The sequence below is a fragment of the Mesoplodon bidens genome, assembly GCF_964165515.1.
Source record: "Mesoplodon bidens genome assembly, chromosome: 5".
Classification (NCBI taxonomy): domain Eukaryota; kingdom Metazoa; phylum Chordata; class Mammalia; order Artiodactyla; family Ziphiidae; genus Mesoplodon; species Mesoplodon bidens.
The window spans coordinates 129,046,268-129,118,356 of record NC_138161.1 but is presented as its reverse complement, the minus strand read 5'-3'; the positions used below and the strand labels follow the sequence as shown (position 1 = coordinate 129,118,356).

The following is a 72,089-nucleotide window of genomic DNA, read 5'->3' as shown; positions in this document are numbered from 1 at the left end:
AAGGCTGCTGCTGCAGCCACCAGGAAGCTTGTGTGCAAGCACAGGTCACTATCCACATCTCCCCTACCAGGAGCCTGTGCAGCCCGCCACTGCCAGGGTCCCATGATCCAGGGACAACTTCCCCAGAACACATGGTGTGCCTCAGGCTGGTGCAATGTCATGGCGGCCTCTGCCGCTGCAGACTCACCCCGCATTCCATACCCCTCCCTCCCCCCAGCCTGAGTGAGCCAGAGCCCCCAAGTCAGCTGTTACTTTAAGCCCATCCAGTGTGAGTGAAGAACAGATGCCAGAGGGCAACCTACACGCAGAGGCGGGGCCAAATACAAAGCTGAACCCCAGGAGCTGTGCGAACAAAGAAGAGAAAGGGAAACCTCTACCAGCAGCCTCAGGAGCAGCGGATTATATATCCACAATCAACTTGATGTACCCTGCATCTGTGGAATACCTGAATAGACAACGAATCATCCCAAAATTTAGGTGGTGCACTTGGGGAGCAACTGTAGACTAGGGGTTTGCTTTCTGCATCTAATTTGTTCCCAGTTATATGTTTATCTTAGTTTAGTATTTAGAGTTATCATTGGTAGATTTGTTTATTGATTTGGTTGCTCTCTTTCTCCTTTTTTTTTCATATATATATATTTTTTTCCTTTTTCTCTTTTTGTGAGTGTGTATGTGTATTCTTCTTTGTGTGATTGTCTGTATAGGCTTGCTTTTATCATTTGTCCTACGGTTCTGTCAGTCCATTGTTTTTTTTTTTTTTTTAGTATAGTTTTTAGTGCTTGTTATCATAGCTGGATTTGTTTTTTTTGGTTTGGTTGCTCCCCTCTTCTTTCTTTCTTTTTTTATTGCTTTTTAATTTTAATAATTTTTTTTATTTTAATAAATTTATTTTATTTTTTTCTTCCTTTCTTTCTTTTATTTTCCCTTTTCTTCTGAGCTGTGTGGCTTATAGGGTCTTGGTGCTCAGGCCGGGTGTCAGGCCTCTGCCTCTGGGGTGGGAGAGCTGAGTTCAGGAAGCTGGTCCAGCAGAGACCTCCCAGCTCCATGTATTATCAAATGGCAAAAGGTCCCCAAGAGATTTCCATCTCAAAGTTAAGCCCAGCTCCACTCAACAACCAGCAAGCTACAGTGCTGGACACCATATACCAGAAAACTAGCAAGACAGGAACACAACCCCACCCATTAGCAGAGAGCCTGCCTAAAATCATAATAAGAGCACAGACACCCAAAACACACCACCAGATGTGGTCCTGCCAAACAGAAAGACGAGATCAGCCTCATCCACCAGAACACAGGAACTAATCCCCTCCACCAGGAAGCCTACACCACCCACCAAACCAACCTTAGCCACTGGGGACAGACACCAAAAACAATGGGAACTATGAACCTGCAGCCTGCAGAAAGGAGACCACAAACACAGTAACTTAAGCAAAATGAAAAGACAAAGAAACACACAGCAGATGAAGGAGCAAGGTAAAGTCCCACCAGACAAAAGAATTGAAGAGGAAATAGGCAGTCTACCTGAAAAAGAATTCAGAGTAATGATAGTAAAAATGATCCAAAATCATGGAAATAGAATGGAGAAAATACAAGAAACGTTTAACAAGGACCTAGAAGAACTAAAGAGCAAACAAACATTGATGAACAACACAATAAATGAAATTAAAAATTCTCTAGAAGCAATCAATAACAGAATAACTGAGGCAGAAGAACGGATAAGTGACCTAGAAGATAAAATAGTGGAAATAACTACTGCAGAGCAGAATAAAGAAAAAAGAATGACAAGAATTGAGGACAATCTTACAGAACTCTGGGACAACATTAAATGCACCAACATTCGAATTATAGGGGTCCCAGAAGGAGAAGAGAAAAAGAAAGGAACTGAGAAAATATTTGAAGAGATTATAGTTGAAAATTTCCCTAATATGGGAAAGGAAATAGTCAATCAAGTCCAGGAAGCGCAAAGAGTCCCATACAGCATAAATCCAAGGAGAAACACGCCAAGACACATATTAATCAAACTATCAAAATTTAATTCCATGAAAATATATTAAAAGCAGCAAGGGCAAAGCAACAAATAACATACAAGGGAATCCCCATAAGGTCAACAGCTGATCTTTCAGCAGAAACTCTGCAAGCCAGAAGGGAGTGGCAGGACATATTTAAAGTGTTGAAAGGGAAAAATCTAAAACTAAGATTACTCTACCCAGAAAGGACCTCATTCAGATTTTTTTTTTTTTTGCGGTACGCGGGCCTCTCACTGTTGTGGCCTCTCCCGTTGTGGAGCACAGGCTCCGGACGCGCAGGCTCAGCGGCCATGGCTCACGGGCCTAGCCGCTCCGCGGCATGTGGGATCTTCCCAGACCGGGGCATGAACCCGCGTCCCCTGCATCGGCAGGCGGACTCTCAACCACTGCGCCACCAGGGAAGCCCCCTCATTCAGATTTGATGGAGAAATTAAAACCTTTACAGACAAGCAAAAGCTAAGAGAATTCAGCACCACCAAACGAGCGTTACAACAAATGCTAGAGGATCTTCTCTAGGCAGGAAACACAACAGAAGGTAAAGGCGTACAATAACAAACCCCAAACAATTAAGAAAATGGTAATGGGAACACACGTATCGAAAATTACCTTAACTGTAAATGGATTAAATGCTCCAACCAAAAGACATACACTGGCTGGATGGATACAAAAACAACACCCGTATATATGCTATCTACAAGAGATCCACTTCAGACCTAGGGACACATACAGACTGAAAATGAGGGGATGGAAAATGACAGTCCATGCAAATGGAAATCAAAAGAAAGCTGGAGTAGCAATACTCATATCAGACGAAATAGACTTTAAAACAAAGACTATTACCATAGACAAAGAAGGACACTACATAATGATCAAGGGATCAATCCAAGAAGAAGATATAACAATTGTAAATATATATGCACCCAACATAGGAGCACCTCAATACATAAGGCAACTGCTAACAGCTATAAAAGAGGAAATTAACAGTAACACCATAATACTGGGGAACTTTAACATCTCACTTACACCAATGGACAGATCATCCAGACAGAGAATTAATAAGGAAACAAAAGCTTTAAATGATACATTAAACAAGATGGACTTAATTGATATTTATAGGACATTTCACCTAAAAAAAAAACAGAATACACTTTCTTCTCAAGTGCTCATGGAACATTCTCCAGGATAGATGATATCTTGGGTCACAAATCAAGCCTTAGTAAATTTTTAAAAATTGAAATCATATCAAGTATCTTTTCTGACCACAACGCTACGAGACTATATAGCAATTACAAGAAAAAATCTGTAAAAAACATGAACACATGGAGGATAAACAATACACTATTTAATAACCAGAAGACCACTGAAGAAATCAAAGAGGAAATTAAAAAATACCTAGAAACGAATGACAATGAAAACAAAATGACCCAAAATTATGGGATGCAACAAAAGCAGCTCTAAGCGAAGTTTATAGCAATATGATCCTACCTGAAGAAACAAGAAACATCTCAAATAAACAACCTAATCTTACACCTAAAGCAATTAGAGAAAGATGAACAAAAAAACCCCAGTTAGCAGAAGGAAAGAAATCATAAAGATCAGAACAGAAATAAATGAAAAAGAAATGAAGGAAACAATAGCAAAGATCAATAAAACTAAAAGCTGGTTCTTTGAGAAGATAAACAAAATTGATAAACCATTAGCCAGACTCATGAAGAAAAAAAAGGGAGAAGACTCAAATCAATAGAATTAGAAATGAAAAAGAAGTAAAAACTGGCACTGTAGAAATACAAAGGATCATGAGAGATTACTACAAGCAACTATATGCCAATACAATCGAAAACCTGGAAGAAATGGACAAATTCTTAGAAAAGCACAACCATCTGAGACTGAAGCAGGAAAAAACAGAAAATATAAACAGACCAATCACAAACACTGAAATTGAAACTGATTAAAACTCCTCCAACAAACAAGAGCTCAGGACCAGATGGCTTCACAGGCGAATTCTTTCAAACATTTAGAGAGGAGCTAACACCTATCCTTCCCAAACTCTTCCAAAATATAGTAGAGGGAGGAACACTCCCAAACTCATTCTATAAGACCACCATCACCCAGATACCAAAACCAGAAAAACATGTCACAAAGAAAGAAAACTACAGGCCAATATCACTGATGAACATAGATGCAAAAATTCTCAACTAAATACTAGCAAACAGAATCCAACAGCACATTAAAAGGATCATACACCATGATCAAGTAGGGTTTATCCCAGGAATGCAAGGATTCTTCAATATACGCAAATCAATCAATGTGATACACCATATTACCAAACTGAAGCAGAAAAACCATATGATCATCTCAATAGATGCAGAAAAAGCTTTGGACAAAATTCAACACCCATTTATGATAAAAACCCTCCAGAAAGTAGGCATAGAGGGAACTTACCTCAACATAATAAAGGCCATGTACGACAAACACACAGCTAACATTGTTCTCAATGGTGAAAAACTGAAACCATTTCCACTAAGATAATCTACAAGACAAGGATGTCCACTGTCACCACTATTAATCAATATATCTTTGGAAGTTTTAGACACATCAATCAGAGAAGAAAAAGAAATAAAAGGGATCGAAATTGGAAAAGAAGTAAAGATGTCACTGTTTGCAGATGACATGATACTAAACATAGAGAATCCTAAAGATGCTACTAGAAAACTGCTAGAGCTCATCAATGAATTTGGTAAAGTAGCAGGATACAAAATTAATGCACAGAAATCTCTTGCATTCCTACACACTAATGATGAAAAATCTGAAAAAGGAATTAAGGAAACACTCCCATTTACCATTACAACAAAAAGAATAAAATACCTAGGAACAAACCTACCTAAGGAGACAAAAGACCTGTATGCAGGAAACTATAAGACACTGATGAAAGAAATTAAAGAGGATACAAACAGATGGAGAGATATACAATGTTCTTGGACTGGAAGAATCAACATTGTGAAAATGACTCTACTACCCAAAGCAATCTACAGATTCAATGTAATCCCTATAAAACTACCAATGGCATTTTTCACAGGACTAGAACAAAAAATCTCACAATGTATGGAAACACAAAAGACCCCAAATAGCCAAAGCTATCTTGAGAAAGACAAACGGAGCTGGAGGAATCAGGCTTCCTGATTTCAGACTATGCTACAAAGTTTCAGTAATCAAGATAGTATGGTACTGGCACAAAAACAGAAATATAAAACAATGGAACAGGATAGAAAACCCAGAGATAAACCTATGCACATATGGTCACCTTATTTTTGATTAGGGAGGCAAGAATATACAATGGAGAAAAGACAGCCTCTTTAATAAGCGGTGCTGGGAAAACTGGACAGCTGCATGTAAAAGAATGAAATTAGAACGCTCCCTAACACCATACACAAAAATAAACTCAAAATGGGCTAAAGACCTAAATGTAAGGCCAGACACTGTAAAACTGTTAGAGGAAAACATAGGCAGAACACTCTATGACATAAATCACAGCAAGATCCTTTTTGACCCACCTCCTAGAGAAATGGAAATAAAAACAAAAATAAACAAATGGGACCTAATGAAACTTAAAACCTTTTGCACAGCAAAGAAAACCATAAGCAAGACGAAAAGAGAACCCTCAGAATGGGAGAAAATATTTGCAAATGAAGCAACTGACAAAGGATTAACCTCCAATATTTACAAGCAGCTCAATATCAAAAAAAAAAACCCCAAACAACGCAATCCAAAAATGGGGAGAAGACCTAAATAGACATTTCTCCAAAGAAGATATACAGATTGCCAACAAACCCATGAAAGAATGCTCAACATCCCTAACCATTAGAGAAATGCAAATCAAAACTACAAGGAGGTATCACCTCACACCAGTCAGAATGGCCATCATCAAAAATTCTACAAACAATAAATGTTGGAGAGGGTGTGGGGAAAAGGGAACCTTACTGCACTGTTGGTGGGAGTGTAAATTGATACAGCCACTATGGAGAACAGTATGGAGGTTCCTTAAAAAACTAAAAATAGAACTACCGTACGACCCAGCAATCCCACTACTGGACATATACCCTGAGAAAACCATAATTCAAAAAGAGTCATGTACCAAAATGTTCATTGCAGCTCTATTCACAATAGCCAGGAGATGGAAGCAACTTAAGTGTCCATCGACAGATGAATGGATAAAGAAGATGTGTCACATATATATAATGGAATATTACTCGGCCATAAAAAGAAATGAAATTGAGTTATTTGTAGTGAATTGGATGGACCTAGAGTCTGTCATACAGAGTGAAGTAAATCAGAAAGAGAAAAAAACTACCATGTGCTAACACAACTTTATGGAATCTAAAAGAAAAAAAAAGGTTCTGATGAACCTAGGAGCAGGACAGGAATAAAGACTCAGAAGTAGAGAATGGACTTTAGGACATGGGTGGGGGGAAGGGTAAGCTGGGACGAAGTGAGAGAGTGACATGGACTTATATATACTACCAAAAGTAAAATAGATAGCTAGTGGGAAGCAGCCGCATAGCACAGGGAGATCAGCTTGGTGCTTTGTGACCACCTAGAGGGGTGGGATAGGGAGAGTGGGAGGGAGACGCAAGAGGGAGAAGATATAGGGATATATGTATATGTGTAGCTGATTCACTTTGTTATAAAGCAGAAACTAACACAGCATTGAAAAGCAATTATACTCTAATAAAGATGTTAAGAAAAAAAAAAGAACAGTGATGGTTCTGTATGAAAAAAAACAAAAAACAAACACTAGGAGTTGTTATGTGGCTTGAATTACTTATGTCTTGGTCAGATTGGGCTGCTATAATACAATACCATAGAATGAGTAGCTTAAACGTTTCTTTCTTACAGTATTGGTGAAAAGTAAGTTTTCTGGAGGTTGAAAATTCCAAGATCAAGATACCAGCAAATCCATTGTCTGATGAAGGACCCCTTCCTTGTTTACAGATGGCTGTCTTCTTCCTATATCTTCCAGACCAGAAAGGGAAGGCAGGCTCTTGTGTCTCTTATAAGGGCACTAATTCCATTCATGAGAACTCCACTCTCATGCTCTAATCATCTCACAAGTGGTTTGCCTCCTAATACCATTATACTAGGGGTTAGGACTTAAGCATATGAATTTGGGGGTGGGGCATAAAAATTCAGTCCATAACAATATATAAATCTCTTAGATCTAGAGTGCAGTTACCAATAACTATTGGCTATTATACCCAGATAGCTACCCTGCTTCTCTGCCAGGTTGTATCAAAGCATCTTAAACTCTTTTTGTCCCTCTACCCTTTTGTGTCTTGCTTTTTCCCATATCAGGAAAGCACCAACTTCCATGTAGTTATCAAGTGAGAAGCCAAGGATCATTGTCCTCCTTCATCCTTGCCCCTGGTATTCTAGATCTCAGTGAATTCTCTTAGTCTTGAAAATTTTTAAAATTCACTCACTTCTCTTCATTTTCACCCTCAACTATCTCACAAAGTTCTTGTTGTTCTCTGGACCTTAGTAGAAGAATTCTGACTTTACCACCTCCTCTTGTACCTCCCACTCCTGACCTTTTTGATCCATTGTCCATACTGTACCTACCAGTACACATACCATTGCTCTGCATGAAATTCTTCTCCTTTGAATTGAGAAGTGGACATCTATCCCTAGGGAAGAGGAGGCTGAGGCAAGGCTGGTAACTAAATTGGGAGGTGGGGCGAGGAGGGGATTGCCTGCCAGGCATGCCTAACTAATCTGTAGATGTAGGAACATAAGTTGCGAAACTGAGCTGGGGCTAGGTCAAAGGGACTGTGATGAGAAATCCAAGGCAGATGGTGGGATAAAGTACTGCTTGTGTCCTTCGTGGATGTAGATGAGAATGAAGCTATTATTGGAGGGAGTAAACAAGCTGACTTAGCCATCCCAGACATGTTAAAGCAATCAAGAAGCAGGGAACAATGGAAGTCATTTCAGCCAGGAGAGCTGAAAGAGGGCCAGACAATAATGGAGCCAGTCAGGCACAGTAGCTGAAAGCGTGTAATTCAAGATCACTGTCTTAACAGGCCAATTTGGCATTTCTGGGGAAGCTCTGCCTTGGGTGTTGTCTCTCTTCTTTTTTTTTTTTTTTTTTTTGCGGTATGCGGGCCTCTCACTGTTGTGGCCTCTCCCGTTGCGGAGCACAGGCTCCGGATGCGCAGGCTCAGCGGCCATGGCTCACGGGCCCAGCCGCTCCGCGGCATATGGGATCCTCCCGGACCGGGGCACGAACCCGTATCCCCTGCATCGGCAGGCGGACTCTCAACCACTGCGCCACCAGGGAGGCCCTCTCTTCTTTTTAAAGGGGCTGTGTCTGAAAAGCAAACTGGTAAAACCTCAGGCTGGAGTAGGGTGTTGGTTTTTAGAGTTCCAATTCATATTTTTCATTGAATAAATGTTATAAAAATAAAAATATTCAAAACCATATACGATGAACAGTAAACCTTCCTGCCACTCTTTCTCTGTAGCCACTTAATCCTCCTCCCAAGAGGAAATCACTAGTACCAATTTCACGTATATTTTGGAGATACTCCATTTCACAAAAAAGTATATAAGCTATGTGAAAATAACTTAGCAGAATAAACACAATACTTGGCACCTTGGTTTTTCACTGTAAATCTATATAGATACACCTTATTCTTTTAAACAGTTGCTGACTATTCCATTGCACAGATGTGTACCCACAATTTATTTAGCTAGACCCTTAGTAATAGAGATTTAAGTTGTTTTCAACCTTCTGGTCTTATAAACAATGCTAAAATGAATAAGTTCTGCATATACCAGTTCCAAATATAAATCAGGTTATATTTATAGAAGTGGCTTTTCTGGGTCAAAGAATACGCACATTTTTTATTTGAACTGCCATTGTTAAATCACCCTTCTCAGTGGCTGTTTCAATTTACACTCCCATTGGTAATGTATGAAAATATCTGTTTTTCCACACCTTTGGCAGCAATTTCTGTTTTTTTTGAAAATAACACTTTGTGATCTTTGCCAGACTGACAAGAGGAAAATATCTGTAGCTGCACATGGTTAAGACCTACTTGAGGTTTTATTTTATTAAGTTTTCTTCTTCTGCATTTTGTTCATAGCCTTTGCTGAAATTTTAGTTGGATTGTTGACCCTTTTAAAATTTGTAAAAGTTTATTATCAGTTAATGAAGTTAACACATTGTCTGTGGTATGAGTTGTAGATATTTTTCCTAATTTTATCTTCCTTCTATAGACTTTATTCTTGGCCTTGACAAAATTCTTGGTAGTTGAATTTATCAATCTTTTATTTGGCTTCTGAGTTTTGTGCTACACTTAGAAAGAAAATTTTTACTCCAAGTTTATTTTACATGCTACTCTCATATTTTCATCTAGTAGATTTACATTTTTTGTTGTTGATGATGACAGCATTTACTGAATAAACTGATTTTCTTCATTGATTTGAAATGCCACTTTTATTGTATACCATATCTCTTTCTGTGTTTCATCTACTATTGGATTTCCTTTTCCCACTATCAGTTTTTCATTATTATAGCTAATCATATGCTTTTTATTGTAGCTTTATGACATTCATGAGCTGGATTATTATAGTTTTGTAATATGCTTTGACTTCTGAAAAACTGATAATCCATCAGTAATCTTCAGAATTTCCCTAGTGACGTCTCCTTGTTAGTTTTGTATATGAACTTTAGAATCAGCTTATTTTTATTTTTTAACATCTTTATTGGAGTATAATTGTTTCACAATTGTTGTGTTAGTTTCTGCTGTATAACAAAATGAATCAGTTATAAGTATACATATATCACCATATCCCCCCCTCTTGAATCTCCCTCCCACCCTCATTATCCCACCCCTCTAGGTGCACACAAAGCACCAAGCTGATATCCCTGTGCTATGCACCTACTTCCCACTAGCTATCTATTTTACATTTGATAGTGTATATAGGTCCATGCTACTCTTTCAGTTCGTCCCAGTTTACCCTTCCCCCTCCCCATGTCCTCAAGTCCATTCTCTACCTTTACATCTTAATTATTGTCCTGCCCCTAGGTTCATCAGAACCTTTTTTTTTTTCGATTCCATATATATGTGTTAGCATACAGTATTTGTTTTTCTCTTTCTGACTTACTTCACTCTGTATGACAGACTCTAGGTCCATCCAACTCACTACAGATAACTCAATTTCATTTCTTTTTATGGCCGAGTAATATTCCATTGTATATATGTGCTACATCTGCTTTATCCATTCATCTGTCAATGGACACTTACATTGCTTCCATGTCCTGGCTATTGTAAATAGTGCTGCAATGTACATTGTGGTACATGTCTCTTTTTGAATTATGGTTTTCTCAGGGTATAGGCCCAGTACTGGGATTGTTGGGTCATATGGTAGTTCTATTTTTAGTTTTTTAAGGAACCTCCGCACTGTTCTCCATAGTGGCTGTATCAATTTATATTTCCACAGCAGTGCAAGAGGGTTCCCTTTTCTCCACACCCTCTCCAGCGTTTATTGTTTGTAGATTTTTTGATGATGCCCATTCTGACCACTGTGAGGTGATACCTCATTGTAGTTTTGATTTTCACTTCTCTGATGATTAGTGATGTTGAGCATCCTTTCATGTGTTTGTTGGCAATCTGTAAATCTTCTTTGGAGAAATGTCTGTTTAGATTTTCCACCGATTTTTGGATTGGGTTGTTTGTTTTTCGATATTGAACTGCATGAGCTGCTTGTATATTTTGGAGATTAATCCTTTGTCAGTTGCTGCATTTGCAAATATTTTCTCCATTTCTAAGGGTTTTATTTTTGTCTTGTTTATGGTTTCCTTTGCTGTGTAAAAGCTTTTAAGTTTCATTAGGTCCCATTTGTTTATTTTTGTTTTTATTTCCATTTCTCTAGGAGGTGGGTCAAAACGATCTTGCTATGACTTCTGTCATAGAGTGTTCTGCCTATGTTTTCTTCTAAGAGTTTTATAGTATCTGGCCTTACATTTAGGTCTTTAATCCATTTTGACTTTATTTTTGTGTATGGTGTTAGGAATTGTTCTAATTTCATTCTTTTACATGCAGCTGTCCAGTTTTCCCAGCACCAATTATTAAAGAGGCTGTCTTTCCTCCATTGTATATTCTTGCCTCCTTTGCAAGGATAAGGTGACCATATGTGCATGGGTTTATCTCTGGGCTTTCTATCCTGTTCCATTGATCTATATTTCTGTTTTTGTGCCAATTCTATATTGTCTTGACTACTGTAGCTTTGTAGTATAGTCTGAAGTCAGGGAGCCTGATTCCTCCAGCTCCATTTTACTTTCTCAAGATTGGTTTGGCTATTCGGGCTCTTTTGTGTTTCCATACAAATTGTAAAATTTTGTTCTAGTTCTGTGAAAAATGCCATTGGTAGATTGATAGGGTTTGCATTGAATCTGTAGATTGCTTAGGGTAGTATACTCATTTTCACAATGTTTATTCTTCCAATCCAAGAACATAGTATATCTCTCCATCTGTCTGTATCATCTTTAATTTCATTCACCAGCGCCTTATAGTTTTCTGCATACAGGGCTTTTGTCTTCTTAGGTAGGTTTGTTCCTAGGTATTTCATTATTTTTGTTGCAATAGTAAATGGGATTGATCCTTAAATTCTCTTTCAGATTTTTCGTCGTTAGTGTATAGGAATGCAAGAGATTTCTGTGCATTAATTTTGTATCCTGCTACTTTACCAAAGTCATTGATTAGCTCTATTAGTTTTCCAGTAGCATCTTTAGGATTCTCTATGTTTAGTATCATCTCCTCTGTAAACAGTGACAGTTTTACTTCTTCTTTTGCAACTTGGATTCCTTTTATTTCTTTTTCTTCTATGATTGCTGTGTCTAAATCTTCCAAAACTATGTTGAATAAGCACAGTGAGTAGGCAACCTTATCCTGTTCCTGATCTTAGAGGAAGTTTTCAGTTTTTCACCACTGAGAACAGTGTTGGCTGTGGATTTGTCATATATGGCCTTTATTATGTTGAGGTAAGTTCCCTCTATGCCTACTTTCTGGAGAGTGTTTATCATAAATGGGTATTGAATTTTGTTGAAAGCTTTTTCTGCATCTATTGAGATGATCATACGGTTTTTTTCATTCAGTTTGTTAATATGGTGTATCGCATTGATTGATTTGCCTATATTGAAGAATCCTTGCATTCCTGGGGTAAACCCCACTAGTTCATGGTGTATGATCCTTTTACTATGCTGCTGGATTCTGTTTGCTAGTATTTTGTTGAGGATTTTTGCATCTATATTCATCAGTGATATTGGTCTGTAGATTTCTTTCTTTGTGACATATCTGTCTGGTTTTGGTGTCAGGGTGATGGTGGCGTCGAAGAATGAGTTTGGAAATGTTCCTCCCTCTGCTATTTTTTGGAAGAGATGAGAAGGATAGGTGTTGGCTCTTCTCTAAATGTTTGATGGAATTCACCTGTGAAACCAGCTGGTCCTGGGCTTTTGTTTGTTGGAAGAATTTTAATCACAGTTTTGATTTCTGTGCCTGTAACTGGTCTGTTCATATTTTCTATTTCTTCCTGGTTCAGTCTTAGAAGGTTGTAGTTTTCTAAGAATTTGTCCATTTCTTCCAGGTTGTCCATTTTATTGGCATATCGTTGCTTGTAGTAGTCTCTCATGTTCCTTTGGATTTCTATGGTGTCAGTTGTTACTTCTCCTTTTTCATTTCTAATTCTGTTGATTTGAGTCTTCTCCCTTTTTTTCTTGATGAGTCTGGCTAATCGTTTATCAATTTTGTTTATTTTCTCAAAGAACCAGCTTTTAGTTTTATTGATCTTTGCTACTGTTTCCTTCATTTCTTTTTCATTTATTTCTGCTCTGATTTTTATGATTTTTTCCTTCTGCTAACTTTGGGGTTTTTTTGTTCTTCTTTCTTTAAGTGCTTTAGGTGTAAGATTAGGTTGTTTATTTGAGATTTTTCTTGTTTACTGATTGTATTGCTATAAACTTCCCTCTTAGAACTGCTTTTGTTGCATCCCATAGGTTTTGGGTCATTGTGTTTTCATTGTCATTTGTTTCTAGGTATTTTTTGATTTCCTCTTTGATTTCTTCAGTGGTCTCTTGGTTTTTTTCCTGTAATTGATATTTAGTCTCATAGCGCTATGCTTGGAAAAGATATTTTGTATGATTTCAATATTCTTAAATTTACAGAGGCTTGATTTGTGACCCAGGATATGATCTATCCTGAAGAATGTTCCATGAGAACTTGAGAAGAAAGTGTGTTCTGTTGTTTTTTTATTGTATGTCCTATAAATATCAATTAAGTCTATCTAGTCTAATGTGTCTTCTAAAGCTTGTGTTCCCTTATTTAGTTTCATTTTGGATGATCTGTCCATTGGTGAAAGTAGGGTGTTAAAATCCCTTACTATGATTGTGTTACTGTCCATTTCCTCTTTTATGGCTGTTAGCATTTGCCTTATGTATTGAGGTGCTCCTATGTTGGGTGCATAAATATTTACAATTGTTAAATCTTCTTCTTGGATTGATCCCTTGATCATTATGTAGTGTCCTTCTTTGTCTCTTGTAATAGTCTTTATTTTAAAGTCTATTTTGTCTGATATGAGAATTGTTACTCCAGCTTTCATTTGATTTCCATTTGCATGGAATATCTTTTTCCATCCCTTCACTTTCAGTCTTTATGTGTCCTAGGTCTGAAGTCAGTCTTTTGTAGACAGCATATATACACGTCTTGTTTTTGTATCCATTCAGCCAGTCTGTGTCTTTTGGTTGGAGCATTTAATCCATTTATATTTAAGGTAATTATTGATACGTTCCTATTACCATTTTCTTAATTGCTTTGGGTTTGTTTTTGTAGGTGTTTACCTTCTGTTGTGTTTCCTGCCTAGAGAAGTTCCTTTAGCATTTTTCGTAAAGCTGGTTTGGTGGTGCTGAATTCTCTTAGCTTTTGCTTGTCTGTAAAGGTTTTAATTTCTCCATTGAATCTGAATGAGATCCTTCCTTGGTAGAGTAATCTTGGTTGTAAGTTTTTCCCTTTCATCACTTTACATGTATCCTGCCACTCCCTTCTAGCTTACAGAGTTTCTGCTGAAAGATCAACTATTAACCTTATGGGGTTTCCCTTGTATATCATTTGTTGCTTTTCCCTTGCTGACTTTAATTTTGATAGGTTGAATACTGTGTGTCTTGGCATGTTTCTCCTTGGATTTATCCTGTATGGGACTCTCTGTGCTTCCTGGACTTGATTGACTCTTTCCTTTCCCATATTAGAAAAGTTTTCAACTATAATCTCTTCAAATGTTTTCTCAGTCCCTTTCTTTTTTTCTTCTTGTGGCACACCTAAAATTCGAATGTTGTTGCATTTAATGTTGTCCCAGAGGTCCATGGGACTGTCCTCTGTTCTTTTCATTCCTTTTCCTTTATTCTGCTCTGTGGCAGTTATTTCCACTATTTTATCATCCAGGTCACTTCTCCGTCCTTCTGCCTCAGTTATTCTGCTACTGATTCCTTCTAGAGTATTTTAAATTTCATTTAATGTGTTGTTTATCATTGTTTGTTTGCTGTTTAGTTCTTCTAGGTCCTTTTTAAATGTTTCTTGTATTTTCTCCATTCTATTTCTGAGATTTTGGATCATCTTTACTATCATTATTCTGAATTCTTTTTCAGGTAGACTGCCTATTTCCTCTTCATTTGTTTGGTTTGGTGCATTTCTACCTTGCTCCTTCATCTGCTGCATATTTCTCTGTTTTCTCATTTTGTTTAACTTACTGTGTTTGGAGTCTCCTTTCACAGGCTGCACGTTCATAGTTTCCATTATTGTTGGTGTCTTCCCCCAGTGGGTGAGGTTGGTTCAGTGGCTTGTGTAGGCTTCCTGGTGGAGGGGACTGGTGCCTGTGTTCTTGTGGGTGGAGGTGTATCTTTTCCTTCTGGTGGGCAGGACTTCATCTGGTGGTGTGTTTTGGAGTGTTTGTGAACTCAGTATGACTTACGGCAGCTTCTCTGCTAATGGGTGGGGTTGTGTTCCTATCTTGCTGGTGTTTGGCATGGGACATCCAGCACTGGAGCTTGCTGGCAGTGGGTGGAGCTGGGTCTTAGTGTTGAGATGAAGATATCTGGGAGACCTCTCGCCAGTTGATATTACCTGGGGCAGGAGGTTTCTGGTGGTCCAAACTCCTGGACTCGGCCCTCCCACCTCAGAGGCTCAGGACTGACACTCAGCCAGAGCACCAAGACCCTGCCAGCCACACAGCTCAGAAGAAAAGGAAAGAGAAAAAAAACAAAACAAAAAAATGAACAGAGAGAACCCTAGGACAAATGGTAAAAGCAAACCTACACAGACAAAATCACACAAAGAAGCATACACATACACACTCACAAAAAGAGAAAATGGAAAAATATATATATAAAGGAAAGGAGCAACCAAACCAGTAAACAAATCCACCAATGATAATAAACACTAAATACTAAACTAAGATAAACATAAAACCAGAAACAAATTAGAGGCAGAAAGCAAACCCGAAATCTACAGTTGCTCCCAAAGTCCACTGCCTCAATTTTGGGAACATTCGTTGTCTATTCAGGTATTCCACAGATGCAGGGTACATCAAGTTGACTGTGGAGATTTAATCCGCTGCTCCTGAGGCTGCATGGAGAGATTTCCCTTTCTCTTCTTTGTTTGCACAGCTCCTGGAGTTCAGCTTTTGTTTTGGCCCCATCTCTTCGTGTAGGTTGCCCTCAGGAGTCTGTTCCCTACCCAGATGGGTGTGGGGGCTAAAGCAGTGGCTGATTAGGGCTCTCTTGCTCACACAGGCCAGGGGGAGGGAGGGATATGGTAGTCATAATTGGAATGCCAGGTGAGACTGAGGCAGCAGAGGCTGGCGTGACATTGCGACAGCCTGAGGCACACCATGTATTCTCCTGGGAAACTTTTTCCTGGATCATGGGACCCTTGCAGTGGCGTGCTGCGTAGGCTCCCAGGGGGTGTGGATAGTGACCTGTGCTTGCACATAGGATTCTTGGTGGCAGTCACAGCAGCATTAGCGGTTCTTGCCCGTCTCTGGGGTCTGAGCTGATAGCTGTGGCTCTCACCCATCTCTGGAACTCACTTAGGTGGTGCTCTGCCTTCTGTGGGCACACTGGGAAGGAATACCCTCTCCTCGTGTACCCGAAACCAAAGGTCTCTTGCCTCTCTGGCAGGTCCAGACTTTTTCCTGGACTCCCTCCCAGTTAGCTGTGATGAAATAGCCCCCTTCAGGCTGTCTTCATGCAGCCAACCCCAGTCCTCTCCCTGGGGTCTGAGCTCCAAAGCCTGAGCCTCAGCTTCCAGCCCCCACCCGCCATGGCAGGGTGGTGAGTGCTGGTTGGCACCAATCCTTTGTGCAGGAATCTCTCCACTTTGCTCTCTGCACTCCTGTTGCTGCAGTCTCCTTCATGGCTCCGAAGCTTCACTCCTGCCAACCCCCCATCCCTGGCAGTGAAGGGGCTCCCTAGTGTGTGGAAACTTTTCCTCCTTCACAGCTCCCTCCCAGAGGTGTGGGTCCCATCTCTATTCTTTTGTCTCCGTTTTTTCTTTTGCCCTATTCAGGTACATAGGACTTTTCTTGCCTTTTGGGAATCTGAGGTCTTCTGCCAGCATTCAGTAGGTGTTCTGTACAAGTTGTTCCACATGTAGATGTATTTTTGATGTTTTTATGGGGAGGAAGGTGATCTCCACGTCTTACTCCACCACCATCTTGAAGGTCTCCCCCTATTTTTAAAACATCCTGCTGGGTGATTTCATTGTGTTGAATCTTCCTTCCTGAGGACATGGGCTTTCTATTTGTTTCTGTCTTCTTCTGTGTCCTGCAGGAGAATTTTAAAGTTTCTTCTGGAGAGATCTTGAAGGCTTCTATTTAATTTTACTCCTAGATGTTTTATATTTTTGCTGTTATTTTATTTGTTTATTTTATTTGTAACATTATATCTTAAAGATACATAAATTTAAAAATATTTTTACACATTAATTTTATATTCTCTTACTCTGCTTACTTATGTGTTACCTTTTTCATTTGTTTCTCTGGATTTTTAGTAGCACCGGGTTTTTAACCAAGATGCATATCTGAATCCCTTGTGCCTTTACCTTTTCTTTTTAAAAATATATACAATAGACATATAAAAGAAACTTATGGCTACCAAAGGCAGGGAGGGATGGATAAATTAGGAATTGGAGATTAACAGATACACACTACTATATATAAAATAGATAAACAACAAGGACTTATATATAGCACAGGGAACTATATTCAATATCTTGTAATAACTTATAATGGAAAGGAATCTGAAAAAGAATTATATATATATATATATAACTTAGCCATACACCTGAAACATTATAAATCAACTACACTTCAATTAAAAAATTAAATTAAAAAAACAAAAAATAAAACTATATACAAATTCTTGTTTCTTACCTTTGGAGATTCAGTAATCTTGGAATGGGTTCTTAGTATCTGCATTTTGTATATCTTTGTAGGTAATTCTGAGCCCTAACCAGGACAAGAACTATTATTTTAAAGTAAGAAAAGATGAGCTAAAAATACTAAGTCCTGGCTGGTTGATATTAAAGATAGCTGTAAAGTAGGGAATCCATTGTTTTCTGAACATTAAATGTATGCACAAAATTCTGGCTTACAATCATAACAGTTCGTTATTTGCTTCTTTCTTTCTTAATCCCTTGCTTCCTCCCTCCTTCCCACTCTCCCTCCTTCTCATAAAAGGGGAACTAATAATGCAACCTCGAGGTATGGATATAAATGAGGGCTAGGGCACAGGTTCTGTTAACCTTCTCTTCCTCAGAGTTTATTTTTCATTAATGTGTTGGTTTTATGTTCTGAGAATTTGTTTTCACTTCTTTATAATAATGATTATGGTATTTTTTTTATTAATTGACAAACAAATTTTATGTGAAAAAGAAAAGGAAATCCAGGTCACTCAGCTGGCTTTGGTACAGGTTCTGCTGTATTAAAACATTTTTTTTGTTTTAACTTCTTTTAAACATAGTTTTTTTAGTCAACACACAATTTCCTATTCAGCAATAAATGTTCTGATACGTGCACCTATTTTCCCTATTCTAAAAGCCCTTAAAAATTATTATTCCTGCTTTCAAGAGGAGAGACTGACAAACACATTTGCAATTGTACAGATAAAATGCTATAAAAAGAGTAACCGCAGGGCATTCAGGGTTTTTAACTCAGACCAGAAGAGAAGTCACAAATATATTCTTGAACCCTTAGTTAAATCTCTCAGAGAACTATTGAAAACAGCAAGGCAAAACTAAGAGGGACCCACAGAAAATAAACATATAAGTATTTTGCATTCCTGGGACCATCCTGTTGCACTGACTCTAAATTTTTTTAAATTAATTAATTAATTAATTTGTTTTTGGCTGCCTTGGGTCTTCGTTGCTGTACGTGGGCTTTCTCTAGTTGCGCTGAGCGGGGGCTACTCTTTGTTGCCGTGCACGGGCTTCTCATTGTCGTGGCTTCTCTTGTTGTGGAGCATGGACTCTAGGCACTCAGGCTTCAGTAATTGTGGCATGTGGGCTCAGTAGTTGTGGCTTGCAGGCTCTAGAGCTCAGGCTTAGTAGTTGTAGCACATGGGCTTAGTTGCTCCATGGCATGTGGGATCTTCCCGGGCAAGGGCTCGAACCCATGTCGCTTGCATTGGCAGGCAGATTCTTAACCACTGTGCCACCAGGGAAGTCCCTGTCTCTAAATGTTAATTAAAGGTTTTCATCTTCCTTGACATGTGCTATCCTTTTACAGTGATGTTTTGGAAAATATTATTTGCATATGGGAAATGAGCAGTTTTGTCAACATCAAGTAGGTCTTTTTTGTTATGGAATGAATGAATTTTTCATGAATGTTGAGAGAGGCTGAGAGGTGGTTAGACCAGGGGGAGCTGAAGTTAATCTGTGTTTCTTTCAGGAATGTCTTATTTACAAAGATACCAGAAAACTGATTATTTCCAGTCTCTTTGAGTGTATTTTTTATCTTTGTTTTTTTTTTTTTTGATTTCCAATCTCAAGGACTTCTTTATCAGTCTACTGTGTGATGAGTGAGATTGGTGCACATAGCTCAGGTGCTTTAGGTTTTTAAAGCACGTTAGCATCATTTAGAAGTCCTTGAGAGCCTCTATGTCAGGCCCCCAATAAATGTATTGATATAATCTTGGTATATTTTGTTGAGCAACTTAACAACTTAACATTCATATACCGCCCTTCTCTAAAATTAACTAGTCCTGGGTTGTTTTGTCATTATCTCCAAAGTATCATTTTAAGATACAAATGAAAGTCAAGTCTTTTTCTAGTTGTTAGGGATTAGAGTTAAATGTCATTTTTAGAAGAAGGGGGAGGAAAGAAGAGATGAAAGATAGAAAAAAAAAAAAAAAGCTCAGCAGGATGAAAACCACTTTAGCCTGAAATTTCTAACTAAAGCCAAACTAAATCCACTTGGATTTAGTGTTCTGAAGCCCTGAAAATGGAAAAGATCAGGTTAAAGAACTGAAAATTACACATTGGAAGGGGATAAGTAGAAAACTCATTTCATAAAATGGCCCTGAGAAAGCTATTTTCAAGTGAATTTTGAAGAATTAAATTGACTTCTTATGTGTTCTTCTTTTCTCTCATAATTTTCCTTTCACTTTTTTTTCTGAGTATTACTTGTCTGTATTCATCCATTTGGAGAAACATTGTATACATGCAGAAGTTAAATGGCTGCAATCAATTTATAACAGAATATATATGTACACACAATTAAAATGAATGAATTCCAGGGTTGAGTAATAATTTTTACTTCTTTTAAATAAAAGTTTTCTTTTTATTTTCCAAATTTTATTATGAAAATTTCCAAACACATAGACGAGTAAAAAGAATAACACAGTGAACACCTATATACCCATTATTAATTTCAAGAAGAATATTTTGCATACTACTTTCTCTATCTTTATTATGTTTTTTTAACTTTTATTTTGAAATAGATTCATAGGAAATTGCAAAGATTGTATAGAGAGGTCTAGTGTGCCCTTCACCTGTTAGCAACTATTATTTTAAAAATCCTAATATATTTGCCCTTAATTAACTTGAAAGGGCAAAACTTTCTAAAAAATAACTGAGTCTTTTGATGAGAAGAAAATATACTTTTTTCCCCAACTTTATTGAGATATAATTAATACATAACATTGTGTAAGTTTAAGGTATACAATGTGATGATTTGATACATGTATATACTGTGATTACCACAATAATCTTGGTTAACACATCTATAACCTCTCAAAATTACCTTTGTGTGTGTGTGTATGTGTGTGTGTGTGTGTGTGTGTGGTGAAAAAAATTAAGATATACTCTCTTAGCAACTGTCAAGTATATAATACAATATTATTAACTTTAGTCACCATGCTGTATAATAGATCCTCAGAATTTATTCATCTTGTAACTGGAAGTTTGTACCCTATGACTAACGTTTCACCATTTCCCCCATCCCAGCTTCTGGAAATCACCATTCTACTTTCTGTGTGAGTTGGTTTTTTTAGATTCCATGTATAAGGGATATCAATACATTATTTGTCTTTCTCTGTCTTATTTCACTCAGCATAGTGCTCTCAAGGTCAATCCATATTGTCACAAATGGCAGGATCTCCTTCTTTTTATGGCTGAATAATATTTATATAAATCTCACATTTTTTTATCCATTCATCTGTTGACGGACACAGGTTGTTTCCATGTCTTAGCTATTGTGAATAATGCTACAATGAATATGGGCATGCAGATAATCTTTTCAAGTTAGTGTTTTCATTCTTTGGATATATACCCAGAAGTGGGATTGCTGGATCATATGGTAATTCTGTTTTTAACTTTTTGAGGAATCTCGATACTGCTTTCTATAGTGGCTCTGCCAATTTACATCACCACCAACAAGACAAAGGGTTCCCATGTTGTCACATCCTTGCCAACATGCTGTCACTTGTCTTTTTGATAATAGCCATCCTAACATGTGTAAGTGATATCTCATTGCTTTTGATTTGCATTTCCCTGATGATTAGTGAAGTTGAGCACCTTTTCATGTAACTGTTGGTCATTTGTATGTTTTCTTTGGAAAAATGTGTATTTAGTTCCTCTGCCCATTTTCTAATTGGAATTTTTTTTTTTTTTTTTTTTTTTTTTTACTATTGGATCATATGAGTTTCTTATATATTTGGCATATTAACCCCTTATCAGGATATCCTCCCAATCCATAGGTTGCCTTTTCATTTTGTTGACTGTTTCTTTTGCTGTGTAGAAGCCTTTTAGTTTGATATAGGCCAACTTGTTGATTTTTGCTTTTTTTGCTTATGTTTTTAGTGTCATATCCGAAAAATTGTTGCCAAGACCAATGTCAAGGAGTTTTTCAATATGTTTTATTCTAGGAGTTTTAGAGTTTCAGGTGTTACATTTGAGCCTTGAATCCATTTAGAGTTAATTTTTGTGAGGGGTGTAAGATAAGGGTCCAGTCTCACTCTTTTGCATGTGAATATCCAGTTTTCTCCACACCATTTATTGAAGAAATTATCCTTTCTCTACTGAGTATTCTTGGCTCCTTTATCAAGTATTAGTTGACTGTAAATGCATAAGCTTATTTCTGGGTTCTCAATTCTGTTCCGTTTATCTGTGAGTCTGTCTCTATGCTAGTACCATACAGTTTTGGTTACTGTAGCTTTGTAATATAGCTTGTAATCAGGAAGTGTGATGCCCATAGCTTTGTTTTTCTTTTTCAGAATTGCTTCGGCTATTCGGGGTCTTTTGTGGTTTCATACAGATTTTAGGATTGTTTGTTCTAGTTCTGTGAAAAATAACATTTGAATTTTTATAGGCATTGTATTTAATCTATAGATGGCTTTGAGTAGTATGGACAGTTTAACAATATTAGTTCTTCCAGTTCATAAAATGAAATATCTTTCCATGTATTTGTGTCTTCAACTTCTTTCATCTGTGTCTTCATGTTTCAGGGCACAGATTTTTCTCCTCCTGATTAAATTTATTCCAAATGTTTTTAAAAATTGTTTTAATGCTACTGTAAATGAGATGGTTTTCTGTATATAATATCATGTCATCTGCAAACAGAGACAATTTGAATTTTTTTCCTTTCCAATTTGGATAACTTTTATTTTTCTTGCCTAAATCCTCTGGCTAGGACTTCCAATATTGTGTTGAATAAGAGTGGCAAGAATAGGCATCTTTGGCTTATTCCTGATCCTAGAGGAAAATTTTTTTTCTTTTTTTTTAGATTAATTAATTAATTTTTATTTATTTTTGGCTGCATTCGGTCTTCATTGCTGCACAGGCTTTCTCTAGTTGCAGCAAGCGGGGGCTACTCTCGTTGCAGTGCACGGGCTTCTCATTGCGGTGGCTTCTCTTGTTGTGGAGCATGAGCTCTAGGTGCATGGCAGTAGTTGTGGCACACGGGCTCAGTAGTTGTGGCTCATGGGCTCTAAAGCTCAGGCTCAGTAGTTGTGGTGCATGGGCTTAGCTGCTCTGCGGCATGTGGGATCTTCCCGGACCAGGGCTCGAACCCGTGTCCCCTGCATTGGCAGGTGGATTCTTAACCACTGTGCCATCAGGGAAGCCCTCTTTTTTTCTTAGTCTAGCTAAATGTTCAATTTTATTTACCTTTCCAAAAAAAAAAAAACAGCTCTTAGTTTTGTTGATCTTTTCTGTTATTTTTTTGTTCTCTAGTTCATTTACTTCTGCTCTAATCTTTGTTATTTCCTTCCTTCTCTTAACGTGGGACTTAGTATGCTTTTCTTTTTCTGGTTTCTTGAGGTATAAATTTAAGTCATTTACTTGAGATCTCTCTTTTTTCTTAATGTGGATGTTTATCACTATAAACTTCCCTCTTAGAACTGCTTTTTTTCCTGCATCCCATAACTGTTGGTATGTTATTTTCATTTGTTTCAAGATATGTTTTGATTTCCCTTTTGAGTTCTTTGATACATTTGTTGATCAATAGCCTATTGTTTAATCTCCACATATTTGAGAATTTTTCCAGTTTTCTTTCTGTTATTAATTTCTAATTTCATAACACTGTGGTCAGAAAAGATACTTAGTATGGTTTCAGTCTTCTTAAATTTGCTAAGACTTGTTTTGTGGCCTAACATATGATCTATCTTGGAGAATAGTCCTTGTGTGCATGAGAAGAATGTGTATTCTGCTGCTGTTGGATGGAATATTCTGTATATACCTGTTAGGTTTATTTGGTCTAAAGTACAGTTAAAGTTCAATGTTTCCTTATTAATTTTCTGTATGGATAATCTATCCATTGTTGGAAGTGCAGTACTGAAGGCCCCTACTTTTACTGTATTGTTGTCTATTTCTACCTTCGGATGTGTCAGTATTTGCTTACTGTATTTAGTATATGTAAGTGTTCTGATGTTGGTTGCATATATATTTAGAATTGTTATATTCCCTTGATAAATTGACCCCTTTATCATTATATAATGACCCTTTTTTGTCCCTTGTTACTTAAAGTCTATTTTATCTGATATAAGATTAGCTACCCCTGTGGGACTTCCCTGGTAGTCCAGGGTTAAGACTCATGCTTTCAATGCAGGGGGACTGGGTTCAATCCCTGATCAGGGAACTAGATTCCTCATGCCACAACTAAAAGAGCCCACATGCCACAACTAAAAGATCCCACATGCCACAACTAAAGAAACTGCATGACGCAACTAAGACCTGGTGTGGCCAAATAAATAAATAAATATCTAAAAGAAAAAAAATTTAGCTACCCCTGTTCTCTTTGGTTTCCATTTGCATTAAATACTATTTTCCATTCTCCCGGTTGGAAACTATGTGTGTTCTTAAAGCTGAAATGAGTCTACTGTAGGTAGCATATAGTTGTGTGTTATTTTTTTTAATCCATTTAGTCACTCTGTACCTTTTGATTGGACAATTTAATCCATTTACATTTGAAGAAATTCTTGATAGTTAAGAACTTATTAATGGCATTTTATTGTTTTTTGACTGTTAAGTAGTTCTCTTGTTTCTTTCTTCCTCTCTTGCTGTCTTTTGTAACTTAATGATTTTCTGTAACGGTATACTTTGATTCCCTTCTCTTTATCTTCTGTGTATCTGCTGTAGGTTTTTGCTTTATGGTTACCATGAGGCTCACATAAAACCCTTATAGATAAAAAACTGTTTTAAGATGATAGCAACTTAACTTTGATCTCATACAAAAACTCTTTTGTACTTCCTTATTAAGGATTCTGAGGCTTTCTCAGACCTTTTATATGGATATGCCTGCTCTACATTTCTTGTGTCCTCTTGAGGAGGAATTCTCAAGATTATATGCCTTCTCTGGATCCTGCCAAGCCAGGCCAGGTGCTCACTGTGTCTTGTTTGCTTTCCCTAGTGTGGTATTGAATGTTCAGGTTTGTGTACTTTTTCCCAAACCTGCAGAGTTGAGTCTCTTTCTGTACACATTCACTAACTGTCTGCAGTTAGGGGCACACATACAGAGCTGGCCTGGGGTGCATGCGCGGGGAGGGAGAATGAGGCATGTGGAGTGTTGGAGGAACCCATGGGCCAGTTGGGATGATCTGCAGGTGAGGCAGCCCCAGAGGCTCATGGGTGGTCTTCCTGATGGAGTCTGCAAAGCAGTTAGTAGGATCTGCATTTCTTTGACATGTTTCATTCATAGCCCAGGCTGTTGTTCTCCCAGCCACTCACTGCCTCCCAGCTGTGCAGTTCATGATGCAGTATTGTGGGTGGAGCAAGAAAGAAATCACAGTGACCCACACAGCTGGGGAAATCAGGTGCTCACTCACATGTTCTCAGTTTCCCCTGTGGCAGAAATCATGGGCCAAGAAGGTCTCTCTTGGCACTTTGTGCACCCTGGGGGAAGTAACACAGGTAAAGTAAAACTGCTCCTCCTACCCTCTTCAACAAATCCAATCTCAGACTTTTTTTGCTCCATTGGTATGTGGATCTTCTCTGCTGAACTTTGGAAATCCACAGAGGCTCTGTCATTCATGGATGATAGTCAAAAGTCTATTTTCTCTGGGGAGGAAGATGGTAGAAAACTCCTACACAGCCATTTTTGATGATTTCACCTTCTTTTTATTCAATAAAAATTTTCTCATGACTAAATACAATTGGCTTCATAGAAACCCAAATAACATTTGCAGTTGGCCTTTGCATGGACAAAACTAAATTGATTTAATAGCTCTGAAATCATTTTTACTTCTCATCATTAAGCTTTCCTAAGCCTCATTTTTCTCCTTTCCCTATCAACTCAAACATTTGTAGGTGGAAATGAAAAATGAAGGCTACAAGGAGGGACAATGAACAGAACGTAAAAGAAAGGTATTTTAAAGATAAAGGGGGAATGTGCTTTTGGAGCAATTTGAGGAATGGAATTAAAATTATCAAAAACAAAAAGAATACATACACCATCATTTACTCTTTTTTTCCCTCCATACCCTCCATAGTCATCTTGGCACTGAAATATAAACTTGTTAATAACCAAAATAAACTTTAGATCAAGCCTTGGTTGTTTTCTAGTCTTAAATTTTTAGTCTTCTTTTCTGCTGATGGTAATTTTTATGATCTGTTTGTGGATGTTCCAAAGACGGGTTAAACTAGGGCAGTGGCCGAAAGAAAAAGGCGGAATAAATACATCTAAAATGCTTTGTCCAGTTTCACTGAATAGTAGCAATATAAATACCAAAAAAAAAAAAAAACTTTGGCTTAGGTATGGAAGAACTTCATTTAAAATTTTTCCATAGAAACTAACACACCATTGTAAAGCAATTATACTCCAATAAAGATGTAAAAAAAAAATTTTTTTTTTTCCATCAAAACAGAAGTGACATATGTAAAGTTTGTATCTTGGCATCTGGTCTTTACTCAGTAAACCCTCAACAAATTATGAAACAAAAGCTTTCAATAAATCATAGACTAAGAGCACTCAACAGCTTAAGGAACAAAAGAAAGGCCTCCACATTGAATGGTGATCAGGTGCAGGCTGAAGGGAAGTTATTCATCTGTTATGCGGATTTTGGAAAAACCATTCTTGACTCTTCTTGGAGCTTGGCTCCTAAGCTCTGGAAAGCTACAAGCAGACTCTCTGATTTGGATGTCAAATATGTATTGAAGTTTCGATTTTCTTTCTAGAAGATCATTTTGTTCTAAGGCTATTTATAGATAAAGTAAAAATTACAGCAGGGGCTCTAAGTGATGTTTTAGATTTCTCATTCTCCCCAGGATGGGAACAAAGAAAACAGAAGGCAGAAGAGTGGTATGGATGAATTATGCCCTTTTGGCCTTGGGTTCTTAGAGAGGTAACCAAGAAATGAATGCCCTAGGATGACTAGACAAGTCTAAAGGACTTCCTGGAGCTTCATAAGGTATGGTCTTCAGAGAATTGTGAAATGAAAGGGGTCCATATAAAGCTGCTTCATCTTAAGGCAGGCATGGTTGAGAGTTGGGGGTGGTGATCAATGTCTTATATTCTCAATTAGGCAAAATTATGAGATACAGTGAAAGTTGTCTCAGATATTTGTTCCAGCTATAGGAGCCTCCACAGCAGAGGAGTCCTCTCTTCCCTAACTTATCCATGGAGTCTCCTCAAAAAACATTTTCTTCATCTCTGGATCTACTTTTTTTACCCCCTTGTAGGCACTATCTCAACTCTCATTTTCTCCTTAACATTTGAGGGGTAAACTTATTAGTTATATATGGAATAGTGTGTGTGTGGGGGAGGGGTGATGTTATTAATAATCCAAGTAACATTTAACTTTATAGCTTTCACATGCAACAATTTGTTCTCATAAGAATAATTTCATCGTGGTCATGCTGAGTCTTTCTATGAGGAAAGGACACTTTAAGGTAAGAATTGCTTCTCAAATCCTCTCTGTTATGTAAGTGATAGTAAATAGGAATTAACAAACATATTCTGTTTTATTCAATCACAAATAATCAATACTCTTTTATTCAATCACAAATAATCAATCACAAATAATCAATCCTATTTAACAAACATTTATCCACCATCTACTATATGCCAGCCACTATTATATCCTTTCGTTTTTAACCCTACAAATATCCCTCTCTCCTTTCTTGTAAGAACATTCTAATTCCATTGAAGGAATGTGTCCTGTTTAAAATCAAATTCTGGCTTCCTCAGAGAAAAGCTTATGCATACCCAGATCCCAAATACTTCTTATTACCCACTGATTTGTGATGGATGAGCAGTTACGAGTTACTTTAGGGGAAGAATTTGCATCCTGATCTAAAGCTTAGCAAAGTGTGTTTGGTCTTGAAATTGGTCAGGCTATTTTAGACCACAAAACGGTACACTGAGACTTCTGTTCTAAGATAAGAAGAAATTTAGAAAAATAAGCAATAGAAGTCAAAACAAAGATTTTTGAATTTGAAAATGTGTGTTTTAATTCTATTTTGGATAAAATTAGTCTTTTTGTTTTTGTCAGAGAAATGTCTCCTTTTCACTCTCTTTGTTGTGATTAGTTCTAGTTTTTTGGAATATTTTTCAAAACTCCTAGGCTTGGAAGTTTATTGACCACGAATCATTATTTCTTGAAAGTACAGCATACCATGTCAAGAATACACCTATGTTAATAGTTAGAATATTTGAAAATATTTATTCTAATAGACAGTAGCTCTACTATAATGATATATGTTGTAAATCTCCCTTACCAAATTTCTTATATTTTGATTTATACTTTTATTCCTTTATTCTCTGAAAAATCATTTGTTGTACCCTTTCTATGTTACTACTTGCTAATTTCTATGCCAAACTTTGGGAATGTATGAGTCGATTGAAATACTATTCTCAAGCCTGTTAAGAAAGAATATATGTAAACAAATTAATTATAATTGCTTGCTGCTATGTAGAATAGTATCACCATGATAAAGTATGTCAGAGAAGAGAAATTGATTTACTCTATTTGGTAGGGAGGAGTGAGTGAAGATACACTGAAGAAGTGACACCTGAACTGAATATGGAAGGACAAATAAGTGAACGTTAGAGATAGTGGAGAGCAGCAGTGTGGTGTGGGATGTAAAGGTTTCCTAGACTTGTGCAAAAGACTGAGGAGCACAAAATAATATTGTTTGTTAAGGGAAATGATCCTTCTTTATTCTTTTACTTGAAAGACATTAAGTGCCTGCTTTTACCACACTTTGTGTTAGGAGAAACAAAGATAATTTAAAACGTTCCTGTGCTTAAGGGGGAAGGTAGCAACAGATAAGTCTAGAAAAGTAAACAGGATCATGCTAAGAAATACAGATTTTTATCCTGATAGTGATGAAGAATCACTGATGATACCAGCTACTAGGTGAGAAAGCAGAACAGAACAATATTTTTTAAAGATAATCCTGGGAGCAGTTTGGAGGATAGATTAGGAGGAGGGAGGAGAAATGAAAGACACGAAGCCCCCTGAGAAAGCATTTCAGGAGCCCAGGAGAGAGAATTCAGGCTGAGTGAGAGTTAGAATGAAGAGAAGTTATTGACTTACAACTAAATGTGGAATCAATTTGGTTTGGGGAAGGGAAAGAGAAACAGTTTTGGTTTTGGAAAATGGAATGGATGAGATATTAAAATCAAGATAGAGAAAATAGGTGTAAGAATAAATTGGGGGATAAATTGATTATTTGTGGACCTATTTGAGTTTAAAGCTTATTTCTATCCCAGTCCACTCCTCTGACAATCTGACATCTAACTTCTTTCTGGATGTCCCACCGACACTTTATACTTTCTATAATTTTGAGTACTCTACGTATCTCATATACAGTGTGTGCATGTGTGTGCGTGTGTGACTGGCTTATTTTACTTAGTATAATAACCCCAAGTTTCATCCATGTTGTAGCATATGTCAGAATTTCCTTCCTTTTGAGGGCCAAATAACAGTCCATGGTATGCATATGCACATTTTGCTTATCCATTCATATATCCATAGACTCTTGGATGCTTCCATGTGAATAGCTATTAGCTATTGTGAATAATGCTGCTATGACTATGACTATGGTTATACATATCTCTTTGAGAACCTAGTTTCAATTCTTTTGAGTTTATATCCAGAGGTGGAATTGCTGGATCATATGATAATTCTATTTTTAATTTTTGAGGAGGTGCTATACTGTTTTCCACAGCAGCTGCAGCATCTTACAGCATTTTACATTCCCATCAACAGTACACAGGGTTCCAATTTCTCTGCCTCCTTTTCAACCCTTTATATTTTCGGTTGTTGTTGTAGTTGTTTGTTTGTTTTTAGTAGCCAGCCTAAAGGGCATGAGATGGTATCTCAAGATGGTATCTTGTTAAAGTTTTGATGTTGAGCATTTTTTCATGTGCTTATTGGCCATTTGTATATCTTCTCTGAAGAAACGTCTATTCAATCCACTGACTATTTTTGAATAAGGATCTTTTGTTAATTTTTGAATTATAGGAATTCTCTATGTATTCTGGACATTAACCCCTTATCAGATATATAATTTGCAAATATTTTCTCCCATTCTATGGGTTGCCTTTTTACTCTGTTGATATTGTCTTTTGGTGCACAAGTTTTTAAATTTTCATGAAGTCCAATTTGTTTGTTTCTCTCATGGCCTGTGCCTTTGGTGTCCTATTGGAGAGATGATAAAGCAATGGTTTTTATATTTTCATAAAGATATTGTCCCAAAGTCATCTCATAGTTGAGCAGATAATACAAATATAACATTACCTTTCAAATTCAAGAAATACTTTTATTATATTAGATGTAAAACATGACTTTCATTCTTTTTGAGAACTTTAAAAATATTTTCTAATACAATCTGTCCTGAAGAGACGTTACACTATGTCTGGATCTGTTTGAGAAATCTCACACAATCAGAAAATAAGCATTTTATTCTAATGCCCAATATTTGGTAATATTATGCAACATCATTCGAAAATTATTTGCAGTGGCTTGGGTGAAGTTTCCCCTTACATAAGCAAATAACTCTCAAATATTTAGTGGTAGTGGTTTTTAACATGTGTTGAATATTAGCTTTTATTTCTTTTCCATGGTTTTTTTTTTTTTTTTTTTTGTCCTTTCAACAAGTAATCTAGTGAAAGTGGTATTGTTTCAACAAATTTAAAAACAATTGGGAGGGGCTTCCCTGGTGGTGCAGTGGTTGAGAGTCCGCCTGCCCGTTGCAGGGGACACGGGTTTGTGCCCTGGTCCGGGAAGATCCCACGTGCCGCGGAGCGGCTGGGCCCATGAGCCATGGCCGCTGAGCCTGCGCGTCCGTAGCCTGTGCTCCGCAATGGGAGAGGCCACAGCAGTGAGAGGCCCGCGTACTGAAAAAAAAAAAACAACAATTGGGAAATAAAAAGCTAAAGCCATTTAGAGACTTTACGTAATTTTGTGTGTAATTTTGGAATGTGGAGGGCATCGAGGTCAGTCTGAAGAGCAGAGACCAAAACTAGCTGTTACATCACACAGATCTAGTGCAAAGGCCAACTTCATGAGGCAGGCAGAGTTACACATAGGTGAGAGGTCCAGAATATTGGAGGCCCAACAGCAAACCATATTGACAAAAAGGAGACAACAAGAGTGAGTTTTATTATGTATGACAGGTTAATTGCTCTTCTTTCACAGTCTTTGCTATGTGGAATGCAAGCATGATGGTGGAAGTGGTGGCTGCCTACTTTGCCTTTTCTGGCATAGGTTGGGGTGAGCCACAGTTTTTTTCTGTGTTGTTTGACTGCAGTAGTGTGGTTATTATCTATATATTTATGTCGTGCTAAGCTGCCCCTTTCTTAGTCCTTTTTTAAAGAGAGCAGGGTTTTTTTGTTTGTTTTTGTCTGTGTACCTTGGCTTTTCGAGGTAGCTGCTTTTTTCAGCTCAAAGTTTAGGATTCATGAGCCAAAAGAGAAAACCCAAGAAACTCACTATGATTTGTTCCTTAGGTCCGGAGAGCCCTAGCTGGTCTGCCTTCTTTCCACCTTTCAGAGACTTTTCATGTTTCTTTTATGTATAATATTCAGGACTTTTAGTTGTACTTAATGGGAGAAATAGGGAAAAGTGTGTCTATTCTATCTTCCTGTAAGTGGAAATCCATTTCTTTATTTTTTAGCACCTCTGAATTACTTTGATTTAGGGTTGTCTCTTGTTTACAGCATATATTTGGGCCTTGTTTTGTGAGCCAAATTGGAAATTGTTTTTTTATTAAATAAGTGAGTTAAATACATTCACATTTATTGATATGACTGATATATTTGGTTTCAATTGTCACGATATTTTGTAATTATGGATATTTTGTTGTATTTGCTCTGTGTCTTCATCTATGAGATGTATATTCTTTATGTTCTTCTTTGTTCATTTATTATTTGTGTTTAGGAAGATCTGTATTTTTATTCTTGTGATTACCTTGGTATTTATTCCTTTTAAAACTATACTTAGTTCCATGTTTTCTTATCTAACTTTTTACTATCTGGTTTATACTATTTTTTCAGCATTCTTTAATGCTCACCTATTGCCTATATAGCAATGAGCCTTTTCTGTTTCACTATTTCCTTCTTTGTTCTACTCCATTTTTTTAGTAGTTTAATTTCTACTATGTCACAGCATGTAACATTTGTATTTTAGTCTTCCACTTTTATCCCATATTGTTTTAGTCTTATATGTACATTTATATATTTTATTACACTTATTATTGATCCTTTTGATGAAGGTTTCCTCATCATTGCTTGGTTAAAATTCTTTCGCTAGTTAATTCCTCAAGAAGGGCTGCTAAGTGCAGAATCTCCTGTGTTCTTGTAGGTTAGAAATGAATTTACTAAGTTTGATATTTAAAGGACAGCTTGGTTGAACATAAAATCCTTTTTTCACATTTTCTTTTACTGTATATTTTTATACAGATAGAATCATAGTTGTCTTGTATTTGCTTTTGAAAAATCTGTCAATCTAATTATTTTGACTTTGTAAATTATTTGAATTTTTGCTTGGAGGTCTTGAAGATTTTAAATTTATCTTTAAAATCTAGTTATTTTACTAAGAAAACGCCCTCATCATTTTTGCCAGCTACTCAGTAAACCTTTTCAATGTGTAGATTTAGGTCATTTTTTAAAAATTTCTGGAACTTTTTCTTGGGCTATAGTTTTACATATTATTTCTGTTCCATTGTTTTCTTTTTCTTTTCCAGTGACTCTGATAATATAAATATTATTCCTACTTTACCTGTCTTCTATTTCCACCCTTTTTACTTCTTTATGTCATTTTCATTCTCTTGGTCATTTTCCTGCCTTTCTTCAATGCCTTTGTTACATTTTTATTTGACACAATTCTGCCTTCACCATCTTACATTTTTCATTTCTGAGATAATTCTGTCTTTTCTTCCATTTCTTTCCTGAGTTCAAGCAACTCTTTTTTAATTTCTCCCTGTTTTTTCTCCATATGTTTCCATTTCTGATTCAAGGTGGTTTTATCATCCACAAATGTTTGTGTATATTTACTCTTCTATCTATCTCTATCTTTATTTATATAGAATGTTTTTTTCTGGGTGTCTGTAGCCTTCTGATCATGGTAATCATGTTTTTGAAGCTATCAAACTTCTGTTTTTATATTTTCTACAACATTTAGCATATGTTGTGCTTAGCCTAGACTTTCAATAAATATAACTTTTCTATAGTTTTATATCTATAGATTTAGTAACTCAAATGATTATTTCCTATGAAAATGTTCAATTAGACTCTTGCAAACTATGGCTTAAGGAAGCAAGGAAAATATAGATCACCTGGCTCTGAAGTGCTGAGACTAAAATATTCCTTAGCTTTCATCTATATGATTCCATTCATCTACCCATTAAATAAGGTGAAGGAGTATCTGTCTAGCACAGATTCTCAAACATTAATGTGTTTATGAATTAACTGGTGATCTTGTTAAAATGCATAATCTGATTCAGTAGGTCTGGCATGGCCTATAATCTGGAATTCTGTAAGCTCCCAGGTGATGCCCATCCGGGTCTGAAAACCACACTTTGAGTAGCAAAGTATTGATGCTGTATGCTTCAGGCTTCTCTCATGCAGTTGAAATTGTCACTTGTATTGTTTATTTGGCTTCAAATGATGCTTCTGTTATCTTTGTACCTCTTTAATGTTTTCTGTAAAGGAAGACCTTCTTGCAGGGGTAACATCTGAGCTGAGATGTGAGAAGTCCGCAAAATCTTCCTGTATCTCCTGATGCTTTCATCTTTTATCTAAATAAATTTATGGAACCCTGACCAGGCCTTCATGTGTTGAGTCGTCTTTTGGCATTTCCTGGAGCTCCACTGGTATTGGAAGGTGTTGGGGGAGCTAGTAGAATAGTCTTGTTCAGGCTTCAGAGGCAACAGTAGGCCTTTGACTAAACAAAGACCCTGAAAGAGCTACATGCCGAACTGCTAGACTACATGCAGGTCAGCAGAAACGGTGCTAGCAAGTCTTGGGAACTAACAGATAAAGAAGGGAGTAATCACGACGCTTCCTGAGCCTTGGGAATCTGGCCAGTTCCTGGGGATAAGTAAATAACAAGCAATATGTTTTACCTCATTTAAATTTTTATCTGTTTTCTTATAAATCTATTGATCTTAGAGCTTTCATTTTTATTTGTAGGAGCCATTATGAGGAATGAACTCTTTGTTATTTTCTATTTAATCTCTTATGTTAGAAGACATTCTCAAAGATAAAGGACAGGATTTTGAACTTTCTTGACTAAGCTGTGAGAGAGAAAAGATGTATGAACAGAGGATGTCTTTCTATTTATTTGGGTGTTCTTTAATTTTTTTCAATAATGTTTTGTAGTTTTCAGAGAATGTTTTATACTTCTTTTGGTAATTTATTACTAAGTATTTGATTCTTTTTTATGTTGTTGTACATAGAACTGTTTTCTTAATTTTATTTTTGTATTATTCATTGCTAGTGTACAGAAATACAATTAATTTTTATATATTCATCTTGCACACTTATGATGTAGTTCAACATGGTTCTCTGTCTTCTGTATTTCATGCAAATTGGCAGCTGGTTTAAAAGTCCTGATCAGACTCAGGTTCCATCTCTTTGGCCATTCTGTAGGTAAGGCTGTGTTCTTCCATCAGAAGACACATGCTGTTGGTTTTTGCTCTTTTTTGGTGTAGTAATCATTGATGCTTAGTACCTAGACTTGTTAACCTCAATTGAGTTTGAAAAAAGTTGATATTCTAGTTGTATCACTTCTTTTTCATTTATTAGCTGTAATGATTTTAATAAAAAGCTTTTTACTCTTACCTACTCCTAGGTTGACCAGTAGTACAGTTTATATGGGAAAGTCAGGATAAATTCTTGATTCTTGAAAACATACAGTTTTCAAGATGAAAAACTGCTTCACTGTCATTCTCAGAAGATACCTAGTTTATTGATTTACTTTTTAAATATTATTATGAACTTACATATTTAAACATTTTTGATGGAATTCAATCTACTGCATTTCTTCTCCATATTAAAACTTAAATTGTTCCATATTTGGTCAGTAGGAGCCCCTTCAAGTTGGCTCCTGCATCCTTTTAACATGACCCTTGTGATATTTGATAGCTTCCTTACTATCTGGTAGAACAAGGTGTTCTTGGCTCAACTAGTATATTTCTTGCACTGGAATCACGTCATTTTTCAAGATGTTCTGGTTTCTTTCACTTTAAATTGTTATTTCAAGATCACAGTCTGGATACTTAAAATGCTTATTGCTCATGGGTTGGTTATTGTCAATCATTTTTAGGCTTTTTTAGTTGACAAAGCTAGAAAATGTTATGTGTGAATGCACACATAGAATCATTATATATATATTTTAAAATGAAATACACTGTGGCTTTACAATGACAGTTCCACTTAGTATGATTTTATAAGTGTTTTCCCCCCCAAGAGTAGAACAGTTTATTTCCCATGATGAATCTCTGCTCTCATCATCCAAGCCTCCTCTGACCTGATGTTTTTATTCATGATCCTCAAAGTCTCATGTTGTTTTTCTCAGGCTCCCAACTAGCTTAACGTGAAAGAATGAAAACATGAGGAAAGATATTTCCAGGAAGTTTCCCATCTGTACAAAAGCATAACTCTTTTCACTTCAATTAGAATTTTAAACATTACAAATTAATATTGCTTGGAGTCCAGATACTTTGTGTGTTTATTTTACTATTGAATATTTAATTGCTTTATTCAAAGAAGTTGAAATGTATTTCCTATATAGGGCCTCTAATTTAGGAGTGTCTCGAAAAGAGCTATACAGTCCTTGAAAACATGACTTTATAAATGTACAATGAGGTAAGATAAAAAGAAACCATTTTTTGAGCAGCATAGATGATTCTCATCTATACGGTACATGATTTTTTGCTTTTTTATGTAAAGTTCTTCTCATGTATTTTGTTTTTCTGATTTCATTTGGGTGTCTGCCTATGTTCTCTCATAGCTCATTGAACTTCTTTAAGACAATTATTTTGAATTCTTTGTTAGGTAGTAAGATCTCCATTTCTTTTTTTTTTTTTTTTTTTACGGTACGCGGGCCTCTCACTGTCGTGGCCCCTCCCATTGCGGAGCACAGGCTCCGGACGTGGAGGCTCAGCGGCCATGGCTCACGGGCCCAGCCACTCCGTGGCATGTGGGATCCTCCCAGACCGGGGCACGAACCCATGTCCCCTGCATCGGCAGGCAGACTCTCAACCAGTGTGCCACCAGGGAAGCCCCAAGATCTCCATTTCTTTAGGGCAGTTACTAGGGTTCTATTTTATTTTGGTGGTGTCAAGTTTCCCCTGATTCTTTGTGATCCTTGTGGCCTTGTGTTGGTGTCCATGCATTTGAAGAAGAAACACTTCTTTCAGTCTTTGCAGGGAAAGGCCTTCACCAGTCAGGCCAGCCGAAGATTCTGGGTGGGCTAGCTGATGGGGTCCACCAGTGTTCAAGGGTCTGCAGCAAAGTCCCTTGCTCACTTCAGTCTCCCTTCCTCCATGGGAGACTTGTGGGCCAAGGGGATCTCTCTTAGCATTGTACTCTGATGGGTGATGCACGTAAAGTGAAACTACTCATACCCTTTTCAATTCATCTTTTTTTATTTCTGTGCTCCACCTTGGTGCTGTTACCTCTCACATGGATTCCAGAAATCTCATGAAGGTATTTTCTTCTGTGGACAGTTATAAAATTGGTGTTTCTGTATTAGGCTAGAACCTCCTATTCCTCCATCTTCTTGATGTCACTCAGCATTTTTTCTGGTACTTCTTTTGGTGAAAGACACTTTGGCCCAGGCCTGCCTCAAATACATAAGGTATTTAATCTGAATTCTGTTTTTATTTTTGGAGTTGTATGTTTATTCAGAAGATGATTCATGAAACAAAGCTATTTGTTTCCATTTGTGCAAGTCCTAATCTGGTAATTAATAACAGATGAGAAAGAAAACCATTCTCTTTTGCATTAAAAATGTTCTAACAGTTTTTAAAAATATTTTAGTCACACTTAAAGATTCCTTATTGAAACAAGTCACATTAAGTGGGCTCCTCTACAGAATAATCACCCTTGCAAAAAAAAAAAATCTATGGTTAAGCCCCCACTCCCTCATTTTTTTCCCCCAAGGAATGTTAAGATCCTAAAAATTACCATAAACTGGTGATGTGTGTACTTTAATTTCTGACACAACTTGGGCTACCTTGAATGAACTACCCAGGCATATTTTTATAGTAAAATATGTACTTGTGGTGTTGTGGGATGGACAGGAATCAAAATGTATATAGGTCATACCCAACTGTATCAAATTAATTATATGCTCCCTTCCCTCCCCTCTTTTTTTTTTAACCCTAACAGTATTATGGGATGATTTAAAGATAAATTATGGCTATCTAACAAAATACAGAGTGTGCAAACAGCAAATTTGAAACTTCCACTTCCAAGGTTCTTTTAACCCTTCTTAAATATATTTGCCAATTTCAGTGTATTTCCCCTGTTATGATTTCAAAGGACACAGCCTTATGTGATTTAGATGCATAAAGCTTGTACCAAATGAGTGTTCTTGATCTTTCCCTAGGGATAAGGGCAGAGCATTTTCCTTAACTGTTAGCTTATTAAACAACAGGATGCAATAAGACAGTTACATTGAACCTCTATCCTCACCATTTTAAAACAGGATGAATAGTTAAGAAATTTGGCCTACATAGAACTTATCTTTTTTAGTTCATGGTTTCTTCCTCTGCCAAGTTAACAGAAATACAAGCCTGCTGTGTTCATTTTGGAAAGAGAAGGTACATTTTACTCAGGAGCTTACATGTGTGATGTCTCTCCTGGACAAGAAAGTATACTGGACTTCTCTTGTCAAGCCCTTTCTTTCCTGTGTACCAGGTGAGAAGAAATGTTGACTTGTTATTCTTTGCCATTTTGAACAAGCCTATCTACTTGCCACGGAGAGGGGGGAGAAAGCAATTTGCATCCTGAGATAATCTAAACAATAGCCTTTTACTAAATGTGCATTGTTATATGTCTAAAGATAAATATGAAGATATTAAAATGGTTAAAAGAAGCTTATAATAAAGAGAAATAATAAAGAGAAAAACAACGAAATAGTTCAAAGGAAAATTGATCTTTGAATCTACTGGCCACTCTTGACAAGTAGCACTACATTTTTCTCTTCTTAGGTGGCAAAAGTTTCTTATAATCATCAAAACAGTCTCACTCAAGAGCCTACTGATTTTGTGTGTGTGTACTTTTTTCATGCTTTTGAATATATTTTTAAGAAGATTTCGCTTCTGAAAAGCTAGATTTCCTCATATATCTTGTTACTCACTACTGTGTTTATTTTCAGTCAAAATCAAGATTGTAACTGTTTCCTATAAGCATTTATCTTTAAACTCTCATAACATATATTATCTCCTTTTGAGAGCAACAGATTCAGCCCTCAAAACCAGAGTAATAAAACTATCAAGGTGTCTTTTATACCCAGAAGACTAATAGATCAATCAATAATCATACATCAGTAAATTTCTCTTTTACTTTATAAAAGAAGGGACGCTAAAAATAATTGTGAATGTATATAAAATCATACCATAATTTTAATTGGCTCGACACTACTGTGAAACCTGTCTTGTTTGCCAAGCCCAAGATATAAGAAGAGCTGACAAATCAAAAAGAGCACATTTTTCCTACAATAATTATATGCAAAATAAATAGTTTAGTACATTTGTACTTTTTAGGATGAACAGAAACAGTCAAGTTAACGTACAAAGACAGCCATAGTGTGCAAAGATGGCTACAACAACTATCAATAAGTTGATTATAAAGAGTTAGTTTCTAGGCTTAAAATAGCTTGCCAATTGGTGACAATTATAACACACATTTTGGGGGATAAATTAAAAGACCCTGGAGACTTGTCAGTGACATCACTGTCATTAATATGTTCTTATTCTCAGGATAATCATTTACTGAACTGTTAAAAAATTGATTTGTCTGAAACTTCAGTAGCGGATTTCTCCATTCTTATTTTGTTCATTCTTATAATAAAATCACCAGAGTCTTTCAATCCTATAAACAAAAAGTGGTTTCTGCTTTTCATTCACACTTATCTAAAGGTCCCTACTACAAGCTTCAGAGTGTACTGGAAGAAACATCAAAAGAATGATGACTTCAGTAACGGGCTTCACCACACACTCTTAACTACTGATTCTGTAAGGAACAGCCTTCAGCATACAACTCTCAGGAGCAGATATCTATCAGACAGGATTTCTAGCATTCTTGGTATAGATGCAGATGACTTTGTGATAGTAGACTCCCCAAAAACTCCAGATCAAATAAGTAAGAAGTAATTACTTCAGACTGAATGACTCTAAAGAAAAAATTTAATTGTGCTTAATGTTTTATTTTTTACTAGTATGAGAACACTTTTCTTCTTGATCTATCCATTTTAACAGCCTATCTTATTACAAATTGCAAAAATTCTTTAAATGACATATATTTAATTGATTTCTTAGAGTTCAGTAAGAGTCCTGAAAATAAACCCCTCAATATACAAAATAAACATAATTGAAAAAATTTAAGAAAGATGATTTTGTTTAAATCAAAGGTACATTATTGGTTCCTGTTAACAGAACTGCTCAGAACAATGGTTAAATATTAGGCAAGGGTTTCCCTGGTGGCGCATTGGTTGAGAGTCCGCCTGCCGATGCAGGGGACACGGGTTCATGCCCCGGTCTGGGAGGATCCCGCATGCCGCAAAGCGGCTGGGCCCGTGAGCCATGGCCGTTGAGCCTGCGCGTCCAGAGCCTGTGCTCCACAACGGGAGAGGCCATGGCAGTGAGAGGCCCGCGTACCACAAAAAAAAAAAAAATATATATATATATATATATATATATATATATATATATTAGGCAAAATGCCTTTAATATGTCTTGTGGCTTTTTATTATAATTATTTGCATAGTTTCAATAAAAGTCTTATTTAGTAAGGCATGATAAGTCTGTTGAGGAAAAATAATATATTTTTTCATATGAAAATGATGCCACAATATACTCTTTGGTTCCTGCTCTATGATTTATGGATTCCCAGACTTACAGATAGGAAAGAATGCTACTTTCTTGCAGGACAGGAATCTTGGAGATCTTAGAGAAAGAGAAATATTTCTACATTTATAGTATTGCAGGCAAAACTTAGTAGGGGTACATTGGTTGTTTTCTGAACCCAAGCCTTGCAATTTATAGTTATAAGGGCAATAAAAGTACTTCTGAATAAAAGTGATTAACTTATGGCCCTCAGACTTTTACAAAGCCTCCAGAGAGAAATATCACGCTCTAGTTTCACATGGCTCTAGTTATGTTACTCATATTAACAAGAACATTTTTGTTTATTCATTACAATAAAATAAAATAAAACCAGCCAAATAAACATCAAATTATTGACACTGAATTAGAAATAGCTATACAAACATATGTTGTCAAATACCTACTTATGTGGGAATGATATTTAACCAGAAACAGCGACTGAGAGAGCAAAATGGACTCCTTGCTCGCCTTTTTTACTAAGCACCTCACATAAACAGTGAGAAAAAAAGCAATTTGTATCCTCAGATAAACTTAAAGCAAAAGCATTCTTTTAGAGCACTGGTTTCTGAGTAAGTAAAGCCTTGAGCCCTTTCTCTAAGTTGCTATCTCCCCTACTTTTGAAATAGTGATGACTGGAGACATACGATGACCTCTGACTCTTGCAGATATGAAAATCAAGTAAGCAAACTGCTATCTCCCCACCTTGAACAGACTACCTATAACTATGGTAATATTTATGTTTGGTTTTTATTCTAAGTACTTTGTGTGTTGGCTTTTTTTTTTTGATAGCTAGTTATTCTGAAGTCATTTTTGCAAAACATTGCAAGTGAAACAAAGTTATTTTTTTAAATGCTTGTGTCCCTCTGAGTTTTCCTTTCCCAGAGACGATGTGGTGAGTAGCACAGTATCACCTGCAGGTGGAGCAGGAACCAAAAAAAGTTCTATCCATTCAACTGAAATGTTTTATTGTGAGTCTGTCTTGTTTAGTTTCATATATCTTTTTGATACATTCACAGTGGACCATTTAATCCTTATTTCTGGGTTTTTCCACTGAATTTGTTTCAGTAAAATTACTTGCTAAAAATAGATGCTTGGCTCAAATAAGATCCTTAACAAATGTTAAATCCACCCCTGTTCCAATGATGATAAATATTCACCTTATGATCTTGCTGGGAAACCATTTTTTTAGGACAGTTCTCAATTTTCCAGGATGTGTTTCCAAAATAGTTTGATTTTCCGTTGTGTAGAAAAAGAGCCAGTAAGAAGAATGAGATATTGCCAATGAGTCTTTATCCCTTATGTACACCAAAATCTTTGAAAGTAGTATTAATATACTCTGGATTCAAAAGGAAAACTAAAACCATCTTTTTATGGGAAGAAGGGATAATTTGGGGGACTAAACTGCCTCTCAGTGGTTCATTTAATACTTACTTCAATTACAAAATGTTTTATAAAATAAAAAACCTAAAATTTACAGTAACAGATTTTTCAATATTTTTACTTCAATGAGCTCCTGAGAGTAATGGTAATGTAAATTATCTTGTGTTACATGTGTATATATCCTCACTGATTGAACACCCAGAAGCCATGATATCTTATAAAAAGAGTTTCATAGTCTCCTTTCCCTGAGGTAGGAATGAAGGGGGCTACATGCCAAAGAGACACTGATTTACTCTGAAGGAGATGGTCAAGCCAGGCTGAGTAGAGGGCGTGGTTAGCTTGGAAAATCTCACCTCTCTGAACATTCATCGTTCTGAATCCAGGCATTACTAAGTTGGTTTTCGACATATATTTTGGTATCCTGACAATAAATCCTATAAATTAGAGAGCTAAAAGTTCATTTTGAGAGCCCTGCCTGTTAAGTTGGCTTAATTCAACTTTGAGAGTATGTGTGTATTTCTAGAAGCCAGGAACTTCTAGAAAGAAAGAGACAAATAAAATTTGGTTTCAGTCATCAACGAATTTATCGTTCATTATAACAAAGGGAATACTTTACCTTTTCCCCTTAACATTACCTAGCATTTGTTGATGGACTGAATAATCAAAACTATCAACTATTTCTCCTTTTTTTAAAATAAATTTATTTAATTTATTTATTTATTGGCTGCATTGGGTCTTCATTGCTGCGCGCAGGTTTTCTCTAGTTGCGGCAAGCAGGGGCTACTCTTCGTTGCGGTGAGCGTGCTTCTCACTGTGGTGGCTTCCATTGTTGCGGAGCACCGGCTCTAGGTGCACGGGCTTCAGTAGTTGTGGCACGCAGGCTCCGTAGTTGTAATGCACGGGCTTAGCTGCTCTGCGGCATGTGGGATGTTCCTGGACCAGGGCTCGAACCCGTGTCCCCTGCATTGGCAGGCGGATTCTTAACCACTGCACTACCAGGGAAGTCCAACTATTTCTCCTTTTTACAGTGCAATTTTATAATTTGCTGAAAGATATTATGCCAAAAATAGTGATAAAGTGGAAAAACAGGCTTCAAAAATCTATGGGGTTGCTCCTATATTGGGTGAGGACCCATGGTGTGATGTCTGATTGAGGTTTTGAAGAAATGTCTTATATTAATTTATGATCTTAGAGGCATAATTGATTCAGGACTGACAATGTTTAGAAGTTCCAAAATAGACTTAAGTGAACTGGAAGCAAGCAACATGTTGAAAGGATAATCTTTCTCAAGTCTTTACAATTTCACTATCATAAAAGTTCTAGAATTTGAAGAAACAAGGTGTTGTGAAAAAGGACCAGGAAAAAGGAAATGCATTGAGTAATTATTTACCAGGGACACTTTTTGGCATCGAGAATCAGTAGATTAGAAATAGATAAGTATTGGCAAAAGGCAGCCAGCGACCAGTTATTTCTGCCTCTGTCATCTAACACAGAAAAAGGAATACCACATGGTGATAAGGAAAGGAAAAATCAGAGATGGAGAATCCTAATTTGACTGAGCATCTACCCAAAAGAAAATGAATTTTAAACTGTAAGTAACTGAGTTTACCCTGAATTAACAAAAGTAAAATCTCCCCGTATGGGCAATTATGCAAGAAGAAGAGCTAAGTGAAGTTTTATTATAGCAAGCAGAGTTACATTTTTTAATATTTGAGCCTTGTGACAATAAATTTACTTCTGCCATGAAATATCTGGATTTTTGGAAGAGGAACTTAGCATATAACTCATCAGTAAGAACAAAGAGCTAGATGACATCATACAGAAAGTTCAAAGTAGAAGACAACTGAACAGGAAGCAGAACCTTGGGGCTCCAAATGAAGGGAATTCGGATGTGCCACCCCAAAATAAGACACTTTGGCATAAGGATTATTTTGAGCTGCAGGTAATTGAGAAACAGCAGATGCAGGAAGGGCTCTCTGCCCTCCCCCATCTGCCACAATCAGGGAAAACATGTCCCATGAGAAAGGTGCCCTCCCTGCACCAGGAAGAGGAGAGCATTCTTAGCACTGGAGATGGGTCTCCATGGAGATGAGTTTGCATAAACAACCTTACTAAAATAAACCTTACCCTCCATTATTTCCCCTCCAATATCATGTCTAGTCATTTCCCCACAATTTATCAGCCCTAGAAGCTTAATTATTTGGGAACATAGTACAATGACTAAAAAGCCTAAATTGTTATATCAGTGTGACGCTATGTATGTGACTGACTGAAACTCAGGAGAAATTTACTGGGCTTTGCAAGGAAACCACTTAATTACAAATTTAGCTTATTGGTCTCCAGAGTTAGGCTACTCTGTAGGCTTGGATTGGGTAAGACTTCATAAGGAATTGCCAAATACTTAGACAGTTGATAATTTGAAAGTACAAGCATTAAAGACATCACAGCTTGTAAAATTTATGTATGACCAAGAAAAAATTGTGTTCACTGCTAATCAGGAATCTGATTTAACTATTTACCAATTGGTATGTTCCCAAATAATTTTACCTGGATGTGAAACACAAAGACACCCATGGCCATCATCAGATATGAAAATCTCACTATGAGGTACCCACTGAAAGGTACAGATTGAACTTCCAATGTTTAATGGATATGAAAAACTCACCCTATAGGTCACTTTTTTTTTCCTGCACTGGGTCTAAATCCATAATTATACTCTTCTAATAGTCAACTACATATGCATTAATGAGGCATTTACTTTAGTTTATCTGGATATACTGGAGCTAGAGGCAACTTGCATCCCAAAGTTAATAGAATGAGGTTGACTTCAAGTTCCTATCTGTAAACGCCAGATGTGTCTATTAATTCAGTGATGTTCTTTTTTACATCATCTTTCCAATCAAACCAGTTAACAGAACATTTTCGTGTCAAATTTAGGGCTTGAGTATCTGGGTGCATATTAGTTATTTTTACTTTGTTATTATAAAAAATTACTAAGAAAGATTATTCTACTTTTACTCTATCAATAATCAGATTGTTGAATTTATAAGTCCAGACCTTGTTTACACTGGGAAAATAATTTAGAACTGATTGAGATTATAGGCATCATTACTGGGAATACTAAAGAAAAAGTAATGTAACAAATAGCATGTTTGTTTTCTAGGAAATGTGATTTTAAAGTATCTGAAATAACCCTATTGTGAATAGGTCAGCAAGGTAGTCTATGAGAATAGTAATAAGTTTGCTAGAATACCTCCTTTTAGTTGAGTTCAGTACCAATATCAGTCTAAAAAATTTAAGTTTGAAGTTATTTATGGGAATGCTTCCCATGGGAAGCACAGATCCAACTGAGTTTTTCTCTTACTTTGATAGCCACGGTGATCAGCATCAACCTGAGTGGGTCCTTCTCAGAGCAGTGACAGCCCATCTTTCCTCTGGAATACCTTCATGCAGGTGAGCTATCCTGGTCAATACAGGCAGACCTTTTCCAGTGGGTCCTTCCAGGTCCTTATGACTTTATGTCTCAGGGTTTCTAGGAAACAGAGAAGCTCTTTTAAGTTTTGGACAATGATTATGACAGGATTCAGTTAAATCAGGCACAGGATATAGTCTCAGACCGAAATTCATAGGCATGACAATTATAAGTTCAGAGGGAGAGATTCTGTTCTTGCCTGCAGGGGTCCCTCTAATTTTTAACAAAGCTAGAAGTAAAGCTCTAGGCCTTTTTAACATAGGAGGTTGCAAAATCTTTCCCAATGAGTTTTTTTGAGAGTTTTATATATTCATTCTACTTGTGCAGAGGAGTGAGGCTTATAGGAATCTGCAAATGTTTGTATAATTCCCAGACAACAGTAGAAATAAATGACTTCTATATCTAATATGCTCTGATGTGCCCAAAGTAGGAATTATGTGTATTAAGAAAGGCTTTACTGCTGCCTGGGCCATTCAAACATCATATCCACCATAACTAGACAGAATCTTTTTCCTTTTGCAGGCCTTAATTCTATGAAATTCAACTGACACCAGGTTTCTGGAAAGTTGATTAAGGAAAACTCCTTGCATTTATTTTGGAAGTGTCCTCAAAGAATTCTACTGAGAAGTAGCACAACTCTTTAATATTTTAAATAACTTCATCTTTTTATTAGGAGTAGTATAAGTCTAGCTCCTTTAAAATCCTTCTTTTAGAACATTTCTTGGCATCCCAATAATTCTGTTTGCCAGCTTTTTCTGCCTGTTAGTACTGAGTATACACTGTTACTCAATATACTAAATCTACCTTCAGGTATTCAACTTAACCACAAAAAAACAAAGCAAGTCTTACATATATGTGTAAAAACTTCTTAGATATGAAGAATTTTATAAGACTTTCCTAGTTTCCTCAAATTACAGCTCACTAAAATGAATAAAAAGTGAGAAAATTGTGAATTTGTAACATTCTTAAATGTCAAAACAAAAACAAACCAAAAAAAATTAAAACTAAAATAAAATTCCTCTTTTATCCAGATGACTTTGTTGACACAGCAGTATTAACCAAACTAATAGGGACTATGATATAGGAATTACTTTGTTAGGTAATTCCCATAGTCCAGTCACATTTCTTTGGGCCCCTTTTATAGTCCATTTGTCCATTTTATTTAGTGAAGCATATTTTTGAAAATGAACAAAAGTTTCTTATAGCATTAAAAATGGGACTTCTAAATTTGGAGACGGCCGTAAGTTAATAGTCGCTTTTGAAACTCTGTCAGCACATTTATTGCCTTTAGAAATTTTGCCCTTCTGCCCTGTGAGTTCTACAATAAATCACTGACATCTGAGCAGGCAGATGTAAAGCCTCTGATAAAGCAGCTATCAGTTTCCTATGGGATATCTAAGTTCCCACTGATATAAAAAAATCTCTCTTGGGGCTTCCCTGGTGGCGCAGTGGTTGAGAGTCCACCTGCCGATGCAGGGGACACGGGTTCGTGCCCCGGTCCGGGAGGATCCCACATGCCGCGGAGCGGCTCGGCCCGAGAGCCATGGCCGCTGAGCCTGCGCGTCCGGAGCCTGTGCTCCGCAATGGGAGGGGCCACAGCAGTGAGAGGCCCGCGTACCGCAAAAAACAAAAACAAACCACAAAAATTCTCTCTTCAAAAAACTTACCGCGGGGCTTCCCTGGTGGCGCAGTGGTTGAGAGTCCGCCTGCCGATGCAGGGCACACGGGTTCGTGCCCCAGTCCGGGAAGATCCCACATGCCGCTCCGCGGCATGGGCCCGAGAGCCATGGCCGCTGAGCCTGCGCGTCCGGAGCCTGTGCTCCGCAACGGGAGAGGCCACAACAGTGAGAGGCCCGCGTACCGCAAAAAAAAAACAAAAAACAAAAAACTTACCACGAACCTCGGAGGAAGATGGCGGCGGGGGTGTCCGCAACGCGCGGGCGGCGGCTACCAAATTACCCGTGAAGGACCTAGGCGGCTCCGGGCTGGCGCCCCGCCGTGGGACGGACCAGGCTACACTCCACCGGCTTCCTCCCGGCTTTCTACTGCTCCTATGGGGCTGGGACACCCGGAGGCCCTTTAAAAAAAATATTTCCCCTGTTTCATGGTAAACACCAAACATATATTTATTAATAGTATACGTATTCATTGTAAATGCAGAACCAAGAATTACAGCTCTCCTGCTATTAACTTAACTGCTTGTGACGACCAAAAAAAACAAAACAAAATCCACCCCCCAAAAAAAACCCCTCCACACTTCCAAGTTTAATAAGAAATCACCCTAGCATAGCATCAAAGCCAGTTTCAGTTGTTCAAAGCCTCTTCATACCAAACCAGAGGACGAATTATCACGCAAGTTCTTCGTCAGATGTTTTGTCTACTCTGCAAATGTTGGAGTCTGTTGTGTACAACTCTGTACTAGTCCCATGAGTCGCTTTTTTTTTTTTTTTTTTTTGGTGGTAAGCTGTTATTACTGACTACTAGATTGTAATACTCTGACTTATAGCTGACAACAGATGCCTCAAACATTTAGCAAGATTGCAATTTGTCTGGGAGGCCTTATGCCTCTGAAGGAAAGAATTGCAGCAAAGCCAAATTATCAATCTTGCATTGCTCTCTGGCTGTTGACACTACCAGCAAATCATCTACATATTGAGTAATTACAAATCCCTCTGGGGGTGGGACAAATCTCTTGCTCGCTTTTTGTTTTGTAAATAATTTTAAAAAATAGAGTCCCAAAAGCCTTTAGGAATCCTTTGCCGTAAATACTGGATACTGGATTCCTTTATAAGCAAAAGCAATAATAATTTAGATTTATCTGCGAGAGGGACAGAAAGTGAGAAATGCAGAACATAGATCAACTATTCAATACAAAGAAAAGCCTTGCAAACAATGGTATTGAAGTCAGAACAGTTGCAGGGTTAGGAACCACACTGGTAATGGAACAACAAATTTATTTACTTCTCCAAAATTTTGTACAAAGCCATATAGTCATTGACCATCCATATAAAATTAACCTTCCTTCTTTATTGGAGGCGTGGGAGTATTACAGAAAGAGCATTCTTTTTAAACTACCCCTTATTTTTCTGATTCTCTTAGATCTGGTTCTAGGGCCAAAAGTGATGCATCAACCTGTTTCAGGGTGCTTTTCCCACATAGTGTCACACTGCTACTCTCTGCAGTATCCCTTTTCTTTCAGACAACACACAGTAAACAAATGAGGTGGCTTTTTCCCCATAGAAATCCACAGACATTCTGCCAGAGTACAGAATATGCTGGCTTTTAAGTTGCACAGCAGATCTCTTCCCAGGGGATACAGGAAGTAAGAAAATTTGCACTTCAATCAGAGGACCGATTTGTATGGGAACCTCGGAGGAAAAGGAACATGGTGGATCCAATATACCAATATCTTATATTGATCTATCACCAAATGGAAATGAGAAATTCTCAAGGAAATTGCAGAATAAGTAGCACCAGCATGACCATTTCACCAGTTTCTGTCTCTGAGATCCCTGAATTTGTCAATTTTAAGCCATTTGTCAATTATTTCCTAGCCTCTGGACTTTCTTGCTTCCCTTGTTCACAAAATTCTTGCATCCTCCAAAGTAACTTTTTACAGTCCTTCCAACATCCCGTTTTCTTGCAATAATTACATAGTATCTCTTTGCTTTCATTCCCTTCATAGGTTGTCCAGAGTAGGGATTATTTCTTTTAGTAAAGAGTTCTGAGCAGCTGACATAGCAGTTTTTAATTTATTCCTTTCTTCTTTATCCCTCTCTAGGTTGTCCCCCAAGCTAAGTAGTCACTGTTAAGATTTAAACAGTAGTCTGTACTGTCCATCCTCCCACCTTTTCCCTAATTCGAGTTTGGATAATCAGTAAGAAAAGCAAGACAAAAGTGGTTAGGGCCAGAGGATGATTTTGATCCATCCTTGCATCCATACCAATAATTTCTGAGAAAACCTCAATAAAGCACTGATGGAAGTCAATGGGAGAATGCACCCATCTTCTGGATACACCACTGCAACTTCTCTGAGCTCACCTGTAGCAGAAAGCCTTCAAAGGTCATTCATTAGTGACCCCTCCTCTGGGTCTCTAAAGTCTTTAGATCTTCCAGAGTAGTGTGGGTCGGTGGGGGCAGTAGATAGCTGGCTTCCCTTGGCCACCATACTTCTTTGATGTGGTGATCTTCTGGATGAGCTTGTGCCATCAAAGAACAAAGTCAGCTGGTGGCAGAATTCCATGCTTTGGCCAGTGCACATCTCCACCTGTGAGGCTGTAAACTGGACACAAGCTTCAGAGTACATCTGCAAACTTCTAGGGCACTGGGAAAAGAGGTCTTTAAATAAGTAATATCAGCTGGCGACAAAGTCATGAGAACTACGTGGGTAGCTTCCAATGCTGGTGATCCAAATAGGAAGGTCTGGTTTTCCTATTAAGATTAGAAACATGTAAATTAGATGGCACTTTTGTTTCCTTCCTGTGTTGACATTCATCAGCTTAACACCTTGTTCATTTGCCTTTTGCAAGTGACCATGATATGCAGCTGATCTCAGAGAGACAGCAGTGAGTGGTCCTGAAGAGATATCTTATTTCCCTGACCAGGAATATGAACCTTGGTAGCCTGGATGAAAACCAGGAATCCTAACCGCTAGTCCACCAGGGGCTAGAGGCTAGAAGCAAAGTGGCCCTAGCTCTTTTCCCCGTTTAAAAGCAAGAATGTTTCATGGAGTCAAAAACTGTAAAAAACAGGTGCCAAGTTTATTATTAGGGACACAGCATAACATGTGGGAGAGCACACAGAGAAGCAGTTTGTTTATTTAAGACAGAAAAACGCACCCAGAGAGAAGGGATATGGGCGCCCTCTCTAATGAGGAAGAGCACAGTAAGTCAGAAGCTAGGCAGAAATACACACCCGGAGAGGAGTGCGGGCGTCCTAAATGAGGACCGCGGTAAACAGGTGATTTAAATTACTTATATAGGACAGTCCTTCCCCGTCTTTGTTTACCTTTGGCCAATTATATTCTTTCTTTTTTCACAACTGACTGGTCCTGGGACCCTCCCCAACATGTGTATGCAACTCTTTGTTAAGATGGATTCCACTGCAAAGTCCACACATATTATGGGGTGGTGCCCCCTCCCTTTCTGACCCCCAAAGAGCCTTCCTGCGCATGTGCAGACAGAGAAGTTTTCCTTGACCTCAAGAGTGGGCACCTTATCTCTTTTTTTTTTTTTAACATCTTTATTGGAGTATAATTGCTTTCTAATGGTGTGTTAGTTGCTGCTGTATAACAAAGTGAATCAGCTATACATATACATATATCCCCATATCTCCACCCTCTTGCGTCTCCCTCCCACCATCCCTATCCCACCCCTCTAGGTGGTCACAGAGCACCAAGCTGATCTCCCTGTGCTATGCGGCTGCTTCCCACTATCTATCTATTTTGCATTTGGTAGTATATATAAGTCCATGCCACTCTCTCACTTCTTCCCAGCTTACCCTTCCCCCTCCCCATGTCCCCAAGTCCATTCTCTACGTCTGCTCCTGTCCGGCTCCCAGGTTCTTCAGAGCCTTTTTTTTTTAGATTCCATATATATGTGTTAGCATACGGTATTTATTTTTCTCTTTCTGACTTACTTCACTCTGTATGACAGACTCTAGGTCCATCCACCTCACTATAAATAACTCAGTTTCATTTCTTTTTATGGCTGAGTAATATTCCATTGTATATATGTGCCACATCTTCTTTATCCATTCTTCTGTCGATGGACACTTAGGTTGCTTCCATGTCCTAGCTCTTCTAAATAGAGCTGCAATGAACATTGTGGTACATGACTCTTTTTGAATTATGGTTTTCTCAGGGTATAGGCCCAGTACTGGGATTGTTGGGTCATATGGTAGTTCTATTTTTAGTTTTTTAAGGAACCTCCGCACTGTTCTCCATAGTGGCTGTATCAATTTATATTTCCACAGCAGTGCAAGAGGGTTCCCTTTTCTCCACACCCTCTCCAGCATTTATTGTTTGTAGATTTTTTGATGATGCCCATTCTGACCACTGTGAGGTGATACCTCATTGTAGTTTTGATTTTCACTTCTCTGATGATTAGTGATGTTGAGCATCCTTTCATGTGTTTGTTGGCAATCTGTAAATCTTCTTTGGAGAAATGTCTGTTTAGATTTTCCACCGATTTTTGGATTGGGTTGTTTGTTTTTCGATATTGAACTGCATGAGCTGCTTGCAAATATTGAAGGTTAATCCTTTGTCAGTTGTTTCATTTGCAAATATTTTCTCCCATTCTGAGGGTTGTCTTTTCGTCTTGTTTATGGTTTCCTTTGCTGTGCAAAAGCTTTTAAGTTTCATTAGGTCCCATTTTTTATCTTTGTTTTTATTTCCATTTCTCTAGGAAGTGGGTTAAAAAGGATCTTGCTGTGATGTATGTCATAGAGTGTTCTGCCTATGTTTTCCTCTAAGAGTTTTATAGTGTCTGGCCTTACATTTAAGTCTTTAATCCATTTTGAGTTTATTTTTGTATATGGTGTTATGGAATGTTGTAATTTCATTCTTTTACATGTAGCTGTCCAGTTTTCCCAGCACCACTTATTGAAGAGGCTGTCTTTTCTTCATTGTATATTCTTGCCTCCTTTATCAAAAATAAGGTGACCATGTGTGCATGGGTTTATCTCTGGGCTTTCTATCCTGTTCCATTGATCAATATTTCTGTTTTTGTTCTAGTACCATACTGTCTTGATTACTGTAGCTTTGTAGTATAGTCTGAAGTCAGGGAGCCTGATTCCTCCAGCTCCATTTTTCTTTCTCAAGATTGCTTTGGCTCTTTGGGGTCTTTTTTGTTTCCACACAAATTGTGACATTTTTTGTTCTAGTTCTGTGAAAAATGCCAGTGGTAGTTTGATAGGGATTGCATTGAATCTGTGGATTGCTTTGGGTAGTATAGTCATTTTCACAATGTTGATTCTTCCAATCCAAGAACATGGTATATCTCTCCATCTGTTGGTATCATCTTTAATTTCTTTTATCAGTGTCTTATAGTTTTCTGTGTAGAGGTCTTTTGTCTCCTTAGGTAGGTTTATTCCTAGGTATTTTATTCTTTTTATTGCAATGGTAAATGGAAGTGTTTCCTTAATTTCTCTTTCAGATTTTTCATCATTAGTGTATAGGAATGCAAGAGAGTTCTGTGCATTAATTTTGTATCCTGCAACTTTACCAAATTCATTGACTAGCTCTAGTAGTTTTCTGGTGGTATCTTTAGGATTTTCTATGTACAGTATCATGTCATCTGAAAATTGTGACAGTTTTACTTCTTCTTTTCCAATTTGTATTCTTTTTATTTCTTTTTCTTCTCTGATTGCCATGGTTAGGACTTCCAAAACTATGTTGGATAATAGTGGTGAGAGTGGACATCCTTGTCTTGTTCCTGATCTTAGAGGAAATGCTGAGGTGACCCAGCACTGGAGCCTATGGGCTCTTTCGTGGGGCTAATGGAGGACTCCAGGGGAGCTCACACCAAGGAGTACTTCCCAGAACTTCTGTTGCCTGTTTCCTTGTCCCCACAGTGAGCCACATCTGCCCCCCACCTCTGCAGGAGACCCTCCAATACTAGCAGGTAGGTCTGGTTCAGTCTCCTATGGGGTCACTGCTCCTTCCCCATGGGTCCTGATGTGCACACTACTTTGTGTGTGCCCTCCAAGAGTGGAGCCTCACTCTCCCCCAGTCCTGTCAAAGTCCTGCAATCAAATCCTGCTAGCCTTCAAAGTCTGATTCTCTGGGAATTCCTCCTCCCATTGCTGGACCCCCAAGTTGGGAAGCCTGACATGGGGCTCAGAACCTTCACTCCAGTGGGTGGACTTCTGTAGTGTAAGTGTTCTCCAGTCTGTGAGTCACCCACCCAGCAGTTATGGGATTTGATTTTACTGTGATTGTGCCCCTCCTACTGTCTCATTGTGGCTTCTCCTTTGTCTTTGGATGTGGGGTATCTTTTTTGGTTAGTTCTAGTGTCTTCCTTTCAATGATTGTTCAGCAGTTAGTTGTAATTCTGGTGTTCTTGCAAGAGGGAGTGAGCTCACGTCCTTCTACTATGCCATCTTGAACCTATCTCTCAACACAGAGTATCTCACCGCTTGTTCATTTATTTTGTTTTTTGAATTCAACATACGATTGGAATCATATGGTATTTGTCTTTCTCTATCTGAGTCATCTCACTTAACATAATATCTTCCAGATCCATCCATGTTGTCACAAATGGCAGGATCTTATTCTTTTTTTATGGCTTTTTTTTTTATGGCTGAGTGGTATATGTGTATATTTACCACATCTTCTTTATCCATTCATCCACTGATATACACTTAGATTGTTTCCATATCTTGGCTATTCTAAATAATGCCACAATGAAGATAAGGGTGCATATATCTTTTTGAATTAATGTTTTTGTATTTTTCAGATAAATACTCAGAAATAGGATAACTGGGTCCTATGGTAGTTTTATTCTTAATTTTTTGAGGACTCTCCATCTTCCACATATTTTATTCATAACTTTATGCCTCAGACTTTGAGCATCATTGGATCTGCTTGGTAATAAGGCCTGAGGGGCCTTATTTTTTTCAGTCAATTTACATATCTTCCAGGCTCAGACACTGTATTCATCATTCTAGGTCACCAGGATTTTATTCTGGTTGTGAATCTTTATCTGTGAATTTTATCTGGTTGTGAAGCCAAACAAGGTGATGAGAGTGAATCTTGGAAGAAAACTGACTTAAGTGAGGTTATTACATGATCTTCAAGAATTGGAAGATAAATTCTTCAGCCAGAGGATGAAGAAGGAGGGTGACTGCTGCAGACAAGGCAGGTTTTGTAGACCTTTGACATTTAAGTATTATTTAAGGAATCAGAGAATCCATACCAATGTTATCAACACAATACTCTGATCTCACTCTTCTTTCTCAAGTTCTTAGTTGCACATAAGAGGCCTGGAAGGACAGTGAATTTAACTGGCAAAGTTTGAGTTTAATTTTAAATACATTGGGCCTACACCTGTAAGAGATGCTGTTCTGTCAGGGCAGACAGAATTTCTGAATTTCTCATGGTGCCATGAGCTGGATATCTAATGGCTTAAATTTATATATTTTTTCTTTCTTTAAATTTTCCATTGCAATCCTTACTTAAACTCCTTATTTTCACCAAAATATTTCATTGTCACTGTGATTTAATCTCCCAAATAGGCATTTCTGTATCCATCATAGTTCTGTAAGAAAAATAGCAGTTTTTCTGCTATGTATCTATCTATGTATTTATGTATCTATGTATCTCTATAGAAATAGATAAAGGATAGAAAATTAGGTGTACAGCAGCTTTCATATGGTTTGGGGATGAAAGGAAGCAGTAGCCTCAGTTGGCTGCCGCACTGAAGTGCTATTGTGTCTGTGAATCTAAGATATTTCTCCCTGGAGATACCATATCATTAGTTCCTGCTTTTTCATCTGGTCTGAAAACATCTGTTTTTTATTGGAGACTTGGTCTATTCACATTCAGTGGAGTTATTGATATCATTGGAATTTTGCCATTTGATATCATTGCCATTTTGCTATTTGTTTTCTATATGGCTTGAGTAATTTTTTCTTCAATTACTTTTGAATGCCTTATTTTTATGAATCTTTATGTACCGGTTAAATCCTTTACTGATGATTTAAATATGCTTGTGTTCTTTTCGTGGTGGTTGCTCTATGAATATGCACCCTTATTTTATCACAACCTACTCTGTTTAATACTGACTAAATTACAGTAAAATATGGCAACTTTACTGCCTTTGCTGCGATATAGCTCAATTTATTTCTCTTCTTTCTAGCTGTCAGTGTTATATATTTTATATCTGTATATGTAATAAACAGAAGCTAGAAGAGAAAATATATAAGTACACACACACAAATAAGTTGAAAGTAAAAGGATGGAAAAAGATAAACCATAAAAACTATAACCATAAACATACTGAGTGGATCTAATAATATCAGACAAAATGGACTTTAAAACAAACATTGTTAGAGACATAGATATCCACACAGAGTCTTTTATATTTACCAATATGTTTACAATTTCCAGCACTCTTCATTCCTTCTTGTGGATTTATGTGATCATGTTGTATAATTTCCATTCAACCTGATGGATTTCCTTTAGTATTATTTGAAGGGCAAGGTTTTGCAAGCAACAAAGTCTGTCAGTTTCCATTTATCTAGTATGACTTTATTGATCCTTTGACTTAACATTGAAGGATAGTTTTTCTGGATATAGAATCCTTGCCTGACAGTATATTTCCCCACCCCCCACCCCCAGCACTTTGTATGTCCTTCTACTGCCCTCTGGACTCCATTGTTTTTATTTTTTTGGCCACACCACACAGCTTGCAAGATCTTAGTTCCCCGACCAGGGATCGAACTCACACCTAACCACGTGCCTAACTCGTGCCTAACCACTGGACTGCCAGGGAATTCCCTAGGCTCCATTGTTTTTGATGAAAAGTCAGCACTGTCCTTGAGAATAGACTTTGTTTTAGTCTCATGTGTAATTAGGTGACTAATTGCTTCTTTCTTTTGAGGGAGTACTAAATGACATAAACTACTATGAATTTTAAATATATTTTATCACCTCCTCCTCAAAAAAATCTTATGATGTAAAAATTTTTATAGTGATCCCAGTACACAGATGAAGAAACAAGGTAGAGAAATACTATTTAACTTACACAAAGTCAATTAACCTTAAAGACAGGACTTAAACCTTACCTTACATCTCTGGAACCCTTAGTCTTATTCACTCTGATAATTCATGACTGACTAGAAATCCAGTGGTAACCTTTGTGTCCTTGAGCTGTCATATTTTAATTTTATTAAAACACATTGGCGCTCTACATTGGTTTCCATGTACATCACTATATCACCTTTTCTCTCTAACTCTGTACTGAAGAGACCCTAACACGCTTTCTCTATCCTCTATTACACATAATTTCATTAGAACCACAGATTTATAACTAGAGTTATAAACATAACTAATCACCATGGAAACTGAGAGTATTATCACATATAAGACCTTTAGCTTAAAATGAAACTAGCATAGAGCTCTTACTTGGCTGGCATGACAACAGAATCCAGCAAGTCTAACATCTGTTTTCATAGATTATAATTATACAAAACTGAAAAGAAAAGAAAATTAGTATGCTAGTTAAAATTGACAAATAACTTGATGGTTATTTTCTCGAGCAGAAACCCTACAATAATGTTTTTATATTTCCACAGAATGGAAAATTTACAGTAATAAACCCTACAGTTATGTTTTTATATTCCCTTAACTAAAACCTTGCTCTTCACTGAAATGCCCTGGAGAAGAAAAGATCTAACATTTAGATTCATTGTAGCTATAGACCAAGGGGCAGCAAAATCTGTCTCCAACCAATTGCTTCTGACTTACTTGGAGACCCACCATGGTTATCTGGAGAATTTGTACCTCATATTACATCAGCAGATTTTGTGAGTAAATTTTGCAAGCAACATCATGACGTTCACATTTTTTGGCTTCTCCTTTTGTTCTGCTTTAAAAGAACTGATTAAAGGGAAGGGTGGGTGGGAGGGGTAGATTGGGAGTTTGGGACTGACATGTACACACTGCTATATTTAAAATAGATAACCAACAAGGACCTACTGTATATCACAGGGAGCTCTGCTCAATATTCTGTAATAACCTAAATGGGAAAAGAATTTGAAAAAGAATAGATACATGTATATGTATAACTGAATCACTTTGTTGTACACCTGAAAGTAACACAACATTGTTAATCAACTGTATGCTAACACAAAATAAAAATTTTTAAAAAGGAATGTGTGGAAAAAAGGCTGATATAATTTTGACAAATGGGTATACAAATGCTTGTATTATCAGGGTCCAGATAGGAAATTGAAATAATGCTAAGTAATCCAAACAGAAAGAATTTGATTTGGATAGTTGATTATACAGGCATCAGAAGTTTAAAAAAACAAAAAACAATGAATCCCAGAGATTTGTAACTACGTGAAGCAACTAGCACTCCTAGGACTGGGTGAACAAAAGGGAAAAGGTAGTGACAGAGGAGCATAGAAACTACATCATGAGGAGAAAATCACTGTATCTTCTAACCTTTTAGCATATTATGTTTATATACCTCTCCCAGATAATTTTGAGGAGCCATAGAGAATAATATGAACACAGGTGAAAACTATAGCACATGTGGTAAGTTTAGAATTTTATGAATTCAGATGTGTGTATGCAACCATTTGATCTGGAGAAGTAAGTTCCAGGATTTGGCTCTTTTGTTTGTTTGGTTGATTGATTGATTGATTCACTTTTTAAAAATAAGTGCTGCACCTTTGGTCTATATAATGTTTAGAAACTTTTCCTTGTTTGTTTGCTTTCTAGTTTATATATCAGAATCATGTTTTTAAAAATCAAGAAAAACAAGCCAGGAGGCATTTGAGCAGGTTTTAATAAAAAATGTTTTGTTTAGGTAGCATTAATGTCAAGAGAGTGGCAGTTGTTTGAAATTCTTATCTTAGATGTTGTCTGGTATTTAACTTCATCAACAAATTAGAGATCATCTGACTCTGAGTTAGTTATAGACTGTTATGCCATCATTTGGGGATCCAGAGTACAGACCAACGACATGTAAGGAAGGTCTCAAGGAAATGCTCTATAAGCAGGCTGGTTGGCATGTGCCCAGGGTTAACCATGAGAGATATGATATTCAGAAATGGAAGGAGAGGAGGACCCTAGGATATCATGGCAACTGACTGCCTGCCAAAGCAACTCTGATGCTGGCCTGCAAAAAAGGTGTGGCTCTGTCTGGCTCCTTGGGGATGTTTTCCTATTACTTCTTTGATTATTTTATTCCTTCATTAAAAAAAACTCTTTCTAGAGATGATCTATTATCTCTCTTTTATTCGATAATTGAACTCTGTTAAATTCTACCAGGCAAATAAGGAGTCTGCCCCCACAGAGCTTACATTCTAGTGGTGGAGTAAAATAACAAATTAGTATCAAACTAAGGAATAAATGAATAATTTAAGATCATGAGAAGTGCTTTGAGGGAGATAAACAGGAGGAAGAGAGAGTGATTTGGGCAGATGGCAGGGGCAGGGCTGTATGGTCAGAGAGAGCCTCTCTGAAGAGGAAACATCTGCTTAGAGACCAAAATAATGAAAAGGAAATAGCCGCCCTGAGTGTTGAGGAAGAGTTTTCCAGCAGGGCCAGTAACAAGAGCAAAATTCCCTGCTGCAAAATATCAACAAGTCCAAGAAATCATAAGAGACATCTGGGATTGATGGGGAAGCTGTAATTTAGTTCGAAGATGTTAGATTAACAGTGGTCGGTGGGCAATGGCAGCAAGTTTTGCTTTCATTCTATGTGCAATGCAGAGCTACCGAAGAGTTTCAAGAAGCAGAACATGTTTTTTCTCATATTTGCTTTTTGCTCTACAATTTATGAAGTCCTTGATTATTTTTTCTTTGAGTCCTGCAATTAATTACTTTTTAAACATTGGCCTTAAAGGGATTTAGTTGTGAAACAAATAAGCAAGAGGGTGATAGATTGAAGGGAGAGTAAAGTGAGATCATTTAATTTTAATTTTTTTTTAATGTGGGGGAGACCTGACAAACTTCATAAACTGAAAAAAAGTAAAGTTAATTAATAGCAGTATGTTAGAGAAATAGATGGACTGTAAGAGTTGACCAATGGAGGAACATCCCAGAGGAAATAAGAGGGAAGAAGATTCAGAGCATTGGCAAAAGTGTTAGATGCGGATAAAAGGATTAGAAGTGCTTACAGAGAGCATTGAGGCTTCCTCCTAGACAAGAGAAAAAGAGGCAAAGTCAAGGCTTAGCTAGATACGTTTTTAGGATAGTAATGCAGATGTAAGCAGTAAATGAGGGCATTCCAGCTTTGTGTTTTAAGGGAATGTAGTTCTATCCCACTTATTTTCAGACATTTTGCTATTGTCCGTGCAGATTTAGGTGGTCCTTCTATAGTACCACAATTCTGTTTATATTTCCTTGGCTCACATACCTAACAGGACATTCGTCAATTCAGTGACTTGTGTTTTCATGTTTAAATATCCAACACCTAACACAGAGCCAAATCAATATCTCTTCCTGTAAGGGAGTTGGGATAGTCTTTTGGAGAATGAGGCTGGTTTAGAACAGCCTATGACCAATGCAGGACAAAAGATAAAAGAAACAGAGCAATTAAGAATTTCGCTGAGAAACTCCAGTTCTACTGAATTTGGAAGAGTGCTTTCTTACAGATAAGTCCAGGATTAAATTTGTCTCCCTAGTATTTCAGTGTGGAACAGATGGAGAACTACCAGAATATAAAGTAAGTGCAGGGACTTCCTTGGTGGCGCAGTTAAGACTCTGCCTGCCAACACAGGGGACATGGGTTCGATTACTGGTCTGGGAAGATCCCACATGCTGTGGAGCAACTAAGCCCGGGCACCATAACTACTGAGCCTGTGCTCTAGAGCCTGCGTGCCACAACTACTGAAGCCCGCGCACCTAGAGCCCATGCTCTGCAACAAGAGAAGCCCACGCACCACAATGCTGCTAGCCACAACTGGAGAAAACCTGTGCACAGCAGTGAAGACCCAACGCAGCCAAAAATAAAATAAAACTATGTTTATTAAAAAAAAAAAGTACAGTAGGATTTTTGTGAAGGAAACACCCTTCTCTTCATTTGTTCATTCTCACTAATATCCTGCTTCTATTCCTTTCATTTCAGCCTCACAAAATTATGACCAGCTGTCAAGATGAACAGCAGACAGACTTGATGCTAATGTCATATCAACCAACCAAGAGCTGTGTGGATTTGTTTTCTGACCAGTTGCCTTACATACCAAGATTCTCTCAGCTTTATGGGCTGATGTGTGATTATGCCAAAAATAAATGTTTCTTAGATAAGATTGAGTAGGTGATAGAAAGTGAAGGCTAGGCCTATGCTGATCAGAGTCAAGAAAAAGAAATGTATATGTGTGTATGTTATTCAGGCAGAAAGGAAGACCTAAAAGTAAATGATTTCATTTCTCAGTGATAATGGGTATCATTTAAAATACGTCAGATCTTACTTGAGGAGACAGAAATCCCAAGATCACGTGGCTAGTAAGTGGCAAGGCTGGAAATCAACCCCAGACAGCCCAGCTTCAAAGCCTGTCCTATCATTTACTTAATGATATTGGAGGCTATTCTTCCCTTCCTTAGGGAGGGTGGTTGGGAGAGAAGCGATAAGTATAAAACTGTTAACTACCTAGGTCACCTTAGGCAAGGTTCCTGGATCTGCCCCAAAGTTCCACAGCTCCACTGGGGATAGTGTATCATGTAAATCACCAAGAATTAATTATGCATAGTTGTTTACCATATAAACCAATCAACACCTTCATTCAGAACATATTTCTGATGTACCTCAATAGTGCAAACAACATTTAACGCTCTGCAAAATAATCACTACAGATAATAACATGTATTCTTCCTAGTGAACCGGGCTCAGGTTGGTTCTTGTCCCAAGTGAATGTGCTGGGGGGAGGAGCAGAAGAGTGTTTAGCTGCACAAATACCCAGGTATTTAGATACTCATCAGACTCCAAAGGGGGCATGAGACACAGGAGCCAGGAGCCAGAAAAAAAGGACTTAGATTTCCTCAGTGCTCTGAGCATTTTAACCTGGACTTGAGGAGAATCTGCCTGGCAACCTATCAAAAAGAAGCAGTGGGGGAAAAGCCAAGCTGCTGTGGTTGGTGGATTTAGAACATTTTAGCTCAAACATGGCAAATCTTTGTTTCCAAATGCTAGGAAATCACCCAATATTATTGATTGTGCCACATAATTTATAACTACCCTCCTAGTCTTTAAAACTTTACATATTTTGGCATGCCTCTTTTAAGTTTCTTTTTTAATATCATTTTTTAAAGTGGAGTCTAATCTTGGTAGGCATTACTCTAGATAGGAATGTTCTTCCAGGACTGGTATTCACTTCTTTCTCTTGATTAGGGTTGGAATTATTTCTAATTGTATTTTTAAAATTCTCAGCTCTCCCTTTTCCCTAGGCTCTAGGCTAGGGTATCATTATAAAATAAAATCATAACCCTTTTTGGAAAGCCTAAGAGCCCTTAAAACTTAAATCTGTTATAAAAGATTGTAGAATTCTGACAGGAGGCTGAGGGTGGGTTAGGGAAGCATCTCATTTGTCAGTTTCTAGAAAACAGTAGTGTTTTTGTTGTGTTTTTTTTTAGTACATTTGAGGCTCTGAAGAAGATGAGGTGCCTGCATAAGAAGAATGAATGTTTCATTGTGGAGCTGTTTTCCCTCAGAGGACATCTGTTGACACCATTCAGAGGGTGTATCTGAGTGAGCGTCTCTCTTGCAAGAAAAATCCTAGATGACTGTCAGAGAAACATACACTCCATTTTGTCTCCTAGCGATATGATGTCACTCTTCTTTTTCAAGCTGAGGTCTCAGATTATCAAAAGGCCTCGACTCCCATTAGTTCTCAGGAGATGACTCACTCTGGAGGGAGCCCCAGTATTATGCCTGTGGTATAACCCAGCAAACTTGCAGTCTTGGAGAGACATGTTCTCACTACTGTCAGGATAAGCCAGGCATACAAGCTGAGATCATGTCATCCAAAAACTTAGTGTTACTAAAGCTAAAAGCTCTATCCTTCTGATCCTAACAAATTATGCTGCCTGGAAATGAAATCTCTTCCCTAAAAAGTGGCTGAGTCTATGCAATGATCTTGATCAACTTTTGTCATAGGCTTTAAAATTCTATGCCGGTAAAAGACCTGAAGTTTAGAATATACATTTCCTCTTTTTCAAATGCTTCTCCCTAACTTATGAGGAATGGGGATCAGTTCAGCAGGGGGTTGATATGTGGGTCGGCTTTTCAGCTATGAACAGTTCTAATTTCAGTTGCTCTTTCATTCTCTTTATCCTTAGGTTGAGATGCATGGTGTCTGTTTAGAGATCTAACCACTATTTTTCAACTTTTAAAATCTTTATTCTATGAATTAAATACCAAATTTAAACGTGTGTATTTTTAAAATCTCAAACAAAAGAATAGGCAGTGAGTGTAAATTGTGACTATTTGGAGTGTAGGATGCATTATACCTGGGCTAGATCTCAGGCAGTAATTTGGAATTAGAGATGGGGGCTAAGTGAATAGGAAACTTCATATTTTATCTATAGTAATTTAAATGAAATACCTCACTTGGATATATTTAAGTATGTAGGCTGTTGGATAACTTCCATGTTTAAATCTAGTTGAATTTAGAAGTAATATAGCTGAACATATTAGCTAAATCTCACTTATTTATAATGGATCAAAACATTGACTACAGTGAAGCTCTTTCCTTCATTCTAACCATGCATTCATTCTTCATGAACATTCAGTTAATTATTAAGGATTAATGCAGACGTGAACTTTTCCTTCTTGTGCCAAAGAATGGTTTTCAATATGTTAGTCTTATAATAGTTACACAGTAGTTATCATTTTTAGATAGACGAGCACACAAATATACTTCCCTGAAAAAAAAAATTGATTCTGTTAGAAAATATTTTTCCCAACTAATCAAATTACCTTCAAGTAAATATAGAGGGGTGTTTAAAAGTTTCAATCAAGGGACTTCCCTCATGGTCCAGTGATTAGGACCTGGTGCTTTCATTGCCGTTGCCCGGGGTTCAGTCCCTGGAGGGGGAACTAAGATACCACTAAGCTGTGCAGCATGGCCTAAATAAATAAATAAATAAATAAAAGTTTCAGTCAAACTATGAAGTTGAAATAAGAATAAGATGAATACAAGAGTACCCAAGCCATTTCTTTTAAAAATATTAATCTGTATAATTGGTATGAAAACAAATAAGACATTAGTTATGAATAATATTTTTCCATATTTTAAAATAAAATATCAAAAAGAAAATTAATTAGTGGAAAATCATGGAATGAAAATTTATTCCTCCAGCATAATTTGTGACTTCAACACAGTCCTTCTATCTGTCTCTTAGAAGAAAATAAGAGATAAACTGGATATGGTCAATCAAATGAATTGAGATTTTTAGTGCTCAATCAGTTTTTCAATATTTGCAAAGAGATTGTGAAATTGTTTTCATGGTCAGAAGACAACAATATAAAATTCAGTAAAAAGAAATTAAAACCAGATCCGTTCAGTCTGAAAGTAACTTTTAACCAGAAAAAGAGGCTACAGATTATTTTCTTTCATTTGTTCTTAGTCTGCCCCCTTGTGGTCTCCAGAAAGCTGTTACCCAGCACAAGCTAAAATAGCAAAGTTATAAAAGTCTTATTATATACATATCCAATAAGATCAAGTTTTAATATCCCTTAAAGTGGTTTAGAAAAATGTCTCATCCTGCTTTCGTTTAGCATACAAAAAATATTTAAAATTAGAAATACATGCCTCGGGGCTTCCCTGGTGGCTCAGTGGTTAAGAATCCGCCTGCCAATGCAGGGGACAGGTTTGAGCCCTGGTCTGGGAAGATCCCACATGCCGCGGAGCAACTAAGCCCGTGAAACACAACTACTGAGCCTGCACTCTAGAGCCCGCTAGCCACGACTACTGAGCCAACATGCCACAACTACTGAAGCCCGTGCCCCTAAAGCCCGTGCTCCGCATCAAGAGACGCAGTGAGAAGCCGGCGCACCACAACAAAGAGTAGCCCCCACTCGCTGCAACTAGAGAAAGCCCATGCTCAGCCACGAAAACCCAATGCAGCCAAGAATAAATAAATAAAATAAATACATTTATTAAAAAAAAAGAAATACATGCCTCAAAACCTACATCTTTGAATAAATTGAAGATATTTCCTTTAATTCTTAAAATTACTTTTTAAGAACGAAAATAGTATATAAACTATATATAATCAATAATTTTAAGATTTTTATTTTTACAAACTCTATAGAAATTGGATCTTTGAAGCAATTGTCAAAAAATACTATATGAGGCCCGGGAGGAAGATGGCGGAAGAGTAAGACGCCACAGATACATCAGAAATTCATCTACACGTGGAACAACTCCTACAGAACACCTACTGAACGCTGACAGAAGACCTCAGACCCCCCAAAAGGCAACAAACTCCCCACATACCTGGGTAGGACAAAAGAAAAAAGAATAAACAGAGACAAAAGGATAGGGACGGGACCTGCACCCGTTGGAGGGAGACGTGAAGGAGGAAAGGTTTCCACACACTAGAAGCCCCTTCGCGGGCGGAGACTGCAGGTGGCGGAGGGGGAAAGCTTCGGAGTAGCGGAGGAGAGCACAGCAACAGGGGTGTGGAGGGCAAAGCGGAGAGATTCCGGCACAGAGGATCGGTGCCCTCAGGCACACACCAGCCCGAGAGGCTTCTCTGCTCGGCCACCGGGGCAGGCGGGGCTGGGAGCTGTTATCGGGTTTCAGTCGGAGGGCAGGGAGAGGAATGGGGCTGGCGGCAGGAAGAGAGCCTGAAGGGGTTAGTGCACCACGGCTAGCCCGGAGGGAGTCCGGGGAAAAAGTCTAGAGCTGCCGAAGAGGCAAGAGACTTTTTCTTCCCTTTTGTTTCCTGGTGCGCGAGGAGAGGGCATTAAGAGGGCTGCTTGGGGAAGCGCCGGAGACGGGCGCGAGCCGCGGCTAAAGGCGCGGACCCCGGAGACGGGCGTGGGACGCTGGGGCTGCTGCTGCCGCTGCCGCGGGGCCTGGGTGCGAGCGCGGGTCACTGTCCGCCCCGCCTTCCGGGGGGCCTGTGCACCCCGCCACTGCCAGGGTCCCGGGACCCGGGGAGGGCTTTCCCGGGAAAGCGCACGGAGCGCCTCGGTCTGCTGCAACGTCACGCTGGCCTCTGCCGCCGCAGGCCCGCCCCACACTGCGCGCCCCTCCCTCCCCTCTGCCTGAGTGAGCCAGAGCCCCCGAACCAGCGGCTCCTTTAAACCCGTCCTGTCTGAGCGAAGAACGGACGCCCTCCGGCGACCTACGCGCAGAGGCGGGGCCAGGTCCAAGGCTGAGACCCGGGAGCTGTGAGAGCAGAGAAGAGACAGGGAAATCTCTCTGGGCAGCCTCGGAGGCAGCGGATTAAAGCTCCACGGTCCACTTGATGTGCCCTGCGTCTGTGGAGTGCATGAATGGACAGCGAATCACCCCAAATTGAGGAAGTGGACTTTGAGGACAAGATTTAAGACTTTCCCCCCTTTTCCTCTTTTTACAACGAACTATCCCAAATTAAGGAGGTGGACTTAGAGAGCAAGATTTCAGACTTTCCCCCCTTTTCCTCTTTTTACAACGAATTATCCCAAATTGAGGAGCTGGACTTGGAGAGCAAGATTTTTGATTTTTCCCCCTGCTCTCTTTTTGTGAATGTGTATGTGTATTCTTCTGTGTAAGATTCTCTCTGTATAGCTTTGCTTCCACCATATGTCCCAGGGTTCTATCTGTCTGTTTTTTTTTTCAATAATTACTTGTTAATTTTAATAACGCTACTATATTTCATACTTTATTCTATTTTACTTTACCTGCTCTTTCTTTTTATCCTACCTTCCCTTCCTCCCTCCCTCCCTCCGCCCCTCCTTTCCTTCTTTCTCTCTTTCTTTCCTTCCTCCCTCCCTCCCTCCCTTCTTCCTTTCACTCTTTCCATCCTTCCTCCCTCCCTCCCTCCCTCCTTCCTTCCTTCCTTTCTTTCCTTCTTCCTTTCTTTCTCTCTCTCTCTTACTTCTACTAATTCTTTCTTTCTACTTTTTCTCCCTTTTATTCTGAGCCGAGTAGATGAAAGGCTCTTGGTGCTGCAGCCAGGAGTCAGTGCTGTGCCTCTGAAGTGGGAGAGCCAACTTCAGGACACGGGTCCACAAGAGACCTCCCAGCTCCACATAATATCAAGCGGTGAAAATCTCCCAGAGATCTCCATCTCAACACCAGCACCCAGCTTCAGTCAATGACCAGCAAGCTACAGTGCTGGTCACCCTATGCCAAGCAACTAGCAAGGCAGGAACACAACCCCACCCATTAGCAGAGAGGCTGCCTAAAATCATAATAAGGCCACAGGCACCCCAAAACACACCACCAGACGTGGACCTGTCCACCAGAAAGACAAGATCGAGCCTCAACCACCAGAGCACAGGCACTAGTCCCCCCCACCAGGAAGCCTACACAACCTACTGAAACAACCTTAGCCATTGGGGACAGACACCAAAAACAACGGGAACTACGAATCTGCAGCCTGCAAAAAGGAGACCCCAAACACAGTAACATAAGCAAAATGAGAAAACAGAAAAACACACAGCAGGTGAAGGAGCAAGATAAAAACCTACCAGACCTAACAAATGAAGAGGTAATAGGCAGTCTACCTGAAAAAGAATTCAGAATAATGATAGTAAAGATGATCCAAGATTCTATTTCCAAGATCCAAAATCTTGGAAATAGAATAGACAAAATGCAAGAAACAGTTAACAAGGACCTCGAAGAACTAAAGATGAACCAAGCATCGATTAAAAACACAATAAATGAAATGAAAAATACTCTAGATAGGATCAATAGCAGAATAACTGAGGCAGAAGAACGGATAAGTGAGGTGGAAGATAAAATAGTGGAAATAACTGCTGCAGAGCAAAATAAAGAAAAAAGAATGAAAAGAACAGAGGACAGTCTCAAAGACCTCTGGGACAACATTAAACGCACCAACATTCGAATTATAGGGGTTCCAGAAGAAGAAGAGAAAAAGAAAGGGACTGAGAAAATATTTGAAGAGATTATAGTTGAAAACTTCCCTAATATGGGAAAGGAAATAGTTAATCAAGTCCAGGAGGCACAGAGAGTCCCATACAGAATAAATCCAAGGAGAAATACGCCAAGACACATATTAATCAAACTGTCAAAATTTAAACACAAAGAAATCATATTAAAAGCAGCAAGGGAAAAACAACAAATAACACACAAGGGAATCCCCATCAGGTTAAAAGCTGATCTCTCAGCAGAAACTCTACAAGCCAGAAGGGAGTGGCAGGACATACTTAAAGTGATGAAGGAGAGAAACCTGCAACCAAGATTACTCTACCCAGCAAGGATCTCATTCAGATTTGATGGAGAAATTAAAACCTTTACAGACAAGCAAAAGCTGAGAGAGTTCAGCACCACCAAACCAGCCTTACAACAAATGCTAAAGGAACTTCTCTAGGCAAGAAACACAGCAGAAGGAATATACCTACAATAACGAACCCAAAGCAATTAAGGAAATGGGAATAGGAACATACATATCAATAATTACCTTAAATGTAAATGGATTAAATGCTCCCACCAAAAGACATAGACTGGCTGAATGGATATAAAAACAAGACCCATATATATGCTGTCTACAAGAGACCCACTTCAGACCTAGAGACACATATAGATTGAAAGTAAGGGGATGGAGAAAGATATTCCATGCAAATGGAAATCAAAAGAAAGCTGGAGTAGCAATTCTTATATCAGACAAAATAGACTTTAAAATAAAGACTATTAGAAGAGACAAAGAAGGACACTACATAATGATAAAGGGATCGATCCAAAAACAAGATATAACAACTGTAAATATTTATGCACCCAACATAGGAGCACCTCAATACATAAGGCAAATACTAACAGCCATAAAAGGGGAAATCGACAGTAACACACTCATAGTAGGGGACTTTAACACCCCACTTTCACCAATGGACAGATCATCCAAAATGAAAATAAATAAGGAAACACAAGCTTTAAATGATACATTAAACAAGATGGACTTAATTGATATTTATAGGACATTCCATCCAAAAACAACAGAATACACATTTTTCTCAAGTGCTCATGGAACATTCTCCAGGATAGATCATATCTTGGGTCACATATCAAGCCTTGGTAAATTTAAGAAAATTGAAATTTTATCAAGTATCTTTTCCGACCACAATGCTATGAGACTAGACATCAATTACAGGAAAAGATCTGTAAAAAATACAAACACATGGAGGCTAAACAATACACTACTCAATAACGAAGTGATCACTGGAGAAATCAAAGAGGAAATAAAAAAATACCTAGAAACAAATGACAATGGAGACACAACGACCCAAAACCTATGGGATGCAGCAAAAGCAGTTCTAAGGGGGAAGTTTATAGCAATACAATCCCACCTTAAGAAACAGGAAACATCTCGAGTAAACAACCTGACCCTGTACCTAAAGCAATTAGAGAAAGAAGAACAAAAAACCCCCAAAGTTAGCAGAAGGAAAGAAATCATAAAGATCAGATCAGAAATAAATGAAAAAGAAATGAAGGAAACGATAGCAAACATCAATAAAAGTAAAAGCTGGTTCTTTGAGAAGATAAACAAAATTGACAAACCATTAGCCAGACTCATCAAGAAAAAAAGGGAGAAGACTCAAATCAATAGAATTAGAAATGAAAAATGAGAAGTAACAACTGACACTGCAGAAATACAAAAGATCATGAGAGATTACTATAAGCAACTCTATGCCAATAAAATGGACAACCTGGAAGAAATGGACAAATTCTTAGAAATGCACAACCTGCCAAGACTGAATCAGGAAGAAATAGAAAATATGAATAGACCAATCACAAGCACTGAAATTGAAACTGTGATTAAAAATCTTCCAACAAACAAAAGCCCAGGACCAGATGGCTTCACAGGCAAATTCTATCAAACATTTAGAGAAGAGCTAACACCCATCCTTCTCAAACTCTTCCAAACAATTTCAGAGGAAGGAACACTCCCAAACTCATTCTATGAGGCCACCATCACCTTGATACCAAAACCAGACAAGGATGTCACAAAGAAAGAAAACTACAGGCCAATATCACTGATGAACATAGATGCAAAAATCCTCAACCAAATACTAGCAAACAGAATCCAACAGCACATTAAAAGGATCATACACCATGATCAAGTGAGGTATATCCCAGGAATGCAAGGATTCTTCAATATATGCAAATCGATCAATGTGATACACCGTATTAACAAATTGAAGGAGAAAAACCATATGATCATCTCAATAGATGCAGAGAAAGCTTTCGACAAAATTCAACACCCATTTATGATAAAAACACTGCAGAAAGTAGGCATAGAGGAAACTTTCCTCAACATAATAAAGGCCGTATATGACAAACCCACAGCCAACATCGTCCTCAATGGTGAAAAACTGAAACCATTTCCAGATGGAACAAGACAAGGCTGCCCACTCTCACCACTCTTATTTAACCTAGTTTTGGAAGTTTTAGCCACAGCAATCAGAGAAGAAAAGGAAATAAAAGGAATCCAAATTGGAAAAGAAGAAGTAAAGCTGTCACTGTTTGCAGATGACATGATACTATACATAGAGAATCCTAAAGATGCTACCAGAAAACTACTAGAGCTAATCAATGAATTTGGTAAAGTAGCAGCATACAAAATTAATGCACAGAAATCTCTGGCATTCCTGTACACTAATGATGAAAAATCTGAAAATGAAATCAAGAAAACACTCCCATTTACCATTGCAACAAAAAGAATAAAATATCTAGGAATAAACCTACCTAAGGAGACAAAAGACCTGTATGCAGAAAATTATAAGACACTGCTGAAAGAAATTAAAGATGATACAAATAGATGGAGAGATATACCATGCTCCTGGATTGGAAGAATCAATATTGTGAAAATGATTCTACTACCCAAAGCAATCTACAGATTCAATGTAATCCCTATCAAACTACCATTGGCATTTTTCACAGAACTGGAACAAAAAATTTCAAAATTTGTTTGGAAAAACAAAAGACCCCGAATAGCCAAAGCAATCTTGAGAATGAAAAACGGAGCTGGAGGAATCAGGCTCCCTGACTTCAGACTATACTACAAAGCTACAGTAATCAAGACAGTGTGGTACTGGCACAAAAACAGAGAGGTAGATTAATGGAACAGGATAGAAAGCCCAGAGATAAACCCACGCACATATGGTCAACTTATCTTTGATAAAGGAGGCAGGAATGTACAGTGGAGAAAGCACAGCCTCTTCAATAAGTGGTGCTGGGAAAACTGGACAGGGACATGTAAAAGTATGAGATTAGATCATTCCCTAACACCATACACAAAAATAAGCTCAAAATGGATTAAAGACCTAAATGTAAGGCCAGAAACTATCAAACTCTTAGAGGAAAACATAGGCAGAACACTCTATGACATAAATCACAGCAAGATCCTTTTGGACCCACCTCCTAGAGAAATGGAAATAAAAACGAAGATAAACAAATGGGACCTAATGAAACTTCAAAGCTTTTGCACAGCAAAGAAAACCATAAACAAGACCAAAAGACAACCCTCAGAATGGGAGAAAATATTTGCAAATGAAGCAACTGACAAAGGATTAATCTCCAAAATTTATAAGCAGCTCATGCAGCTCAATAACAAAAAAACAAACAACCCAATCCAAAAATGGGCAGAAGACCTAAATAGACATTTCTCCAAAGAAGATATACAGACTGCCAACAAACACATGAAAGAATGCTCAACATCATTAATCATTAGAGAAATGCAAATCAAAACTACAATGAGATATCATCTCACACCAGTCAGAATGGCCATCATCAAGAAATCTAGAAACAATAAATGCTGGAGAGGGTGTGGAGAAAAGGGAACACTCTTGCACTGCTGGTGGGAATGTGAATTGGTACAGCCACTATGGAGAACAGTATGGAGGTTCCTTAAAAAAGTAAAAATAGAACTACCATATGACCCAGCAATCCCACTACTAGGCATATACCCTGAGAAAACCATAATTCAAAAAGAGACATGTACCAAAATGTTCATTGCAGCTCTATTCACAATAGCCCGGAGCTGGAAACAACCTAAGTGTCCATCATCGGATGAATGGATAAAGAAGATGTGGCACATATATACAATGGAATATTACTCAGCCATAAAAAGAAATGAAACTGAGCTATTTATAATGAGGTGGATAGACCTAGAGTCTGTCATACAGAGTGAAGTAAGTCAGAAAGAGAAAGACAAATACCGTATGCTAACACATATATATGGGGCTTCCCTGGTGGCACAGTGGTTGAGAGTCCACATATATATGGAATTTAAAAAAAAATGTCATGAAGAACCTAGGGGTGAAACGGGAATAAAGACACAGACCTAGTTGAGAATGGACTTGAGGATATGGGGAGGGGGATGGGTAAGCTGTGACAAAGCAAAAGAGAGGCATGGACATATATACACTACCAAACGTAAGGTAGATAGATAGTGGGAAGCAGCCGCAGAGCACAGGGAGATCAGCTCGGTGCTTTGTGACCGCCTGGAGGGGTGGGATGGGGAGGGTGGGAGGGAGGGAGATGCATGAGGGAAGGGATGTGGGAACAGATGTATATGTATGACTGATTCACTTTGTTATAAAGCAGAAACTAATTTAAAAAATACTATATGAAACAATTTGGCTGAGGACTCATTTTGTGCTCATTCACTCTCCCGTGTGATAAATGGAATATTTATAAGTGGAATATTTCCTGCCATATTAATAAAGAAAGGATGTCACAGTCACCAAAGATTGCAGCCCTCCAACATGAGCTGCTAAGCTGTTAGGAAACTCAGGGTTGAAAAAAGAGTATCTGCCCTCTAGCAGCCATCAGACTGCAGCCACTCCCTGCCATGAGCCCTGAGGAAACTCAGGATGTGAAAATACAGGCCCCAGATACCTAAGATGCATATCAAAGGAATGATTTCAGTGAGCCCAGACTCCTGCATCTTCCCATATATAGAAAAGTGCTAAATTCCTTAACTTGAGATATCTGGTTCTCTTTATTTAACAATAATTTATTTTTATTTTTTTCCTTTTTGCTGTACGTGGGCCTCTCACCGCTGTGGCTTCTCCCGTTGCAGAGCACAGGCTCCGGACGCGCAGGCTCAGAGGCCGTGGCTCACGGGCCCAGCCGCTCTGCGGCGTGTGGGATCTTCCCGGACCGGGGCACGAACCCGTGTCCTTTGCTTCGGCAGGCGGACTGTCAACCACTGCGCCACCAGGGAAGCCCTAACAATAATCTTTTGATGTTCCCAATTACCTCCTCTTTGTTGCAAAACTCCTATACATCCTGGCTCCCCGCTTCGCCTCCTGGGAGCAGTATCTCGGAGTTATCTGAAACGCTGTCTCCCGGCTGCAGTCTTCATTTTGCCCCAAATCAAACTTAACTCACAACTCTCACATCGTGCATATACTCTTTTTAAGTCAACACGTGAATAAATTTTGAAAGCATTTATCACTTCCTTACAAAATAAATTGGGTTTTTATTGTCTGAGAGAGGATCAGGCACATTCAATAGTATTGTAGCTGGTTGTCCTTAGAAATTGCTCTGGTGGAGACATGGCAAACCAGATGAGGACTTTACTGATGATTCTGTCATCTTTCATTGGTTTGCCTAAACTTTAAATGCCAATGTTTTGTAGATTTTAAAAGGTATCCAGTGATAACTATCTCCTGGCATATTTTGGTAACTAATAGGTTGATGTCGTATTATAAGTTCTTAAATTTTGAATATTTAAACAGGTAATCTCTAAGCTACAATATTATTA

The 72,089-nt window shown here is 37.9% G+C and overlaps 1 long non-coding RNA gene across 2 annotated transcripts; it reads left to right on the top strand.

Annotated features, from left to right (window-relative positions):
- The first annotated feature begins 30,588 nt into the window (after positions 1-30,588).
- LOC308617561 lies at positions 30,589-61,087 on the top strand. 2 transcript variants are annotated; one of them, XR_014015886.1, is made up of 4 exons: positions 30,589-30,663; positions 42,499-42,596; positions 44,378-44,458; positions 60,780-61,087. It is a non-coding gene; the product is annotated as an uncharacterized lncRNA (long non-coding RNA). The 2 variants fall into 2 exon arrangements; XR_014015887.1 differs by lacking the exon at positions 60,780-61,087 and adding an exon at positions 59,278-59,588.
- Positions 61,088-72,089: the final 11,002 nt, after the last annotated feature.